The following is a 72,089-nucleotide window of genomic DNA, read 5'->3' as shown; positions in this document are numbered from 1 at the left end:
GTGGGGCCATTAAAGGTGCTTCAGGTGGTTAATCAGTCTGCTGTTAGGTTAGAGGTCCCCACCTCCTGGAAGATTAATCCTGTTTTTCATGTTTCCTTGTTGAAAAAGGCTGATGTATCGGATAGGGATGCTACTGTCAGAGTTCCTCCGGTGGTGGAGGACGGCGAATATGAAATTTCTCGTATCCTCAATTTCAGAAGACATAGAGGGAGATTACAGTATCTCGTCTCTTGGAAAGGTTTCGGTCCGGAGGATAACTCCTGGGTAAGGACGGATGATGTCTCTGCTCCTAGACTTGTCAGAGTGTTCCACAGGAGGTTTCCTGATAGGCCTGGACCTGGAGGATCCGGAGGATCCTCATAGAAGAGGAGGTACTGTTAGAACTCTCCTGTTAGGTTTTTTTTCTATTTTGGTCAAGTGACCTGCTGCCTATTTATTCCAGCTCCGCCCTTCTGGCTTTGCTGGACTTCAGTGTTATTTGACTCTCTATCTAGCCAGGTGCTTTTGTACCTATCTCTCTAGTTCGTTTGGTCCTTTGTCTTTTTGCTCCGCTACAACATCTGCTAGGAGGTGTCCAATTTTGTCCCAGTCCTTAGTTCTTTAGGGACCCCTCCCTTTATTCTATAGGTCTGCGTTCAGACTAGTTGAGGACGAAGGCGGGTCTGTTCACAAGGAACAGGTTGCCCGCTGCAACGTAGGGAATCAACTCAGTCTTATTGTAGGGACAGATTCCCTTTCTTTCCTTAGTTCTTGTAGCAGATCATAACATATATCTTGTAACTGCTTGTATATATTGTACCTAGCATCGCTCTTTTGAGTAAATAAATATGTAAAATTCATAAGCTCGCTTCACAGTATCCTAAACCCGGAACTCACGGAAGTTGTGAGGAAGGATCAGAGGCACGTGGCTCCGATCGGTTTGTGACAATTGGTGGCAGCGGGTGGGATCTAGATATTTGTGAACTGAGCTCGGTGCTAGTTAGTAGATCAGACATAGTATACAGTGAAAGCGTGTGTACGATACTGTACCCTTCCTCCTCTTAGTTTTCTGTCATATCTTTTATTTGGCTAAGGTCTCTGGTGGATGGCATACTGCCTCAGAAGCAAAGGTTCCCAGATGAGTGCTACCAGAGGGGACGCTGAGCAGATGGAAGGTGGCAGTGTGGTGCCAGTCGCTGACCAGACTGAGGTGTCAGAGGAGGGTGGAAGTGCCCCCGACACACACGAAAATCCTGGACATTCTGTTATGCAATCCACAGCTCCAGCTGGAGGGGCCAGTAATCCGGCCCTGGATGCTCTTATGTAGGCCTACCTCCAGGCTGTGAGAGACGGACAGCAGGAGCAGAGCCAGGCCGTGCTCCACATGTGGCAAGCTGAGCGAGATGCCCAGGAAAGAAAGAGGCAAGATGAGCGAGATGCCCAGGAAAGAAAGGAGGAGAGGCAGTACCAGCTACAGTTAGCCCAGCTGCGGAGCCGGCAGGACCCACCGGCTCAAACAGCACAGACTCCAGCAGCCCCAAAAGCTAAGCTGCGCTCAGAGGATCTGCCTGTCCTGGAATCGGACGGAGACCTGGACCTTTTCCTGAAAGGGTTTGAACAGGTGAGTCTCCAGTACCAGGTACCCAAGGCAGACTGGGCACGCACCCTGTCCACCAGGCTAAGAGGGAGAGCCCTGGGCGCTTTCTCGTCTCTCCCTGCAGCCCAGCATCAGGACTATGACCTCATTAAAGTGGCGCTGATCCTGAGGTACCGTCTCACGCCTGAGGTGTACAGAGTGAAATTCCGCAGCCTGAGGAAACGACCGACCGAGAGCCACCTAGAGACTCTGCTCCAGATGAATGTCCAGCTTCACAGATGGGCAGAGGGAGAGATAGACAATCCCGATGAAGCAACCTTGGATCTGTTCCTCAAGGAGCAATTCTTAAACATTTGCTTGGAGGAAGTGCAACAATATGTCCTGGACCGGAAACCCCAAGATGCCAGAACTGCTGCGGAGCTAGCGGATGAGTACGTCGCCAACCGGACGTCGCGGAGACCCGTCAGCACCAGCTGGAGGGGGGGTAAGACCAATCCTGTTGCGGGTAACCCTGCAGTTTCCCCTGAGACTACCCCCGCCCGAAAACCTATGGGTCCCGTTGTTCCCCGTTCCAAGCCCCAGGGAGGACCCCCTCGATGTCACGCCTGCAATCAGCCGGGACATTACAGAGCTAACTGCCCTAGCCGGAAGAAGAACCCCCTACTTCCCAAACCCCAGCAGCTGGTCCAACAGTTCATGTGGTGGGGAGGGGTGGGGCCAGGCCCAATGACAATCTCCAGCAAGTGACTGTGGGGAATAAAGTGGTTATGGGACTAAGGGACACGGGGGCCGATGTGACCCTAGTACAGCCTGAACTGGTACCCCCGGAGAGTATCATCCCTGGAAAGATGCTGACCGTCAGCGGGGTTGGTACGGAGAAGATAACTCTACCCATGGCTTGTGTGCATCTGGTTTGGGGTGTGGACAAGGGGCTGGTAGAGGTCGGGTTTACATCTCGTCTCCCTGCTAATGTCTTGATGGGGACAGACTTGGGGCCTCTCACCTCTCAGTATTGGAAGAGAGCAACCCCACTGCCCCGTGGTAATGTATCTGTAAGTGATATTATACTTTGTGATACCCTACATGCTGATCCTTGTAGTGACGTGCCAGCTGACAGGAGTGCAGCTGGGGGGGATTTAGCCCCCCCTTCCTGCTCTCTCAGCTGACATGCTAATGTAATTTATTGTCGTGCTAATGAACTCTCTGGCTTGGCTGAGGAGCTGGTGGGGGCCTTGCCTGCCCCTCCCAACTGTCAGCTTGCACATGATCCCTCCAGCAGCTCAAAACCTAGTGAACCTGTCAAGTGTGTATCACATGTTGGGCCAACCCACAGTGACCCAACAACCCATCCAGGTGAGGGAAGGGGTCCGGGACTCCCTGAGGAGACCCCGGGCATTGCTGTGGTCACCCGCAGCAGGAGGGCTCAGGAGGCAGAGGCCGCTTTGCACACTGACTCCTCCACCCCATCACCTGGGTCTGGGACTGGGCCCACTGGTGTTAACCTCCCAGCGCCGTTCCCTGAGGGTTCCGGCGAGAGTGCGGCCTTCAGGTCCCTGTTAGCGGGCTCCAGCCAGGAGTTCCAGGTGACTGTCCAAGCCGACAGCAGCCTGGAAGCCTTGAAGGAACTCGCAGGTAAGCCCCCCTTGGAGACAGACAAGGACCGCTTGTTCTGGGACCAAGGGAGGCTGCATAGGGAAACCCTGCCCACAGATGGACAAGAAGGTTGGCGCGGCGAGAGGCACCTAGTGGTACCTCAGCCGTACCGGGCTGAGTTGTTACGGCTCGCACATGAAATTCCGTTGGCTGGTCACCTAGGGGTCGCTAAGACCAAGGCTCGGCTAGCCCACTTGTTTTATTGGCCTAAGATGGGGACAGCAGTAGCTGCCTACTGCCGTTCGTGTGTCACCTGTCAGAGGATGGGACAGGCGGGGCCAGGCCCTAAAGCCCCATTGATACCTCTGCCCATAATAGGTGAGCCTTTCCAGCGGATTGCTGTGGACCTCATTGGGCCGCTGCCCATTCCCGCAGCTCCGGGAAACGCTACATACTAATGGTAGTGGACTACGCTACTAGGTACCCAGAAGCTGTCGCGCTGTCCTCCATCCGGGCAGACGTAGTGGCCAAAGCTCTGCTGGAAATCTTCACCCGTGTTGGTTTCCCCCAGAAGATGCTCATGGACTGAGGGACCCAGTTCATGTCTGACTTGATGCAGAGCCTGTGTAAGCAAAGAGGGTTGCAACATCTGGTGTCCAGCCCGTATCACCCACAGACTAATGGCCTGTGTGAACGGTTCAATGGCACGTTGAAACAGATGATCCGAATGTTGGTTGAGTCCCAGGGACGCGACTGGGAGCGACACCTCCCACATCTGTTGTTTGCTTACCGGGAAGTGCCTCAAGCCTCGACAGGGTTCTCCCCCTTCGAGTTCCTGTATGGAAGACGGGTACGGGAACCCCTCGCTCTCGTGAGGGAATCCTGGGAGGAAGAAGCAGCCACCCCGGGCGTTTCAGTCGTGGAATTTGTCTTGCGATTCCGTGACAGAATGCAGGCTCTGACGCAGCTGGTGCATGACAACATGGTCCAGACCCAGGCAGAGCAGAAGCGCTTGTATGACCAGAATGCTCGGGAGAGGACATACCAGGAAGGGCAGAAAGTATGGGTCCTAGTCCCTGTGCCCCAGGACAAGCTTCAGGCAAGATGGGAGGGCCCTTATGACGTGCATCATGCCCGTGCGGGAGGATCCATGGAGGATGCCCCTATGAACATCCTTCTGTCTGAGGACCAACGGTCCCAGCTGAAGGAGGTGATGCGCCCTTTCCCTGGCCTCCTCTTGGGAAAGGCCGGGCGGACAAAGCTGGCAGTCCACCGAGTGGACACGGGGAATCACGCCCCTATCCGGCGAACGGCATATCGCGTCTCCTTGGAGGTACAGGAGCAAATGCGGAAGGAGATTGCCGAGATGCTGGAGCTGGGGGTGATCCGCCCGTCCGCCAGCGCATGGGCCTCACCTGTAGTCCTCGTACCCAAAAAGGACCGGACGACCCGGTTCTGTGTGGATTACAGGGGGCTCAATGCCATACCGCTGATGACGCGTTCCCCATGCCGCGCATCGACGACCTGCTTGACCGGTTGGGCAAGGCTCAGTACTTGACCATCATGGACTTGAGCCTAGGATACTGGCAGATTCCCCTGTCCCCAGAGGCACAGGAGAAATCAGCCTTTATCACTCCTTTTGGACTGTTTGAGCCCACCGTTATGCCATTTGGCATGAAGAATGCCCCCGCCACTTTCCAGCGGATGATCAACACCTGTCAGAGTGCTAAGGGTTCGCTGCTGCGTACCTGGATGACATTGCCGTCTTCAGCCCCACTTGGGAGGAACACCTTCGGCACCTGTCAGAGGTGCTGGGGCGGATCCACCGGGCAGGCTTGACCATCAAGCCGGGAAAGTGTCAGATGGGCATGACCGAGATCCAATACCTGGGACACCGGGTAGGTGGGGGGAAACTGGGACCAGAACCCGGGAAGGTGGATGCAATCATGACCTGGCCCACCCCAAGGACCAAGAAACAGGTGATGTCTTTCTTGGGTACGGCCGGGTACTATAGGAAGTTCGTACAGGACTATAGTGCCCTGGCCAAGCCCCTGACAGACCTCACCAAGAAGAAGCTGCCACAAGCTGTCAACTGGACAGCGGACTGCGAGCGCTCCTTCCAGGTCTTAAAAGCTGCCCTGGCGGCAGCCCCTGTACTCCAGGCGTACGACGACTCCCGGCCGCTTGTAGTACAGACTGACGCCAGCACCTACGGACTCGGTGCGGTGCTGAGCCAACCTGACTCAGCAGGTCAAGAGCACCATGTTCAATACCTCAGTCGGAAACTTCTGCCGAGGGAAGTGGCCTACTCTATGGTGGAGAAGGAATGCCTGGCGATTGTGTGGGCTCTGCAGCATCTGCAGCCATACGTGTACGGGCGCCATTTCTCCGTGGTGACGGACCACAACCCCCTCACTTGGCTATCTCGAGTAGCCGGTGAGAACGGAAGGTTGTTGCGTTGGAGCCTAGCTCTCCAACACTACAACTTTGATGTTCGGTATAAGTCCGGCCGGGCACACAGTAACGCAGATGGGTTATCCAGGCAAGGGGAGGCAGCTGAAGTGCTTGCGGATGATGACCGACGAGGTCTTCCTCAGAACGCATTCTAAAAGGGGGAGGTGTGATGAGGCCAGGAACTGGAAATTTATATTCCCAGTTATGAAGGTCTCAGCAGGAATGCTAGTCTGTCTGACTTCAAAGGACACCAGGGTGACAAGCCAGGAGAGAATTTAATACAGGTCAGCTAGGATATATACCTTTGTAGTGCAAGCGCCTATTCCTGACAAGAGTATGGGGGAGCTAATTGAATCATGGCAATGAGGAATAGCTAATTGAATTACCTCTGAAGTTAGGGGAAGCTCCTGTGTTAGATCAATTACCATGCGCACCTTACAATGAGAATATTGCTGGGAAATGGATTATGAAATGTCTAATAGAAGGGAAGAGGAGATTACATGTAAATCGCCTATTTTCTGCCCTGCCCAAGTTACGTATAAATGTGTCCCTCTGTGAGAGAGGAGGGGTCTTCAGTTGAGGGTCACCTGTCGCTACAGATGGGCAGAAAGACACAAGGAACCGCCCTGGACCCATGACAGCACCCTTCCTGCCGTGTCCAGAGACCTTTGATTAAAGTGTGGTATATTCACTTTTATTCCCTTTAATTTTACTGTATCGTATTACCGCTTCCTTACTGTATTTGTCTGACTAGTGTATATATATATCTTGTACCTGCTTGTATATATTGTACCTAGCATCGCTCTTTTGAGTAAATAAATATATAAAATTTATAAGCTCGCTTCACAGTATCCTAAACCCGGAACTCACGGAAGTTGTGAAGAAGGATCAGGGGCACGTGGCTCTGATTGGTTTGTGACACAGACAAATATTTTTTTTTTTTTTGGGGGGGGGGGGGCCCAATTAGAGCTTCTGCTATGGGGCCCCATTACTTCTATGTACGCCCCTGGGTGGGGATATGTGAGCAACCAATCCCGCAAAACTCTTCTTCTGGAGGCCACTTAGCCATAGCTGACTTTGTCCTTTTAAGGAGGTCTGTCAAAGGGTCGGCTACCATGGCGAAGTTGGGGATGAACCGGCGGTAGTAGCCCATGATGCCCAGGAACGCTCTGACCTGCTTTTTTTTAGAGAGGTGGTGGCCAACTCTGGATCGTGTTAATTTTATTTATTTGGGGCTTGAGCACGCCTCTGCCCACGACATAGCCCAAATATTTGGCTTCCTCCATGCCCATGGCACATTTCTTCGGGTTGATGGAAAACCCCGCCTTCCACAGAGCATCGAATATTGCCTGGATTTTGCTCAGATCACTCAAGGTGTGGGAAAGACTTAGTGCAACACAGAGGGAAGAGGGAAAGGGAGCCCAGACACTAGGGAAAGGGGAAAGTGGAGACCTCCTAGTCTGGTCTAGTGTCACCCAGTCTCAACTACCGTCCCTATATTGGCTCTTCACCAATCGCTGCACGCTGGCCTCACCCTGACTTTCCCTGGCGTATGGCTAAGGCTAGGGAAGGGAGGAGATGAGCACTAGTCGAGCTCCACTAAACTCTATAGACAACAAAGGTAGACAAACAGGGGGGGAAATGCTTAGCTTTAGACGACTCCAGACAAATGTGCACACTACCTCAAGCTCCAAAGAGGACAAAGTACTGCTCTTGCTAAAGCTTCACAATTAGGAATGAATATCGCTGGCACCTCCCTCTCAGACTCATCAGGTATTTATACACCCAGGCCAGGGAGCTATTTAGCCAGAGGGAGTTAGCCGCTGCATCCTAGAGACAGCTAGCCTCTAAGAAGATGTCTGTAATGCCAAACGTAGAGATCTCCTGCAACCAACTGCAGGGCGACTGTCTGTCATCTCTGACACACCCGTGACAGATAGCTTCCCCAATCCTGGCTGTAGAGTACGATATCATCCAGGTAGACTGCTTCATACTTCTTGTGGGGAGGTAGGATCCGGTCCATGGCTCTCTGGAAGGTAGCTGGTGCTCCCTGCAACCCAAACGGCATCTTGGTGTAATGGAAACACCCATCTGGAGTTGAAAAGGCTGTCTTCTTCTTGGCATCTTGGGTCATAGGAATTTGCCAATACCCTTTTGTGAGGTCAAGAGAGGTAATTAGTGTTGGGCGAACCCAAACAGTAAAGTTCGGCGTCTGTACCGAACACCTACTCTTCGGTAACTTCCTCTGGAAGTCCGTGTCACTGTTTGGGTTCAGGCATTTCCCGTGCTGTCACTTGCGTGATAGTGCAGGAAACGCAGGCTCTGATCGGCAGGAATAGTATAACTGCGATCAGAGCGCTGTCGCATCATGCTGACAAGCTTACCGCGGGTCATAAAAAGCTTACCGCGGGTCATAGGCGCCAGCTGATGGTACTACTACCACCATCAGCTGTCGCCTCCTGCCTAGGAAACAGCGAGCACAGGTGCTGCTGGATGGGAGCAGTATCACCCATCCCCCAGCGCCTGTGCTGTATGTAAAATAAAATGTCAAAATTAACAAAGTATTAAAATAAAAATAAAACACATTATACTCACATACACCTTGTCCCCGATGTTCGCCGCCCCTGCAAAAAATAAAAAATAAAAAGCACCATATACTCACCTTACACCTAATCCCCTAAGCCCATGATCACCTGTAATAAAGGTAAAATAATAAACCAACCTCATCCTTACCTTTCCGACGCAGTTCAACTCATTGCATGCTGGGAAAATACTCACTGCGCATGTGGTGACCTGAGTCAGTGTATTGCCGGCAAATGAGCAGGGCAGTCACATATAAAGTGGCTGCTCTGTTCATGGGATCTTCGTGGGACCTTCGTTATTTGGACTGCGTCGGAATGGTAAGGATGAGGTTGGTTTATTATTTTATTTTTATTACAGGGGACGATGGCTTCAGCTGGAATGGGCGTGACCATACGTATGGTTTAATTTAGAACAATATAGGGTGTCTGTTTTATTTCAAATAAAATATTTTATTCTGGGTGTGGGTGTTTTTATTTTACATTTCACCTTTCCTATGGGGTTAGTAATGGGCTTGATGTCAGCTGGCATTATAAGCTGACATCAACACCAACCCTATAACCCCACTGCCACCGCTACAGGGCAGTTGGTGGAGCCAAGCTAAGTGCCAGAATTGACGGTGGTAGTAGTACCATCAGCCAGCGCCTATGACCCGAGGTAAGCTTTATACCGCCCTGTCACTGTCGCAGCTGTGGCTTCATGCTAACACCTCTCAGCATGATGCCACAACGCTCTGATCGCTGTAATGCAGTTATCGCCGATCAGAGTCTGTGTTTCCTGCGCTGTCACGCAAATGACAGCGCGGGAAACCAGGTAAATTCGGGTCCCAAATTCAAATGAATGGGGTCCGTGATCGGGGTTCGGGTACTGTTCTGGTACCCGAACCCGAACTTTTAAAAACCTGTTTGGTGTTCGGCTATATTAGCCGAACCCGAACAGTGACAGGTTCGCCCATCACTAGTGGTAATGTACCTGGCGGACCCTAGCCTTTCAATTAGTTCATCTACCCTGGGCATTGGGTATGAATCGAACTTAGAGACCTCATTCAGTTTCCTATAGTCGTTGAAAAACCACCATTCTCCATCTGGTTTCGGCACTAAGACTATGGGACTGGACCAGCCACTCTTGGTTTCTTCAATGACTCCCAGACTTAGCATCCTCTTCACTTCTTTCGAGATTTCCTATCAGCGGGCTTCAGTAATTCGACATGGCTTCAGGTTTACCCGGACATGAGGCTCTGTGAGGACCTCATGCTCTATGATCTGGGTACAACCAGATGGTTCGGAGAACAGGTCCCTGTTCCACTGCAGCAACTCTCGCCACTGTTGCTTTTGGGCACGTGACAGCGACTCAGCTACCTTAACCTCTTCCACATTGGCTTCAGACTTCGCCACCAAACACGGAGCATCCATGGACTCCCTATCTCGCCATGGCTTGATCAGGTTGACGTGGCACACCTGGTAGGGCTTTCTTCTCCTTGGTTGGTGAATTTTATAATTGACATCGCCAACTTTTTCCACTACTACTTAGTGGCCCTGCCACTTAGCCAGGAATTTGCTCTCCACTGTAGGTACCAGCACTAGTACCCGATCTCCAGGGTTGAAGTGTCTCACTCTCACCGACCTATTGTACACCCTCGAGTGTGCCTCTTGTGCTTTGAGGAAGTGTTCTTTCACAATGGGCATTACTTTGGCAATCCTCTTTTGCATCTGTGCCACATGTTTTACTACACTCCTGTAGGGTGTAGACTCAACCTCCCAGGTTTCCTCTGCTACATCCAGGTAATGTCCACCATACCACAGCTCGAAAGGGGAGAATCTAGTAGAGGCCTATGGGACTTCTCTGATGGAGAACAGAAGATACGGCAGTAGGCAGTCCCAGTCCCGGCCGTCTTTCTCTACGATCTTCTTCAACATGGCCTTTAAGGTTTATTAAACCGCTCCCCCAAGCCATCTGTCTGTGGGTGCTAGACTAAGGTCCTGAGTTGTATGATTTTCAGGATCCTGCACAACTCTCTCATCACCTTTGATATAAACGGAGTCTCTTAGTCCGTTAGAATCTCTTTAGGCAACCCCGTCCTGGAAAAGATATGGACCAACTCCCGGGCTATACAGTTGGAGGAGGAGTTTCGTAGTGGCACGGCCTCCGAATACTGCAGTCCAGTACGACCAGGGTGTACTGGTGGCCTCTAGCGGACTTAACCAGGGGTCCCACTATATCCATGGCAATTTGCTCAAACGGGATCTCGATGACAGGCAGAGGCACTAAAGGGCTACGGAATTGAGCCACCAGGGAGGTCAGCTGACAGGTAGAACACGACTTACAATAACTCATGATCTCTCTGTGACACCGAGGCCAGTAGAACCTCTGGAGGATCCTTTCCTGTTTTTTTCTACCTCCAAATGACCACCCAAGAAATGTGCATGGGCCATATTTAACACCCTACGTCTGTACAGCCCTGGCACTAGTAACTGCTCAATTACATCACCTGTGAGCTAGCTGACCCGATATAGTAACTCCTAATTACGGCAAAATGCGTATTTCGGGTGTCAGCCCCCGGCTCTTGAGCAACACCATTAAGAACAGTTACATTATTACACACCCCTTTTAGAGTTAAGTCCTTGAGCTGGGAAGTTCCAAAGTTTCCACTGGACACCTCCAGTTCAGGGATGTGGGCCTCCGGGGATGCTGCCTCAGCTAGGTAGTGAGCAATCAGGATCGTGTGCTTGCGAATCCCTGCTCAATCCTGTGAATTCCTGACAAAGTGACGACAGCGGTGAGATATTGTGTGTTCTCCATGGTGTCGTCACTGGCGTCCCTGACAAGGGGCGACTTGGTCATTGCTTGGAAAACCTGTCTTCCTCCCATTCTCCCTCAAGTCCCAAAACAAGGCAAAGTCCGGCCCTATTATAACAGGGTGCAACAGGTCCTTGACTACGCCGACCTCATGGGACTCGGTGCCACAGTTTGTGTCTATGACCACTCAGGCCACAGGGTAGTCCTTAGCATCCCCATGAATGCAACAGATGCCAACCTTTTTCCCCGGAACAATCCGATGAGGAACTGTGGCCCTCACTAGGATTACTAAACTCCCCGAGTCTAACAGAGCAGTCACTTGCATACCAGTCACTGTGATGTGCCCAGGGAATGGGGGCGACTCGGCGCCCGGGCCTAGTTAACGGTGCTGGGGGATGCCGCGGTGGCCGGCTCCCGGGCCCGTACCCTGGGGTCACTCTTGAAAGAAAAGGGGGGAAAGTTTATTTGGGAAAGGGGAATGTTCGTGACGCCACCTGCAGTTTCTGGTGAGGACCACCAGCGCTGCAGCAGTCCTCTGAGGCCCGTGTCACGGCAGCTAGGATGGCGTAGCTCCCCACAGGTGGAGCTGGGCCTCAGGGCAGCGTAGGTAGAGGGAATGCAGGGATGCAGGACAGAGGAGACCCACCCGGGTCAGAGCAAGAACAGGGACAGACACAATAGTCACTTCAGTACCTTTTACTGGTGGTGCTCAAAGCACAATCCGGAGCACTGTAGGGTGAGGGGTGCATTTCAGGACTCTCCCCAGTGAGCGGGTGTAGGGCCTCCTGTTTCTTTCCTTTTCCTGGTAAGTTTATGACCTGCCTGGAGCTAGGCCTAATTAGTCTATGTCTTGCACCTGCTGACCTTGTGGTAGGGCCTTCTGTTGGAGGTCACTCTCCCTGCTTGCGGGGCCTCTGTGACTCCTGGCTCTGGTACGTATCAGCTTCTGGTGAACCTGGGACATGTAGTTCACCAGGGGATCCGGTTGTTTCTGCTGGTCCTAGAGATCCTTACAGACACGGACCCGGTGTCTGGTATATGGTTATGGGGTGAGCTGGTTAAGCTCCTCTGCCCCCTATGTAGCTCACTCACTCCACTTGCCTTCAGCCACGCTCGGGTACTCACTAGGCTTCCCACTGGCAGTAGGCCTCGCTACTCTTCACCGCTCTTATGGCGTCGGCACGCCTTGGGCTCACTAACTTGAGCTTCACTCTAGGCTTTCTCACTAGAGGAACTGAACTGAGAACTCTGTCCCTCTCTGGCTCTGAGCAGGGACTCTGTTCTCAAGACTGAGCTCGACTCTGTATTCAGACCTGTACTTGCTGAACTCTCCAGAGGAACTGACTGCCTAGCTCCACCTTCCCTTTTTATATCCCTAACGGGCTCCCTCTGGTGGTCTGAAGTGGAAGGTGGAGGTGTGTGTTTGCTGTGAGGGCCTCTTGTGGAGGAATCCGTCCATGCACCCCTCTAGGATCTGTGGCACTAATGCGCAGCAGGGCGCCACATTCCCCGCTAGCAAAGCTCAGTACTCCCAGACTGAAGTACTTTTTATAACAACAATAACAACTCTTCCCTTTACGGGAGGCACTTTGCTTAAACGTTACATATAAAACAGTATAAATAATAAATAGAAATGTATATATAATAAGCAACCCCAGAATCCAAGTCTCTTCCGGTGAGGTTCCCAGACAGGATGTCCATCTCACAGGGTAGAGTACTTTGTAGCTTGAGGGACCTGTCCAAAACCCTCCACGTAGGCCCTGGGGTGGCTGCAGGGCATGGAGATCCTGAGTTGGACCTCCGTTAGTGCCACACCAGACAGGTTTTTCTTCTGAGGTCACCTAAAGGGGCACTCCAGGGAGTGCAATTATTTACAAGAAGCAGTTTTTGGGCTGCACATAGTCCTCAGCCACAGAGTTCTTTATGTACCCTTATGGGTTGCTAGAGGCAAAAAGGGAAGTTGTCCATATCACTTAAATTGTCCATTGCAAGGCAAAACACAAGTTAAGGTATACATACATGAAAATACACACTATAATACAATACAATACCCCAGGGGCAACTATCTACACTGTCAGAGTTTCCTTCTTACTCTCTGTATCTGACAGGGGTCTGAGCTTTGGTACTACGTGTGGACCTGTGTGGTACTGGGATACGTGAGGCACTAGTATTTGCACTACCTCCCATTCTGTCAGTACTAGGTGTGGAGGGGCTACAAGACTGCCTTGGCCTCTCTGCGGGACTGGCAAGTATACCATTAGCTGGGCCTTCCTGCTCTGCTCCAGCCGGGCATTCTTCTTCCGGTGACTCTTCTTGAGCAGGCTCTTCTGGAGCACCTACAGGTTCTTCTTGCTGTGGGTAGAAGGTGATTACAGGTATGATTACTGCTCCTCCTAGTTGGGGCCAATCTGCCGGGAAATCTCCTAAGTCAGTGTGTATTACTGCTTCTTTAGGCTCCTCCGGTATGGTGAGAGGCACCTCATCCTGGTGCTTTAGCAGACCTGGACACAACTTTAGATGGTCCCTGGATACTGTTGCAGTCGTTCTTCCTCCGTCTCTACTAATTAGGCAGGTCTTCCTATTATCAAACCTTGAGTTTAAGACAGTGTAGGGTTCTCTCTCCCACTGGTCATCAAGTTTGTGGTTTCTCCTTTTCCTCTATAACACCACTTCTCCTGGTGTGAAGGGTTCTGCGGGTGCACTTTTATTGTAGTGGGCTTCCTGCTTGTCTCTCACCCGAGTGAGACTGTCTTCGACACAGGCCTGTACTCTTCTGTATTGCTCCTGTCTGGTGGTATCCCAGTCCTCAGTGGTCATATCTGCTTCTGGTTCTACAATACCAAGCTCCAGGTCCATGGGCAACTTCCCAGGTCTTGCACGCATGAGAAATGCCGGAGTACAATTGGTGGAACTCACAGGTATGTATTTGTACAGATCTACCAGGTCAGGTTGTAGGTCTGGCCACTGATTTCTCTCCTCTAGTGGTATGGTCTTCAGCAGGTCGATGATGATGTTACTCATCTTTTCACAGAGTCCGTTGGTTTGGGGGTGGTACGGTGTAGTCCTGATCTTTTTACATCCGTACAAATGGCAGAACTCCTTGAACAATTCAGCCTCAAAGGCTGAGCCTTGGTCTGTCAGCACCTGCTCCGGGTATCCATGGGGTCTGCAGAAGTATGCTTGGAACGTCTTTGCTGCTGTCTCTGCCATCATATCTTTGACCGGGGCGACCACCAGGAAACGGGAGTAGTGATCCACCATGGTCAGGGCATAGGAGTATCCTGACCTGCTAGGTGACACCTTGACATGGTCCAGGGCCACGATCTCCAAGGGATGAGTCATCTTGATGGCTTGCAGGTGTGCCTTCTGGCTGCTGTAGTCTTTTCTTCTGAGGCTACAGGGTCCACAGTTTAGGCACCACCTCTCAATGGAGCTGCACATTCCTACCCAGTAGAATCGACACTTCAGCAGGGTCTCTAGCTTTTTCCAGCCAAAGTATCCCGCCTGATCGTGGTAGGCTTCCAACACCATCTGGATGTCTGTCTTGGATACCACTATCTGCCATACCATCTCATGGGTTTTGGGATTGACGTACCTCCGGCACAGCTTCTCTCTATAGATGAACAGCCGGCTCTTCTCATTCCACAGCTGCTTAGCTGGGAGAGACGCTTCCTTCTCCAGGGAGGAACCTTCCTGGGTTATCAGTTCTTTGATATGGCTGACAACCGGGTCACTGTTCTGGGTCTCCCTCCAGCTGTGGTGAGGCAGGGGGTTTAACGCTTTACCACGTTGCCTCCTGGAGGCTTGTTGCTCGTGGACCATTCCATTCCGATGAAAGGCAGGTAGTTCAATCTCCTCCAGGTCATCCACTTCTTCTTCAGTGTCCGACTTGTGAGGCATCCTGGACAGGGCATCGGCGTTGGCGTTCTTGCAGCCCGCCCGGTACTTAATAGTGAATTGGTAGTTTGACAGCCGAGCCATCCATCGTTGTTCCAGGGCTCCTAGCTTGGCTGTTTCTAGATGAGTCAAGGGGTTGTTATCAGTGAAGGCAGTGAATTTACTGGAGGCTAGGTAGTGCTTGAACCGCTCGGTGATGGCCCAGACCAGGGCCAGGAACTCCAACTTGAAGCTGCTATAGTTCTCTGGGTTCTTCTCGGTCGGGCGGAGCTTCCTGCTTGCATAGGCGATCACCTGCTCCTTGCCATTCTGCTTCTGACTCAGTACAGCTCCTAATCCTTCGTTGCTGGCATCAGTGTACAGCAGGAACGGTTGGCTGTAGTCAGGGTAGGCTAGGATCTCTTTGCCGGTCAGGATCTCTTTCATCACATTAAAGGATTCAGCCTGCTCCTTACCCCACTGTAACGGGGGATTTCAGCCTCTGGGGGACTGTGCTACCAGGAGGTCTTGCAGAGGCACCGCTTTCTTAGTATAGTCCTTCACAAACCTCCGGTAATACCCGACTAGTCCCAGGAACTGACGTACCTCCTTGAGGTTCTTCGGCTCCGGCCACTTCTGGATGGCAGTGACCTTCTCCGGGTCTGGTGCTACTCCCTCTGGACTAGCGATGTGACCCAGGTACTGTACCTTTCTCTTGAGCAGGTGGCACTTTGAGGGCTTCAGCTTCATCCCATACCGGGACAGCGACTCAAATACCTCCGCCAGGTGCTTCAAGTGGTCCTCATACATTTTGGAGTAAACTATCACGTCGTCCAGGTATAGTAGTACAGTCTCGAAGTTGCGGTGTCCCAGGTTACACTCCATCAATCTTTGGAACGTTCCGGGGGCATTGCAGAGTCCAAACGGCATACTATTGAACTTGCAGAGTCCCATCAGGGTGGTGAAGGCCGTCTTCTCCCGATCCTCCTCAGCAACAGCCACTTTCCAGTACCCACTAGTGAAGTCAAGGGTTGAGAAGTAATTTGCAGACTTCAAGGCAGCCAGGGATTCCTCTATACGTGGTAAAGGGTAAAAGGTATGCATCTTTATGTGTAATGCGATTTACTTGTCTGTAATCTACACACATTCTCATGCTTCCATCCTTTTTCCTGACTAGAACTAGGGGAGCTGCCCAGGGACTACAACTATCCCTTACTACCCCTGCCTTCTTCATGTCGTGCAAAATCTCCTTCGCCTTCTGGTAGTGTGCTGGTGGTATAGGCCTGTAATGTTCTTTGATGGGTGGATGGTCACCTGTGGGGATATGGTGTTGAACCCCCTTAATCCTCCCGAAGTCAAGTGGGTGCTTACTGAATACTTGCTCGTATTCCTGAACCACCCGGTGTACACCCTGCTTCTGATGGGCAGGAGTGGTGTCTGTCCCAACATGGAGCTGTTGACACCAATCCTCCACCTGGGTTGCCGGGTCATTATCCTCCACTTCTTCTGGTTTCATAGTTTATAAGGCCGAAAAAAGACAATCGTCCATCCAGTTCAGCCTATTTCTTGTGCACTGCAGCTATTCCGCAGCGTTGATCCAGGGGAAGGCAACAAAAAAACATGCGGTATAGGCCAATTTACATCATTGAGGAAAAATTCACTTCCCGACACCAATCTGGCAGTTAGATTAAATCCCTGGATTAATTAACTAAGCATAAGATGTAATTTTATTGTTCTCAAGAAAGGTGTCCAGGCCTCTCTTGAACTCGTTAAGTGAGTTGGACATCACCACTTCCTCTCCCAGAGAGTTCCAGAGTCTCACGGCTCTGACCGTAAAGAATCCCCTTCTATGCTGGTGCAGGAACCTCCTTTCCTCCAGACGCATAGTGTGCCCTCTCGTCTTTGTCACCATCCTTGGTATAAACAGGTCATGGGAGAGATCTCTGTACTGCCCCCTGATGTATTTATACATGTTTATGAGGTCTCCCCTAAGCCTTCTCTTTTCCAACGTAAATAGGCCTAATTTTGACAACCTCTCTGGGTATTCTAGTCCCTTCATTCCCTTTATTACCTTAGTCGCCCTCCTTTGTACCCTCTCTAGCTCCAATATGTCTTTCCTGAGCACCGGAGCCCAGAACTGTGCACAATATTCTAAGTGCGGCCTTACCAGCTCTTTATACAGAGGAAGAACAATGTTCTCATCACATGCTCCTATTCCTCTTCTGATGCATGCCATGACTCTATTTGCCTTCGCAGCTGCTGCCTGACACTGGGCACTCCAATTTAATTTGCTATTAACCAAGACGCCCAGGTCCGTCTCCATATCAGATTTCCCCAACGGTTTCCCATTTAATATGTATGGGTGACTGCTGTTTTTCTTTCCCATGTGCATGACCTTACATTTATCGGCATTGAACCCCATTTGCCATTTTTTGGCCCAACTCCCCAATTTATCTAAATCCTCCTGTAGCTGTACCCTATCCTCATCTGTATTAACTACTTTACAAAGTTTAGTATCATCTGCAAATATTGCTATTTTACTGTGCAACCCTTCCACTAGATCATTAATAAATATATTAAATAATATAGGGCCCAAGACAGACCCTTGAGGCACCCCGCTAGTAACCCTGACACACCCTGAGCTTACTCCATTGATAACCACCCTCTGCTTTCTATCACTCAGCCAGCTATTTACCCACTTGCACACATTATCCCCCAGACCAAGCATTCTCATTTTATAGACCAACCTTTTGTGTGGCACGGTATCAAACGCTTTGGAGAAGTCAAGGTATACAACATCCACTGACTCTCCCCGGTCCAGCTGTGAGCTCACCTCCTCGTAGAAGGCGATCAGGTTTGTTTGGCAGGAGCGATCCCTCATGAATCCATGTTGATATGCAGTTAGACAGTTATTATCATTAAGATATTCTACAATAGCATCTCTAAGAAATCCTTCAAACAATTTACCCACAACAGACGTTAAGCTGACTGGTCTATAGTTCCCAGGGTCACTTTTAGACCCCTTTTTGAATATTGGTACCACATTTGCTTGGCGCCAGTCTAGTGGGACAGACCCTGTCCATAAAGAGTGCTTGAATATAAGATACAGCGGTCTGTCTATCACATTACTTAATTCTTTTAGTACCCGGGGGTGTATGCCATCTGGGCCTGGTGACTTGTCTATTTTGATATTATTTAGGCGTTTCTGGACTTAGCGGAGGGTTTACTTTATCACTCTGCATTTCCTCCGATAAATTGTTTTCTTTTGTGAAAACAGTGGAGAAGAAGCTATTGCTTTACCCTCATCGCCCTCTATGATTTTACCCAGGTTATTTTTCAATGGGCCAACTCCATCAGTTTTAATCCTTTTACTGTTTATATAGTTAAAGAACAGTTTGGGATTCGTTTTACTTTCCTTGGCAATTAGTCTCTCTGTCTCCTCTTTTGCTATTCTTATTTGTTTCTTACAGATTTTGTTTTTTTCCCTATAAGATATTAGCGCTTCCTCGCTGCCTTCTTGTTTAAGTTTACCGAAAGCCCTTTTTTTGTTTTCCATTGCCCTCTTGACTTCCTTATTTAGCCACTTTGGCTTCCTCCTATTCCTAGCCCTTTTATTCCCATAAGGTATGTACCTTCTACAGTGACTATGTAGGACTGTTTTGAAAATTTCCCATTTTCTATCCGTGCTCCTATTACTGAAGATACTATCCCAGTCTATAAGGTGAAGGGCATCTCTTAACTGATCAACCTTTGCCCTCCTGAAGTTCAGTGTTTTTGTGACTCCCTTGCTGGGCACCCTACTGAAGCACATGTGGAATTGTATAATGTTGTGGTCACTATTTCCCAGGTGCCCCCCGACCTGCACCTCAGTTATTCTGTCTGGCCTGTTAGTTAATATTAAGTCTAAAAGGGCCGTCCCTCTAGTTGGTTCCTGCACAAGTTGTGACAAATAATTGTCTTTGATAATTGACAGAAACCTGTTTCCTTTCTGAGATCTACAGCTTTCGGTTTCCCAGTCTATATCGGGGTAGTTGAAGTCCCCCATAATAATCACCTCGTTATTTTTTGCTACTTCGTCTATTTGTCTCATTAATAGACTTTCCGTGGCTTCTGCTATATTTGGTGGTTTATAACAGACTCCTATGATAATTTTATTATTGTTTTTTGCCCCATGTATCTCCACCCATAAGGACTCGACCTCCTCATTTCCCTCCCATACATCCTCCCGTATTGTAGGCTTTAGACACGTCTTTACATATAGACAGACTCCACCCCCTTTCCGATTTCTTCGATCCCTTCTAAACAGACTGTAACCCTGTAAGTTAACTGCCCAGTCATAGCTTTCATCTAACCATGTCTCGGTTATTCTCACTATGTCATAGTTACCTGTAGATATTTCTGCTTCCAGTTCATCCATCTTGTTTGTCAGGCTCCTGGCATTTGCTAGCACGCAGTTTACACGATTTTGTTTTGTTCCAATCTTCTCCCTGTGGATTGTGTTAGAAATTTTCTTACCTCCCTTCCAAGTATCTTGTCTTGGACCTTCTTTGTCGCACTTCATATCTTTCATTAGTATGTTCTCTGGTTGCATGTTCGTGTTCTGCGTTTTTCTTCCCATCCCCTCTTCTTCTAGTTTAACGCCCTCCTGATGAGTGTTGCAAGTCTCCTGGCGAATGTGTGTTTCCCGGGTTTGTTGAGGTGTAGTCCGTCTCTGGCAAGGAGTCCGTCATAGAGGTAATTCACACCGTGGTCCAGGAATCCAAATCCTTGTTGTCTGCACCATCGTCTCAGCCAGTTGTTCACATCAAGGATCCTGTTCCATCTCCTGACGCCATGCCCGTCTACTGGAAGGATAGAAGAAAAAACTACCTGCGCATCCAGTTCTTTTACTTTCTTCCCCAATGCTTCAAAGTCCTTGCAGATTGTCGGTAGGTCCTTCTTTGCCGTGTCATTGGTGCCAACATGTATCAAAAGAAATGGGTGGACATCCTTGGAACTGATGAGCTTCGGTATCCTATCGGTAACATCCTTGATCTTCGCCCCTGGGAGGCAGCATACTTCTCTTGCGGTTATGTCCGGTCTGCAGATAGCTGCTTCTGTTCCTCTCAGTAGTGAGTCTCCAACCACCACCACTCTTCTTCCCTTCTTGGCTGTCCTTTTTCTTGTCGCTTCTGGGTGTTTCTGGGTGCTCTTTTCTTTTTTGCTTGCTGGTAGTTCCTCATCCTTAGGTGTGCCATCTTCGTCCTCCACAAGTCCTTGGAATCTGTTTCTCAGTTGTGTGGTTGGTGGTGTCTCCATGGTCTTCTTGCTTCTTTTGGTCACTTGCCTCCACTTGTCTGCCTCTGGAGGTTCTCTGGTGAGGCTAAGGACTCCGCCGTGTGTATGGAGTTGTTATTTACTGTGTACAATTTAGCAACAGTGGCGTAGTGGGGTAATCTAATCTCGTCCTTCCCATAGTTTAGGGGGCGTACGGGGGCACCCTCCCATTGCGTACATCCACTACCCCTCTGGCAGTCAAGAGTGTAGGTCTATGCTGCGAGCTAAGGGGCTCTACTACCGCCTGGTAGCTCCGTCCTTTGAGACCTATTGCTGCTCTACACCAAATCAGCATTTCACTCATCGGGGGAATCACAATGGGTACCGTGTCTGTCACCCGTACATTACCAATTTCACCGCCTGTTAGCTTTACCTGTTGCTGGTACATAAGGACTCGGATCTCTTTCTGCAGCGCCCTTCTCTGCCCTGGTCTGGCAGTGTCAGCTATCTGTTGGAGCAAGAACGCCACTTCTCCCAAACAGTTACTAACAATATTTGTGCCAAGAACCATATTCAAGTTTGTATCATCAGGATTAGTCTCTACTACAATTAGTCCCTGGTCCTTCAGTTCCACTCTTCCCACCTTTACTGCCACATCCTTAACCCCGACTAGGTTAAGGGGAAGGCCGTTTGAGGCATAGACGGAAAGATTTGGATCTGGTGGGCTTAGGTTATCCATGGATCAGAACCTTTTGTAGAGGACATCAGGCATGATGGTTACCTGAGATCCTGTGTCCAGCAGAGCGGATGTCGCAATGCCATCCAGCACAACGGACAGGAAAGGTCTTCCTCCCATGAACCTGCTGTACCAGTCTGATGGGCCTGGGGTGTCTACTCCTGGGTGTCAGCCCTCGGCCCCAGGGTTTTCTCGTTTAAAGGACAGCTCTGGACGGTTTGGCCTGTCTTGTGGCAGCGGTAGCAGACAGGGTCCCTCGGCAGGCGGCGTTGGTCACTGGTCCTCCCAGGGGGCGGCGTTGTGCTCCTCCTCCTTCTCATCCAGGGGACATCCTCAGGGCTGACGGCTAGCAGGATCCTTCCTTCTGCCTCGGGCTCCGTCCTCAGCTGCAGGGCACTCAGTACAGTGGTCAGAGTTTTGCTCAACTGACGGACTTCAGAGCGCAGGCTGTCCAGCTCACTAGTGGACGTTGCTGGAACCTTGCCTTCAGCAGCTACCGGGGAAAAGGTGGATGCTGCAGGTACTGGGATGGCCCCACCCTGGTAATATTGGATAGCAGTTGTTTCCAGGGGCTGCAGTCCTTTGATAGCCATGTCTTTAAGGGTGTCAAAGGTGGTATCTGGATGATCCAGGGACCACCAGCGCACAGTCCTGCTCTCCTCTTGAGACCTCAGTCCCCGGATAAACTGTTCCTTCAGCATTTTATTTTCATTATCGATGCTGGTTGGACTAACCTGTTTCAGAGCTCCCAGGGCCCCTTGTAAACGCCAGGCATAGTCCCGAACACTGTCCTCCGGTTGCTGAGAGCAGTTGTAGAACCTCAACCGGAGGTCTGTCTCAGTACGATTCTCAAAGACAGTCTGTAACTTTTTAAAGATTGCGGACACTGACTCCTGGTCTGCGGCCGACCAGGTTTCTACTTCTCGCTCCGCAGCGCCAGTCAATTGTCTCAATACAACAGCGGCTCTTTGCTTTCCTGTCATAGAGTACATGTCCAGTATACTGCATATTTTCCGTTTGAATCCAGACAGGGTATCTGGTTTGCCGCTGTACTCGGGGAGCCACTTCGCTCCCGGAGTGTACGGTAGGGCCATGGGTATGACAGGGGTTACAGGCCCTGCTGGTTGAGCGGCTGCTCCGGCCTGCTCGGCGTCGAACGCGGGTAGATCATCAGAGTGGCTAACCGGTACTCCGGCGTTGTGCTGTTGACGCGCCCCTGGGCCTGCTGTGTCGCGCAGCGTCTCGCGCACGGGGCTTACCCGGAACCGGATCAGATGAGGGTTGTAGTCTCCGAGTGGCGGGGACCCGGTCCGTGCCCAGGGAGTCAAACTCAGTGTGTGGCAGTCTTGATAGATGTTATTTGAGTGTCGACTACGCCACCCGTTGATTTGCAGCTATGGAGCTGCCGCTGCAGGGCAGACCGCTGAGGCCGGTGTAGAATTGTGCAGCGTGATAGTATAACCCCCAACGGGAGGGGTATGGCCTCAGGGCAGCCGACGTGGAAGATGGGGGTAGCAGGAACCACTCATAGACGGTGCGGTGTAATTCAGGGTCTTTACTGGTAACAACGATAGACCCTCCCGGAGTACTTGCTAGCGAACGGGGCCTGGTCAGTCCTTGAGCAGATGGGATCTCCCCTGGCCAGGCGGAGTTGTAGGCCTCCCAAACTGACTGTACTCTTCTGGCTACCTTGCTAGAAGCGGATATAAGTAGCCCACGTCCCTGAGTGTACCGTGTGGTGCTCACCCGTATGGCCGGTGACTCGGGGCCTTCTAATGGCTTCCGCTCCACGATGGCGGTGCTGGTCCCACGCGTGTGACCGTGCCTTCGGGTTTCTGGGCCTGAGGACCTGAAATCCCCTGCCGGTCGGCTTCTGCTGCTGGGTAAGAGTTAGTCCCCACAGCCTCGGACGCCGGGTCCGGTAAGAAAGCTTCTCAGTCAGGGCGAGCTCTGCAGCTGCCAGCCCCTGACTCGTAGTAGTATTGCTCCCACTGAGCTTCTGCTGATTCTTCCTATGACTGTTTCTCGTCTCTACTTCTTCTCTACTCCTCACCCTGCCTCAGCCCCGGGTTTATATAGGGGAAGTTCTTCCCCTCCCAAGACTGGGCAGGAGGTGTGGCATGCACAGGATCCCTGACCAAAGGACCTCCCACCTGCTCTCAGACATAACATTACATTACTGTGGAAAACCAGACCCCTGGGGTGCCACATTCCCCCCTAGTGAAATTTAGTACTCCGGGACTAAACATATTTTAGAAAAACATAACAAGATATAACAACAATAACAGTACAATAAGAAGAAACACATAAAGGTGGTCACGGCATGTCCGTAACCGGGTGCAGTCTTTGAAGAAAAGCAAGGTGTCCATTTCACCAAAACAGGGAGACGTAACCAGGTAGGGGTTTGTCCTGCCCCGAGTCCTTAACAGTCTTTAGTCCATCCTGGGTTACGCTCCAACTATGTACAAGGGATTCCCGGTAAATCCACCAAGGACTCCTACAAATAACTAGAAACACAAAATTATACACAAGCAACAATACACAGGTAAACATAAATAAAACAATTTATACACTTCAAATCCTCCAACGTGCGGGTAACTGGCCTCTAGTGGCCCTAGTGGACCTACGGACCTGACTGTCTAGCCCTGAACTACAGGGTGTAGGAGCTGTCAAGGGTAAACTGGGCAGCTGTCTACCGGCTCTTTGGCTCACTAGGGATATGGCAGGCTCACTGCAAGCAGAGGGTTGATCCTCCTGGTCTGCTGGTGTGGGGTCTTCTGCCTCCTGGACCGGCTGTTCTTCCAGCTCTACCTGTTGCTCCGTAGGTGCTTGGGATGCTGGTTGGAGGAAGGTGAGTACGGGTACCACAACTGCACCATTGACTTGAGTCCAAGACCGAGGGAAGTCCCCGAGCACAGTACTAACCATATCTTCCCTTTCCTCTACGGGTCGATGGTCTTCTTGTTCCTTTTCCGGGTTCCTCAGTTGTTCGGGACACTTTTTCAGGTGGTCCCGGGATACAATGGCTGTGGTTTCCCCTCCGTCTTTACTGATGGTACAAACCTTCGGGTTCTCGTGGCTTGAGGGCAGTACGGTGTACGGGTCCTTCTCCCACTGGTCGTCCAACTTGTGGAGCCGTCTCTTCCTCTTCAAGACCTGCTCTCCGGGTACCAGGGGAACAGCGGGAGCATACTGGTTGTAAGTTTTCTCTTGTCTTTCCCTAGCCTGACAGAGACTTCGCTCCACGCTCTCCTGTACTCTCCGGTACTGCTGCTGCCTCTCTGTGTCCCAGTCTGCTTCTGGTGAAGTGTCCTCGGGTGTCAGGACTCCCATTTCCAGGTCAACAGGTAACTTACCAGGTCATGCCCTCATTAGGTAAGCCGGGGTACAGTTGGTGGAACCTACCGGGATGTGGTTGTATAGGTCCACCAGATCGGGCAGCTTCTCAGGCCACAGACTGCGTTCTTCCAGGGGCAATGTTTTCAGAAGATCCATTACCACCTGGTTCATTTTCTCACAAAGTCCATTAGTTTGCGGATGATAGGGTGTCGTCCTTATCTTCCGGCAGCCATACAGAGTGCAGAATTCTTGGAAGACCTCCGCTTCAAAGGCAGGTCCCTGGTCTGTCAACACTTGGTCCGGGTACCCGTGTGGACGGCAGAAATGCTGCTGGAAGGCTCTCGCTGCTGTTCGAGCTGTTAAGTCCTTGACGGGGACGACAACCAAGAACCGGGAGTAGTGATCCACGATGGTTAGTGCGTAGACGTAGCCACTTCTGCTTGGGGTCAGTTTTACATGATCCAAGGCTACCAGTTCCAACGGCTGCCGGGTGACGATGGACTGCAGGGGAGTCTTCTGGCTGGCACGGTCCTTCCTTCTTAGGTTGCACGGGCCACAGTCTCTGCACCACTTCTCAATGGTTCCCCTCATGCCTACCCAGTGGAATCGCTCGCGCAGCAGGAACTCCAGCTTCTTCCACCCGAAGTGTCCAGCTCCGTCGTGGTAGGCCTCCATCACCATGGCTGCGTCTCTTCGTGGCACCACTACTTGCCAGAGTAGTTCATGCGTCCGGGAGTTAACCATTCTGCGGCACAACTTCCCCTTGTAAAGGAACAGTCGACTCCTCTCTGCCCATAGTTGTTTGGCTTCCTCCGGATCGTCTGGTTCAAGGCAAGCCTCCGGGCGAGTCAGCATCTCCTTCACCAGTCGGACGGCAGGGTCGCTGTCTTGCGTTTCCGCCCAGTTGTAGTGAGGTAAGTGGTTCAACGTAGCAGCCTGCTTACTCCTTACCCGGTGGGAATACTGGATAGTCCCATGACGGTGGAACGCAGGGAGTTCAACTTCTTCCAGTCCCTCCGGATCTTCTCCTTCGTCCGGCAGGTTGGGCATCCTGGACAGGGCGTCCGCGTTGGTATTGGAGCGTCCGGCCCGGTATTTGATTGTGAACTCGTAGTTGGACAGACGGGCCATCCACCTCTGCTCCAGGGCACCGAGTCTTGCCGTGTCCAGGTGTGTCAACGGGTTGTTATCCGTGTACACGGTGAACCGGGAAGAAGCGAGGTAATGCTTAAAACGCTCGGTGACTGCCCATACTACGGCCAGGAACTCTAGCTTAAATGAGCTGTAATTCTCGGGGTTCCTTTCGGTGGGTCGCAGCTTTCGGCTGGCGTAGGCGATTACTCGTTCCTTCCCCTGCTGGATCTGGGACAGTACGGCTCCTAGCCCGATGTTACTGGCGTCGGTGTAGAGGATAAAGGGCTGGCTATAATCCGGGTACGCCAGGATTTCGTCCCCCGTGAGGGCCATCTTCAGCTGGCGGAAGGACTCTTCTTCCAGCTCCTCCCATTTGAAGGGCGGCTTCTGGTTCTTGGCCTTCCGGGACTGGCCTATCAGGAGGTCCTGCATAGGTGCTGCCTTTTTGGTGAAACCGGGAATAAACCTTCGGTAGTAGCCTACCAACCCGAGGAACTGCCGCACTTCTTTTACGCTGGAGGGGCTTGGCCATTCCTTAATTGCGGTGATCTTATCAGGGTCGGGAGCCACTCCGTCAGCGCTCACCACGTGTCCCAGGTACTGCACCTTTGGTTTCAGGAGGTGACACTTGGAGGGTTTCACCTTTAGGCCGTAACTCGCCAGAGCTTCGAACACTTCCGCCAGGTGTTTCAGGTGGTCCTCATACGTCTTGGAATATACGATGACATCGTCCAGGTACAACAGGACCGTCTCGAAGTTTCTGTGGCCCAGACAACACTCCATTAGTCGTTGGAAGGTTCCTGGTGCGTTGCAGAGTCCGAACGGCATGCAGGTGAACTCGCTAAGTCCCATCGGGGTGGTGAATGCGGTCTTCTCCCGGTCCGCCTCTGCTACAGGAACCTGCCAGTACCCGCTAGTGAGATCCAAGGTAGAGAAGAAGTTAGCAGATCTTAAAGCAGCCAGTGACTCCTCTATCCTTGGTAAGGGGTACGCATCCTTGTGTGTGATACGGTTGATTTTCCGGTAATCTACACACATCCTCATGGTGTTGTCTTTTTTTCTGACTAAGACTAGTGGAGCTGCCCAGGGGCTACAGCTATCCCTGATCACCCCAGCCTCCTTCATGTCTCTAAGCATCCCCTTGGCGTGTTGGTAGTGTGCAGGGGGTACGGGTCGATACCTCTCTTTTATGGGAGGATGGTCTCCCGTGGGGATGTGGTGTTCTACCCCCTTGACTCGCCCGAAGTCTAACGGGTGTTTACTAAACACTCTCTCGTACTCTTGAACCACCCGATAGACTCCCTGTTTCTGATGTGAGGGAGTGGAGTCAGTACCCAAATGTAGTTGCTGACACCAGTCCTCCATTGTTTTCTTAGAGCCGTTACCTTCCTCCGGGTGAGATGGAGGCAAGGGTTCAACAGATTGTATAGCATTTTGGTTAATGGTATATAATTTGGCTAGCGTGGCATACCGGGGCAGGTACACTTCCCTCTTCCCGATATTGATTATGCGAACGGGCACCCTCCCATGGCGTACATTAACCACCCCCCGTGCTGTCAAGATGGTGGGCCTACTGTCTGAGTAAACTGGTTCTACCATTGCCTGGTAATCTCTACCTCTCAGACCAATAGCTGCCCGGCACCAAATCATCATTTCACTTTTTGGGGGCATGGCAATAGGAAAAGGGTCACACATTCTTACGCTACCAATCTCACCGCCGGAGAGTTCCACCTGTTGCCGTCGCATCAGTGCCCGGATCTCTTTCTGGAGCACCCGCTGCTCGCCGGAGCTGCCGTTCTTGGCAACCTGCTGTAAAAGGAAAATCACCTCTGCAAGACAATTTTCAATTACATTAGTTCCTAGCGTTATCTTTGGGTGACTCTCGTGTTTGTCAATGTCGACAATAATCAGTCCCTGTGCTGCTAGTTCGACTCTACCAATTTTAATGGTCGCCTCTTTAAATCCGATCTGTGGCACGGGCTGACCATTGCTGGCGATGATACTCAAGTCGTCGTCAGGGTAGCGGGTTATATCCGAGTCATTCCAGTACTGCTTGAAGAGCACGTACGGGATGGTGGTGACCTGTGACCCGGTGTCCAGTAGGGCACTCATAGGGATGCCATCCAGTACCACAGGCAAGACTGGACGTCCTCCGACATATTTGTCGCGCCAGTTCGATGGGCCTGGTGATCTTTTTCCTGGGGGTTGGCCCTCTACCCCCAGGTTGTGCCAGTTTAAAGGACAGTACCTTGCCATATGTCCGGGTTGATTGCAGCGGCGGCAGATGGGTCGTCCGTCCTCGTTGTACCGGTCACTGGGTCTTCCTCTGGCCGGTGGGGTCCTCCTTGGTCGACGCCACGGGATGTTCTCCGGTCCGGATGCCAGCTGGATCTTCCCTGGAGTGGAAGCCTGTAAAGACTGCACAGTTCGGGTTAACGCAGCAACGCTTTTAGCTAGCTCTTGGACCTGATGGTGCAGGTCTGGAGCCGAGTCATTGTTCAAAGCCTGCACATCAGCCCCTACAGGCCCTGCCGACAAGGGCGCCGCCTCCTGGTGGTAAGTGATAGCTGGGCGCCTGTGGGTCACAACGCCATCCGGTGCCGGTTCTCGGAGCACCCGGATGGCTCTGTCCTTGAACTGTGCAAATCCCAGATGAGGGTCCTGTAGGGCCATTGCCCGCAACTGGGTTCGGTGGGCATTGCAATATAAACCCTCTATAAATTGTTCAGTCAACAGCCTGTCCTCGTCTCCCACGCCGTCAGGGTCGGTCTGCTTAACGGCTCTCAGGGCCTCTTGTAGGTTCAAGGCATAGTCCCTTATACTCTCATGGGCCCGCTGTTTGCACCCGTAGAATCTAAGCTTGATCTCGGCTGAGGTGCGGGTATCAAAGGTGTCCCTCAGCCGGGTTAGTATCCCTGCGACAGTCCTCCCCCCAGGTGGCCAGGACTTTACCTCCCTTCGGGCTGCTCCGGTTAATTGGGCCACCAGGATGCTCACTTTTTGCTCCTCTGTGAGGGGATACACCTGGAAGAGGCTATCCAGCCTTTCTCTAAAGTCCTGCAGGGTATGTGACTCCCCTGAGTACTGGGGTAGCCAGGCTGCCCCCGGGATATAGGGCATGGTGAAAGGCATGACCGCGACAGCGGTGGCGCTGGCGGGGGTTGAAGCGGTGAAGCTCTCCTCCGTATCCGACATCCTTCTCCCCCCTAGTGGACCGTGGCCTACCTTGCGATGATCCTCTTCCGTAGGCCGCGGCTCCGCAGTGGATCGTCAGGGTTGAGGACCTTCCGTCGCGCTCCGGTGACGTCGGCGTCTGCTGGGCTCCTTCCAGGACCTTACGCAACGTCCGGACGTGAGGCGGTGCTTCAGTTCTCGCGGGCTTTTCGGAGTCCACGCCCCTCTTCTTCCCGCGCGGCGTCCTCAAGATGGCATCCAACGGCGGGAAAACTCCACGGATGGCGGGAAGAAGGCTGAAGATGGCGCCGGATGGCGGGAATCTTCACAGATGGCGGGAAGAAGGCTGAAAATGGCGCCGGATGGCGGGAATCTTCACCGATGGCGGGAAAACTTCACGGATGGTAAGTTTTAAAAGTCTCTTTTTCAGGCACGCAGTACCCGGTGGTTGCGGGTACGAAATCCTGCCGACTACGCCAAAGTTGACGCGCCCCTGGGCCTGCTGTGTCGCGCAGCGTCTCGCGCACGGGGCTTACCCGGAACCGGATCAGATGAGGGTTGTAGTCTCCGAGTGGCGGGGACCCGGTCCGTGCCCAGGGAGTCAAACTCAGTGTGTGGCAGTCTTGATAGATGTTATTTGAGTGTCGACTACGCCACCCGTTGATTTGCAGCTATGGAGCTGCCGCTGCAGGGCAGACCGCTGAGGCCGGTGTAGAATTGTGCAGCGTGATAGTATAACCCCCAACGGGAGGGGTATGGCCTCAGGGCAGCCGACGTGGAAGATGGGGGTAGCAGGAACCACTCATAGACGGTGCGGTGTAATTCAGGGTCTTTACTGGTAACAACGATAGACCCTCCCGGAGTACTTGCTAGTGAACGGGGCCTGGTCAGTCCTTGAGCAGATGGGATCTCCCCTGGCCAGGCGGAGTTGTAGGCCTCCCAAACTGACTGTACTCTTCTGGCTACCTTGCTAGAAGCGGATATAAGTAGCCCACGTCCCTGAGTGTACCGTGTGGTGCTCACCCGTATGGCCGGTGACTCGGGGCCTTCTAATGGCTTCCGCTCCACGATGGCGGTGCTGGTCCCACGCGTGTGACCGTGCCTTCGGGTTTCTGGGCCTGAGGACCTGAAATCCCCTGCCGGTCGGCTTCTGCTGCTGGGTAAGAGTTAGTCCCCACAGCCTCGGACGCCGGGTCCGGTAAGAAAGCTTCATAGTCAGGGCGAGCTCTGCAGCTGCCAGCCCCTGACTCATAGTAGTATTGCTCCCACTGAGCTTCTGCTGTTTCTTCCTATGACTGTTTCTCGTCTCTACTTCTTCTCTACTCCTCACCCTGCCTCAGCCCCGGGTTTATATAGGGGAAGTTCTTCCCCTCCCAAGACTGGGCAGGAGGTGTGGCATGCACAGGATCCCTGACCAAAGGACCTCCCACCTGCTCTCAGACATAACATTACATTACTGTGGAAAACCAGACCCCTGGGGTGCCACACTGTTCTTCGGACATTCTGCCGCCCCCCTAGCGAACCGTGGCATATCTTCTTTTCTTTTCTTCCGGTAGGCCGCAGCTCCGCAGGTGACGGTCTCCTTCAGGACCTTGTGCCGCTTGCGTCCTACGTCAGAGCGTTCACCGGCGCTCCTTCCAGGACCTGGCGCTTCCTGGTTTGACGTCGAGGCGTGGGGCGTGTCTGAGGCTTCGCGAGCTTCAGCAGGTACGCCTCTCAGTTTCCCGCAGTTACCCCCTTCTTCCTGCTCGGCGGCCCAACAATGGCGGCAATCTTTGCCACAGTTAAAATACACAGTTTTTTGATTAAAGGCGCACAGTACCCGGTGGCAACGGGCATAACCCTCTGTCATTACAGCGGGCACGGAATCCTGTTCGTGACGCCAGGAAGAGATGACGCGCCCAGGGAATGGGGGCGACTCGACCTAGTTAACAGTGCTGGGGGATGCCGTGGTGGCCGGCTCCTGGGCCCCTACCCTGGTGTCACTCTTGAAAGAAAAGGGGGGAAAGTTTATTTGGGAAAGGAATGTTCGTGACGCCACCTGCGGTTTCTGGTGAGGACCACCAGCGCTGCAGCAGTCCTCTGAGACAGGTGTATCGGCAGCTAAGATGGCGTAGCTCCCCACAGGTGGAGCTGGGCCTCAGGGCAGCGTAGGTAGAGGGAATGCAGGGATGCAGGATAGAAGAGACCCAGCCAGGTCAGAGCAAGAACAAGGACAGACACAATAGTCACTTCAGTACCTTTTACTGGTGGTCAAGTCACAATCCGGAGCACTGTAGGGTGAGGGGTGCATTTCAGGACTCTCCCCAGTGAGCGGGTGTAGGGCCTCCTGTTTCTTGCTTTTTCCTGGTAAGTTTATGACCTGCCTGGAGCTAGGCCTAATTAGTCTCTGTCTTGCACCGGCTCACCTTGTGGTAGGGCCTTCTGTTGGAGGTCACTCTCCCTGCTTGCGGGGCCTCCGTGACTCCTGGCTCCGGTACGTATCAGCTTCTGGTGAACCTGGGACATGTAGTTCGCCAGGGGTTCCGGTTGTTTCTGCTGGTCCTAGAGATCCTTGCAGACACGGACCTGGTGTCCGGTATATGGTTATGGGGTGAGCTGGTTAAGCTCCTCTGCCCCCTATGTAGCTCACTCACTCCACTTGCCTTCGGCCACGCTCGGGCCCTCACTAGGCTTCCCACTGGCAGTAGGCCTCGCTACTCTTCACCGCTCTTAAGGCGTCGGCACGCCTTGGGCTCACTAACTTGAGCTTCACTCTAGGCTTTCTCACTAGAGGAACTGAACTGAGAACTATGACCCTCTCTGGCTCTAAGCATGGACTCTGTACTCAAGACTGAGCTCGACTCTGTATTCAGACCTGTACTTGCTGAACTCTGCAGAGGAACTGACTGCCTAGCTCCACCTTCCCTTTTTATATCCCTAATGGGCTCCCTCTGGTAGTCTGAGGTGTGTGTTTGCTGTGAGGGCCTCTTGTGGAGGAATCCATCCATGCACCCCTCTAGGATCTGTGGCACTAATGCGCAGCAGGGTGCCACAACTGACACAAGGCATGCCTGCAGTACCTTGTCTGGTTAAGGGACAACACTGCAGGCATGATATGCAAAATATGAGCAACACTGTCCTGCGCTGCAGTCCATTGGCTCATTTGACATGGGGCACCGGGCGACTATGTGACCTGGGTTGTGACATCCCCAACATACTATTTTAAGGTGCGGGACCTTTGGCAGTAACTCAGACCCCTCCTGGGCTCTAGGGCACCCCTCAGATGTGGCTCTAGTTCCCCTCTTTTGGGTGTCTGACCCTTTTTTGGAACCCCAGTATGGAGACCCTATGACCCCAGGCTTTCCCAAGGAACTTTCCACCGTCTGGTACTTTTCCACTAACCCCACCAGGTCATCGGCATTACGGGGATCTCCCTGGGCAACCCAGGCTTGCACCGACCTCGTAAGGGAGTGGATAAACCTGTCCATGATGACTCTTTCCCTCTTTCCACCATCTGTGCTGGGGAAGAAGATTCAGGTTACAACCACTTTTGAACCAGGTGTAGGAGGTCAAAAATTTGGGACTGGGGAGGTTTGTCACTGCGGTGCACCCGTTGCACCATGACAGTCAGAGTCACTCCCAAGCGCGCCAAAATTTCAGTTTTTAACGTGGCATACTTCTTTGCGTCCTGCAGGGCCAAGTCATAATAGGCTTTCTGCGGCTCACCTGTTAAATATGGTGCCAGCACCTCCGCCCACTGCTCTGGAGGCAGTCTCTCCTGCTCCGCCACCCTCTCAAAGTGTGGCGCCCCTGCGGGTTCAGTTGCCACAGAGGTACTGCATCTCACCCAGAGGTGTGGTATCCCACTCTCAGGTAAGGAAGGAGTACTACCTGGGACCCTAACACCTGCATTCATTACACCACACTTCAGAGGACAGGGCGAGATTGCTCCTAACGGAGAGCACAGTCCCTGGTCCCTGGCTGGAGTGGGGGGAACCAAGTGAGGTGGAACCATGTAGTGGGTGTGGGTGGAGGATGTAGTTTAAGGGAGCACTTCAGTAGGAGTATATAAAGGGAAGCCATCTTGAGAGAACAGTTAGAACATTGAGGAGAAAGTGGAGGGAGCATAGGCTCTGCAGGAGCTCTGCTCCGGAGGCGGGCCTAGTGAGAGGCCCAGGAGGTGAGACTGACTGAGGAGAGGAAAGGAGTAGGAAGGAAGGCTCCAGAAGGAAAGAGGGGATCCTAGGGGTACGGGCAGTGCTGGAGGCCACCCGTACGCCCGAATCTGCCGGAATGTGGAGGGATCAAGCTGCAGAGGGGACCGGCCCCTTAACTAGTGGAGAACTACAAGCCTCAGCTAGAAACCGGAGGCTTCTGTACTTTCAGGGTGCAATTGCCACAGCCACAATTACATCGCCAAAAAGGTGGCCACAGAGGGTCCAGGGGACACCGTGGGACACTGATTGTGAGGCGCAGGGCAGGAGGGTGAGAGCCAGCGCAGGAAGACGACTGAGAAAGGCACACAGAAAGAGGTCCCATTAAGTGCTCCTGAATTATCTGAGGGATTGCTGAACCCCTCCCTGAGTAAGCACAGGACGACATGGGAAGTTGCCCTGGCCTGGTGACTTGGAGTCTGAAAATCATGAGTAAGACCCTGAAGACTGCACGCCACTGTCTGTGATTATTATCGGCGCCATCACCTGCACTACAGGGCCCAGCATCACCTACTTCACCACAATAGCTATAACATCTACACTGCCCTGGAGCTAAGCTCTACCTGTGGAGAGCCAAACCAACTCTGCTGCAATAACAACAGCTTCAGAGGATCTGCTCCGCAGCGGCGGCTCCCTTTAGCCGCATACCACAGGTGGCGTCACGAACTTTATATAAAAACCATAAATCCCCTGTAAATAACCCCTTTTATTGACCGCCGTGGGTCACGGACCGGGTCACCGCCACTGTGACATCTCCCCCAGCATCTACCAGCCCGGCACCGAGTACCCCACGGCCCAGGGGGCGCGTCATAAAAGCCGTCAGGAATACCTCGACGTCATCACCCGGGGTAATCTTTTGCAATGCTCTTCTTACTGTCTTCCTGACGAGGAAATCATCACCTGGAGTTGGGGGAGGGGCGACCTCTCTGCTGCGAAGTTCCCCCACTAGAAGTTCCATCTGCCGTTGTGCTGCTGAATCTGCTGCATCAGGAGTTTATTAGTCTCTTGCTGCATCTGTTGCTGCTCACGGTGCTGCTGTTGCAGGCTCTGCTGGCTCTGCAAGTGCTGCTGGTGCTGCTATTGTTGGCTTTGCAGTAAGTGTTTGAGGAGCTCCTCCATGCTGCCGGACATCTCTTGCTGGCTGGCGGCCTTTACCCAGGACATTCACCGATCTCTGTGGCAGGTACACGTTTTCCTGGAATCTTGCCTGCTTTCTCCACCAATTGTAAGGGGTTTGGTACTCATTCAGCCGCTTTTGAGGTAGTCACAGGAGTCAATTTCTTTAAAATGTCCAACGTGGGTGTATTTGGACTTCATAAACCGCACTCTCCAAGTAAATAAAACATAGCCTTGTCTGGCACAAAGTAACAAAACACCGCCTTGTCTGGCACAAAGTAACAAAACACCGCCTTGTCTGGCACAAAGTAACAAAACAAGAAAACAGTCCATACAGTGCTGCGGGTTCACCCGCTCACAATCAGTGTCCTGTAGCACCGACACGCTGGAGGTCTCCACACCTACAGCCACCGACACTGAATGAGACATTCGGTCTCCCTTTTATACACAGGCCCTGGGGTGGGTATATGTGAGCAGCCAATCCCGCCCAACTCTTATGACTGCTCGTAAAAACCGACCATGACACGCCTTATTAACCCTCTCAGCACTAAACGTGCTTGAGCATGCTTTCTCAGTTTTACATCACCGAAGCTACCAACCTGGGTGATACATATCTCCAGTCAAGGACCTGTCCAGCAGCCATCTTACACTATGTATATATATGTACGTGCGTTTCTTTGGGTGTGTTTGTGTGCTTCACCATGTCTGTGTCTCTACGTATGTGTGTGTGCGTGTTTGCATGTGTGTGTTTGTGCATGTCTGCATGCTCATCCAAAGGTTTATCATAATTGGGAAGAGACAAGGGAGAAATTTGAGGAGACAGTATGGGGAGAAGGTGTAAAGACACAGTATGGTGAGTAAGGGGAGGGGGAATGTATGAGGAGACAGTATGGAGAGCGAGGGGGGAATGCGTGAGGAGACAGTATGGAGCCTGGTGGGGAATGTGTGAGGAAACAGTATGGAGCGTGGTGGAGGATGTGTGAGGAGACTATTGAGAGGAATGATGTGAGGAGATAGAATGGGGGGAAGAAAATTGTGAGAGGGTACAGAACAGAGAATGGGTAGTGTAGGGGAGCGAATAGAGAGGGGTTAGCATAGGGGGACAGTGCGAGGGTACAGCAAGGAGGGGGCAGTATTCTAAGGAGGAGTGTGATAAGGGGGCATAGTATAGAAAGAAGATGACAGTGTGGAGGGCATGTACCATAAGAGGGACAATGTAGGGGTCACATTTTGTGCAGGAAATACAGTGAGAAGCAATAATGTATACAGGGGCTCGGCATAGGGCAGATATTTTTTATTTAGGAGCATTAAAAGGACACTGCTATTTTTAAGGCCATTGTGTGGGGATGTGCTGCAGAAGACCGGAGAAGATGGAAGTCTGCAGAGAAGATCTGTGGGTGTGAAAGTCATCATGGAGTCTGGACAACACGAAGACAAAAAGAAAGAGAACAACTCTAATGGGAGAAAGTGTCACCTTTAACCCCTTAACGACCACCATAATGCATTTTTAAGGGTACTTATGCGTCAGCGCCGCTCTTTTACAGCGCTGAGGAATAAGTGAATAGTGCTGCCCGTTTGCGGCAATTGCCGCACGTGTCAGCTGTCTGTGACAGCTGAAACCCTGCAGTGTCGGGGCCAATTAACCCCTTAATACTACAGTGTATGATACCAGCGATCAAAGTGAAAATTACACATGTCCCACAGCGGGACTTAGTGAAAAAGTAAAAAAACTGTAATAAAATATGTAACAAAGTAAAAAAAAACATAAAAAAAGCATGCACAAATTACTAAAATCCATTTTGCTTATCAAAATGCAGCGTTTGTGATACAACAAAGATAAATAAAAAAACGTACACATAATTGGCATTGCTGCGTCCAGAACGACCCGCTCTATAAAACCGTCACATTATTTATTCCGTTTGGCAATGTCATAAAAAACACGCGAAAAATTATTTTTTTTCATCATACTGACTCACAAAAAAGTGAATAAAAAGTGATCAAAAAGTCGTATGTAAAAATAATATATATAAATAAAAACGCCAAACGATCCCACAAAAAAACAAGCCATAATATGGCTCATTCGGCAAAAAAAAAAGTTACAGCTCTCAGAATATGACGATGCAAAATCAAATTCCTTTTTGTAAAATACTGTCTTTTAACAGTAAAAATAGTAAAGTGTAAAAATAGCAAAGCATAAAAAAGTATATGTCTGGTATCGCTGTAATCGTATCGACCCGACGAACAAATCGGTCTTATTACTTTTACCGCTTGGTGAACGGCGCAAAAAAATAAAAAATTATAATAATTGAATTGCTGGTTTTTCTTCATTCTGCATCTGAAAAATCGGAATAAAAAGCGATCAAAAATTACTATGTGCCCCAAAATGGTACCAAAAAAATCTGCAACTTGTTCCACAAAAAATATGCCATCATACAGCTCTGTTCTTCAAAAAATAAGACAGTTACAGCTCTCAGAATATGGAGACAAAAATAACTACTTTTTTTTTAAAAAAAGTATTTTTACTGTGTGATAGCAGCAAAACCTAAAAAAAACATATAAACCTGGTATCGCTGTAATCGCACCAAAGAATAAATCCGCCTTATATCTTATACCGCAAGGTGAATGGCGCATAAATAAAAATAAGGACTATTCTTGTACTGCTGTTTGTTCATTCTGCCTCCAAAAAAATCGGAATGAGGCTCCGCTCACATTTATCCTGCGCTCTCCGCTGAGTTCTTACGTCAGAGTTTCTGTGTAAATTCTGTGCATGTCTGCGTATGTATCTGTGTATCTGGAATTATATGTATTTTTGTAAGATGTGTGTATGTAACAGTGCATTGTGGTGTGTAAAAGCATTCATATGTTTGGGCGCATTTAATAAATCTATAAGGGCTCTATCACTTGTATTAGGGAATTCCATTTGTCTTTCCACGTTTTGGAACAGACAAGTGAAATGAATCCCTTTGCTAATCTTGACATAACTATGTCACCTTAGGGATGTGCTTGTATGGAGCAGGTTCGGGAGCTGAGCCGGGTCCATATCGGGCAGATGTTGGCTGTGATACATATCCGGCATCTGTCTGTAACATCAGTGATCAGAGCTCGCTCTGATAGCTGCTGTTTTAAGTATTTAAATGCCCTTGTCAATCATTGATAGCGGCATTTAGACCGCCGATGTATGCACTCATCAGCTAACATCAGCCCCCTATGATGCAGTTGCAGGTTCCTGATGGGTTGCCATTTGATTGTTCTATGAAGCCCATCCTAAGGTTTGGCTCCTTAGAAGATGTCACAATCAAAGTGCCAGGATATTATTACAGCACACTCACTTTTTAGTTAGCGGTGACTATAATGTCTCCTTGAATCGTCCTCGACACAAGAAGCGAGTGGCAGTAGGGAGAATAAAACTTAATTTTCTCCCTGTAGCCAACTCTTTTCTAGAAAGCCATGACCATGCTTTAAATGCTATTCACCTGCAGATTGACCCTATATCTGCAGATAAATAGCGTTTCTCAAGGTAACAAGATACCCTTAAAGATGTGTCCAGTACACTTGTAGGATTTCACTCTGACTCCTAACATAGTGTAATGTACCATTAGGATTCAACTGTTTTTACACTCTCTGCGCTCTTTATATTACTGGTCCATATGCAATTTGCATAGAAACAATCACCTGCCTCCCACTCTCTCTTGTTCTTGTCTCATTGTTTCAATTGAGAAACGCAGAAGAGAAAGAGCTTGGCACGTGATTGTAAGTAGGAATGGTAATTTGACAAGCGCAGAGAATGTAAAAACAGCTGAATCCTAAAAGTAGCTTGGTTCTGTTCCCATATCGATGTAGCATGCTTGGTTCTGTTGCTGTATCTATGTAGTATGCTTGGTTCTGTTGCTGTATCTATGTAGTATGCTTGGTTCTGTTCCCATATCGATGTAGCATGCTTGGTTATGTTGCTGTATCTATGTAGTAAGCGCAAATCTTTTTTCATATTGATGTACTAAGCTTGGTTCTGTTCTCGTATCTGTGTAGTATGTTTGTTTTTGTTCCTATATCTATGTAGCAAGATTGTCCCTTATCTATGCATTAAAATCCTTTCTGTCTCTGTGTTTATGTAGTAATCTCAGTTCTGGTACCATATTTATGCAGTAAGCTTGTTTCTGTTCCCTTATCTGTGCTGTAGTTTTTTTTTCTGTTCCTGTATCTATATAGTAAGCTTCATTCTGCTCACATACCTTTGTACCAGCCACCATTATGTTTAAAGTCTATTACATCTGATGCTTTAGTGCAGCGGCCAGAGACAAGCAGGCTAAAGATGGGCTGCCGCAACTCAAGGGCCACTGCTCTGTGCTTGCCCCCCCAGGCCAAAATTTGCCATCCAGCCCCTCTGGATGGAGAAGAGTCTAGACCGGGGACACATGTGTAACATAAATTAACATATACCCTGCTATAAGTAACTAAAAAGGAATGTGCTATTGCTTATTATGTATATGTTTATTTTGTTTCTATCTTAGGTTTTGTCTGTTTAATGGCCAGTGTGAACGTGCTCCTATACATTACATCCATACCAACTTTATACTCCAGTTAATTTGTTTCGGGTTTACCGATGTAAAAATGTTTAGTTTGACGGATACTACTTTGGAGGAAATATATTACATATGCAGAAGAATTGAAGAAGTGAGTGATGGGGAAAGTTTTATCTGTTACATTACTTAGAAAGTGAGTTGTCTTATGTTTGATAGCGCAGCAACTTTTACATTGTGAGAGCAATCAATTTCCATATGTGAACATAATTCTTCTTGCACCACAGTTACAAAAAAACCCCTCAGTTTTATATACTGCTTCACTGTCTATACACATATTTAGTTCAGACTGTTACCTTAAATTATTCACTGTAGCTATTTGATATTATAATGTTGCCTCTAATTAACCGCAATATTACACAAGTAGATGCCGGTGGAGAAATGACCCAACTGAATATATGGAAAAATATATTTTAGGGAAGTTTTATGGCATTAAGAATATATTTCCTGTTTTCTGTAATAGATGATGTAATTAATCATCAAATATGTAAATGATATGCAATATGTACTTTGGTTTTTATTCTTTGTCTTATTGGTTATTTTCTATTATCTCCTGCTACCATACAAAAGTTGATATTCACATAATTAATAATTTGAGTCCACCTGGATGTGATTTCTTCTCAGTATAACTACAGCTGTTCTGTGAAGGCCTCCGAGGTTTGTGTGAGAACATTAGGGATCCAACAACATCATGAAAACCAAGAAGCCCACTAGACAGGTCAGGGATAAAGCTGAAAACCAAGGAGCCCACCGGACAGGTCAGGGATAAAGCTGAAAACAAAGGAGCCTACCAGACAGGTCAGGGATAAAGCTGAAAACCAAGGAGCCCACCAGACAGGTCAGGGATAAAGCTGAAAACCAAGGAGCCCACTAAACAGGTAAGGGATAGAGTTGTGGAGAAGAGTAAAGCAGGGTGAGCTTATAAAAAAAATAGCCCAAGCTCTGAATATCTCATGGAGATCTGTTCAATCTATCATCCAAAAATGGAAGGAGTATGGTACAACTGCAAACCTACAAAGACATGGCTATCCACCTAAACTGACATCCCGAGCAAAGAGAGCACTAATTAGGGAATCAACTGTGAGTCCTAGCATCCAAAAGTGTTTTCAAGGCGGCATGGAGTCAACTACATGCTCAGAAATGGTGAGCCGCCATAGGGGAAAATTTCCAATTGGTTGTTCATGGGAATCCTGATTGTGGTGCCCTTAACACTGATGACCATGATGGGCAGCCAACTGGAAAGATTGGCAAGAAGAACTTAGTATAAAGATTTGCGCTGCCCTATTCTAGCATTCATCCTGGTTCTCTTGGCATCTGCTCGTATTAGGGCAGTCTCCTCTCGCACCCATGGCCCATCTGCCATTTACTAGGACTCAAGTGACATCAATATGTGCTTCGTGCCACAATGTCATGATGTCATGGAGTCTATTAAAGTCTAGAGGTGCCCAGGATGCCGAGCTGAGGGTCCCAGCCGCAGAAGTGATGACTGTCCTTACCTGACTGCCACTGGATGCCAGACCAGTGTGATGCAAATCCTTTTGCCCATCATTATTAGAGGGGATGCAGAGGTTGCAGTTCCAGCCCTGGTGCATGAGAGGGACCACATGGTGGTGGATCACCCAATTATGGATTTTACATTGGGGCTCAAAAGTGGTCGTTTTCTGAGCTCTCGTATGTCATTGGAACTATTTTATATTCCTTAATATGTCTCATGCAGAAAATTATGGGTGATCCAACATGATGGCAAGGGCATGTGTATGTACTAGGTCAGGTCTGCACAACATACGGCCCGCGGGCCACATGCGGCCCACCAAGTGATATTGTAGCTGCTCTCTTCTTCCTGTATCCAAATGTATTTGTGTCTTTTCTCGGCCCTGACATGCAGCACCGTGATGAGGTCAGCACGCTGGTGACGTCATCACACTGATCTCGGCGCTGGGGCCGCATAGGCTGAGGAGAAGTCGGGCATTGGTAAGAGCTCCATGGAGGAGCTGAAGATGGGCTTTCATTTTAGATGAGGAGGCCAGGGGGGAGGGAAGGGTTTACGGCAAGGGCACACAAAGAGGCAATGGAGGACATTATGGGGTGCATTGTGAGGCAATGGAGGACATTATGGGGTGCATTGTGAGGCAATGAAGAACATTATGGGGTGCATTGTGAGGCAATGGAAGACATTATGGGGTGCATTGTGAGGCAATGGAGGACATTATGGGGTGCATTGTGAGGCAATGGAGGACATTATGGGGTGCATTGTGAGGCAATGGAGGACATTATGGGGTGCATTGTGAGGCAATGGAGGACACTATGGGGTGCATTGTGAGGCAATGAAGAACATTATGGGGTGCATTGTGAGGCAATGGAAGACATTATGAGGCAACTGGCAGATTGTGAAAGTGGGCATAGTATTGCAAGGGGCAGTGGGAACAATATGCAGAGAGGCATTGTGGGTGAGATATGGAAAAGGGCAGTTTGGGTGGATATTATGAAGAGGGGCAGTATGGGAGTTTACTATGGAGAGAGGCTGTAAGAGGGACTGTGAGGGGATATATTATAGAGAGGGGCATTGTTGGAGATAATATAGAGAGGGGCATTATGGGAGGGATATTTTGTTCAAGAAGCACAATGAGGGACAATTATTTGTTCAGGGGTGCAGCATAGGAGATAATTATATTCATGGGATAGTATAATGATTCTTTTATTTTTAAGGGCAGCGTGTCGGGATGTTCTCCTGAAGACAGAGAAGAGGGAAGTCTGGAGAGACATGCTTTGGGCAAGAAATCTCATCATGGCATCTGGACAAAATGGAGAAGAAAAGAAGAACGACTTCAATCAGAACAGATGTCACCTATAAGGTACCTGGATGTAAATGTTTATTTGTGACACTGCCTGTGTCTCATCAATACTTTGGTTCCTGTAGGGTTCGCAGTCTGATAATGGCTGGTAACAGTAACTTCCAGCATCTACTTACCATTCGTTAAGGACATACCGGGTGTTGTAGGTTCATGCAATACAATTGTATATGCGTCTGACCTGACAGTGCAGTTGATCGCAGTACTAAGCTTGGTGCTGTATAGACGTACTGATGGTGGTTTTAGCACTGCATTCATGTACTGATGGTGATTGTAGCACCTCATTCAAGAACTAATGGTGATTCCGGAGCCGCACTCATGTGTTGACAGTGGTTCTGATCTTTTACGCATGTAGCAATCCATAACATGCTTCATGGTGTAAGGCGGCGGTGTTCACACAGTGCAGTAACTGAGGCAGTGACCCAAGCAAGTCCAACATAAACAGCTTTAATCAGCAACTTACGGGTAACAGAAAAGTCCTCCGATTCGCAGCTGGGTTAACACGAGTCCTTAAACAACGGCCGCGCTGAGCCGTTCAGAGCCTGACAGGTGCAGACCCTTCCCAGGCGTGGGTTCAGCCACCCTCAATCCTGCTGAGCTTCCCTGCTGTGCTCCTAGCAGGTTCCAACATAGAATAACACTAATCCTTAGCGCAGGGTTTTTAAAGGACCTGTGGCAAGAGCCACTGGAAAACCCCGGTTGGAGGGAGGAGGCCGCCCCACTGCCTTCCTGTAGCCTCCCCCAAGAAATGAAGGCCCTGCCGGGTTTTACTTAATCTGCCTTAGCCGGATAGCCTGACCAGGTCAATGCTCACCTTCATTCCAGCATTGCAGCCGCAGGTGAGTTTGTGACTGCAATGCACTCCAATGGATTTAATAGCGAAAACGCTTAAAAAACGCTTGGTAATACGTGCCCCATGGTCCCCAATGATAATCCGCATGTGCTGTGCACATGCTGCGGAAATTTCCGCTGCGGATTATCATTGGGGAAAAATCCGCAGCATGTCCATTATTTTTGCCGAAACGCGGTGTAATTGCCGCCATTGACTTGCATTGAATCGCTTAATATCCGCATGACTACATGTGCACATGTGGATATTAAGTGATTCAATGTGCGGATGGTACCCGGGTCTGGAGAAGAGGAGACTCTCATCCAGACCCGGGTACCATGGTACCTGTTAAAAAAAGAATTTAAAATAAAAAATATACATTATACTCACTTTTTGATGGCCCCTGGTCTCCTGTACGGTGCGTCCTGGCTCCCCGTCGGCTCGCAATGATGTAAAAGGACCTTCCATGACGTCAGCGGTTGCGTGACCTGTCACATGACTAAATTACATCATGGAAGGAGACCGGGGGCCATCAGAAGGTGAGTATAATGTTTTTTTTTTTTATTTTTTACCATTTTTATTGTTTTTTTAACTATTAACTTGGTCACACTATATAAATCCATGCTGCTTGCATGGATTTATATAGTGTGACCAAGTTGTCAAGCACTTTTCCAAGTGATGCTAAAATCGCCCAAGAATCAAACAGAAGAAAGTATTTTAGATTCCTCTTTTCTCTATTACACAGCCCTACGCCTTCCTTATCTCATACAGGTGCATCTCACTAAATTAGAATATCTTCAGAAAGTTAATTTATTTCAGTTCTTCAATATAAAAAGTGAAGCTCCTATATTATATAGAGTCATTACACACAGAGGGATCTATTTCACGTGTTTATTTCTGTTAATGTTGATGATTATGGCTTACAGCAAATGAAAACACAAAAGTCATTATCTCAGTAAATTAGAATACTTTATAACAACAGCTTGAAAAATGATTTTAAAATCCGAAATGTCCTACTGAAATGTCTGTTCAGTAAATGCCCTCAATACTTGGTCGGGCTCCTTGTGCATCAATTACTGCATCAATGCGGCAATGTGGCATGGAGGCGATCAGCCTGTGGCCCTGCGGAGGTGTTATGGAAGCCCAGGTGGCTTTGATAGCCGCCTTCAGCTCGTCTGCATTGTTGGCTCTGGGGTCTCTCATCTTCCTCTTGACAATACCCCATAGATTCTCTATAATAGATTCTCTATGAGGTTAAGGTCAGGTGAGTTTGTTGGCCAATCAAGCACAGTGATACTGTTGTGTGTAAACCAGGTATTGGTACTTTTGGCCATGTGGACAGGGGCCAAGTCCTGCTGGAAAATGACATTTCCATCTCCAAAAAGCTTGTCGGCAGAGGGAAGCATGAAGTGCTGTAAAATGTCCTGGTAGACGGCTCCTCTGACTTTGGTCTTGATAAAACACAGTGGACCTACACCAGCAGATGACATGGCTCCCCAAACCATCACCGATTGTGGAAACTTCACACTAGACCTCAAGCAGCTTGGATTGTGACCTCTTTTTTTTTTTTATCCCTACAAAATAACATGATCACAGGTTGGGATCACAATGATCAACTGTGAAATGTGGGAGAACATGGCAGTAACTGCTAAAATTCCCTGCAGCGCCACCACAGGAGGAATAAGGTATTACAATATTCTCTTTCGAAACAATCAGCCGTCCATGTAATGTATAATTGTGTTAATGCCAATGATAATATATAAAGCTGACAGCCTGGTAATACACGTGATGATTATTTTATATTATAACATACATAATAATATCAAGTTTTCTCACATTTACAGAACTTCGGGTGGCTCTCCACAAACCACACAAAAAAGGAGAAAAAACTCATTCATATAAATGCATTTTTGTTAATGCAAGCCAAAGCTCCACTATATGCACTGGGATCTGCCAGTGATGTCTACAACACATGTGCCATCACGTCCTCCATAGACATATGTCCTATCTGGCCAAGCTGTGGGGACCAGTAAATGGACAAAAGCAAACCTACCATAAATGAAGCCCATTCTCCTGCTATAGGCTCCCTATTGGGGTCCCTTCCCTGCTTGGTCCCATTCTCTTTGCTATTGTGTTGGGAGACCCATTATAGGACTTTACTCCATATATGGGGAGTTGAACCAAGGGTCTTCAAAGGGGTCTATAGGAAGAAACACATGGCAACGTGGCTAAATCTGGCCCCATCATGGGCAACCTATTTGTGTCTTTGCTTTGAGGACCTCCCTTTATATATCTACTACTTTTAATGGTGGACTCCAAAATGATAGCGAGCAGCCAACCAGCGGTTTTCTATGTCCAACTTATTTCTGCATCTATTTATTCTATCTTTGCACTGAAAATTGTTTTTATATGATAAATATATGTAGTCTTCTTCGAAGAACCTAAAACAAGTCTGTGCATTACAGAGAGGTAGTATTTTCTTCATATCACCAGACACCTACATATATGCAAGCGACAGTCACCAAAACCAGAAGATGCCAGATGTCCACCACGTATTCAAGGTCTATGTGGTTGGAGTGGATTTATCTTGAGATACTTTGAGAAACTAGACATAATAAATATCCTAGAAGCGAGAAGCTTAGCAGCAGGACTACCAGAACTAATAATAATAACTAATAACATAAAGGGTTGAAGCAAAAATATGAAATAAAGATGAGACAATTTAATAAAGCAAGGAAATTATAGAATCGTTCAATGGCTAGAAGGTGGCACCAGCGGAGATCCATCTGGGAATCGCCTGCGGAGTTCACTGAAAAACAAAAATAGGACGTCACATTTTTTTTTGTATTAGAATTGGAACCTCGAATATTGCAAAATTCAGAAAATTGATGAGTTATGGTTATATGTCGGCCATTGTGATGACTCCTTACAACACGGTAACACAGTTGACGAACATCTACTCAATTTTTAATGGAGTTAGAAATCCGCATAGATCTCTATATCAGAACCTGTCGATCACATAGATGTATCATAACTCTTCTCACTACGACCTTTTAGATTCCCTTTGACCTCCGAGCAGAAACTATATATGATTCTTCATCTTCATGAGCGCAACGATGCTCCCAATGTGCCACCACTGCTCCTCCTCTATGCCGTGCGCTCCGGAATGAAAAAGTTCCCTTAACACCGAACTCTCCTAGTCTGTAGAGCTCCTCATGAGAATGTTATGTAACACTTTCCTTCCCAGAACACCAATCACACAGCTTGGAAAGTGTTGTTCCCCTCTCCATTAGGCTCTACGACTGCCATGAATTGATGCCCAGTGGTCTTGGTACCTCCATTACTCTAATAAATAAGGGTGGGCTCTGTACTTCTCAGATATTTATCAATTTGAACAAAGTTTTCCAGGCACATTTTGTTAGTTATTTTCCAACTTTAGGGCACAGTATTTGTAAAGTGAAGGCAAAACTGAACTAAATATTGTAGATGAAGCTGCAATAATACTCTGTATAGCAACAAGATCATATCTCTGTCCAAGAGGTTGTCCCATTTGGGCAAATTCATTGGATATCTCAAGTCAGGGAATCACATCTATTTTGAGATTGGGGTCTTGGTGCATTGTCAGTGTATGCATGGCTCTCTCCATGGGATAGTCAAAAGTTTCAAGATAGATGTGGTCACAGCGGTGGGAGTCTCATCTACTGGACGTTCATGACATATCCCACCAAGAAGTCATACATATCCCAGATGGGAATAATTCTCAAATATGAAACAGTATCCTGCCGGCTTTTAAGCAGCTGATTGGCATTGTGCTGAAATTAAATTAGTCTATCGATTCTCCTCTACTAGATCAGCTACTCTCAGGGCACATACTGAACACCAGATCTGTCCTCCAGCCTCCTGTGCAGACAGATGGACTGGTCTGGTCACATTCTTCAACAGTAGCTGACATTGTTTGGACAGAAAAGCTGCACAGTCCTTCAGGGGAATGGTCAGCTTCACACATTCATGGTCGGTGTACGGACTGCGATGTACTTACTGGTGACCATGAGGCTACTAAGTTCAGGACCGTACATGACAGATGTCTGGAACCAGTATAAGGGCCACAAAGTGATGTCCTTAATAATAAACGTGGGCAGTCACTTTAAGTTATGATGTAGTTCCTACTTCTGCTAGAAAAGATTTGTTACTTACCGCAAATACAAAAATGGCAGCAAAAAAGACGATTGGAATTGCAAGTATACTGATGTACTGCAATGATTGTCCTCGGCTACCTTTAAATAAAAAAATTAATATTTAGGGGTCGTCCGATTACTTAAAAAGATAGATAAGTAACATTCAGAATGCATAAAAATATAAAGAAGAAAGTCCTCACCTTACAATTTCCATACCTCTCCAGTGCTGACATTTCCCGGGTCCCCACCGGTCTCCACTTCCAGCTTAGTCCAGATTTGACTGTTTGATCAGTCACATGTCTGAGCAGGAAGTACAGAGAATGGTGGGGGACCTGGGAAGTATCAGGACAGGGGTGGTGGGGAACATTCAGTTGGATATTATATATTTTAATATTAAACCCCACAGGCCATCCAAGTCATGTCCTCACCTGCAGTGTTTTCTGTAGATGTGCCACCATCAGACTGGTGACTTTGTATATGGCTCACATCCATTGCAATTTTCTGACACACTGCAATGAAAAAACAATTCTCATTAGACTAGGAGTTCGGATCTTGAGACATCTTGGCTGCAGAGACAGTATTAATTCCTAGAAGTTCTCTAGACCTCGAGGATACATCAATATATTGGATAAAAGTCAAATGAAATGAACAATCCAGAGAAAAACAGTTGAATAATTGGAGAATTCTTGGACTGGAAGCCAAATTCATTTTTCAGGGGTCTTTAAAGGGAACCTGTCAAGTCAGATATGGGGTTAATCTGCAGGTTAAAAGCTTTATGAAGGTGCCCGGCCACTGTACTGAAAGTGCGGCACCTGGGAGAAAATGAGCTATACTTCTTCCAGGAGCCGCCAGCTTTCAGTCATAGAGGTGAGGCTACAGTCGCCACTTACAGCACTGTAAGCATGCCCTGGCACTGACTGACAGCTACTGGGGCAGTGCATTTGTGCAGAGTCGGCTGCCAGTCAGTACCGGGCAGAAGAATAGTTACAGATGGAGATCTTTCTCAGAGGTTTGTTCATGCCTACATCCTACGTAAAACGTAGTACTGTTATGGTGATTCATCATGAGAAACTGCTTTGCACCATTTTTAGCTGTGTCCTCTTGTCCTTGGCTTGTAGGGTGCAGGATACAAACACAGTCTGCACTCGAGAGCCTTCTTTTATATTGCTCAATATATTATGGACTTTTTCCTCCAATTGGGAAGATTTGGAGCAATCCAGAAGACCTGTCGCTTTATGAACTGCTGTACGGACACTTTATAGCTTCCAATAAGGTCCTTATGGACTAATGTGGCTTTCAGAAGGTTTACTAATGGGCAGAAGGACTTGTCGTGGATAGATAAAAATGGACACCTTCTTCTGTGGTCATGACTATTGCGGTGGTCATGACTTTGTAACACTTAGGACTTCTTAAGGTGCCCATAATGTGGCCATGACTTTGTAACACTTAGGACTTCCTGAGGTGCCCATAATAACAATTACCTTGGCACCTTCTTTGTCGCTGTCCAATTTTTACAGGGCTTATTGGATGCCTATACAGTAAGTTATGGACCTTTTCCTGGGATTAGGGTCACTTGGGGCAATCTGGAAGTCCTAGCTATCAATGAACCATCTTATCTTGAGTCCATCATGAGTAAATGGTTAGCACCACTCTCCATCTACTTCTCCTTGTTAAAACCTTTGGACCTGTCAACTCCTGAAGACCTGGCTACTGAGCCTATTTAATGCTACCCACTTTGATGTTCACTTCATACCTGCAGAATTCATATCCACTCGGTCACTCGTGCCTCGTCCTTTCCCATGTTCAACCCACAAAGGTTCAAGATCTTTGTTTCCATTTTTTCTATAGGAAATTTCCAGCAATTTCAGGTTCTTAAAACAAGCGAAGCAATTCTTCATTGCTTCAGCACTCTCAGGACAAAATGTGACTTCATTAAAAATGACGGGATCACCACCTTTCTTGATGACAATTGGGAAATCAGTGACCGGGACGGTAATAGTACAGCTTTCTACAAGAAAAGGAAGAGCAGAAGTTATATGCAGCCATGTATGGTGCCATATTACAGACAGAGCAGTCCCATAGGTTTCTGATTGGGTGGACTGCAATTAAAGGGGATTTCTAGAGACAGAATTGGGGGTCCTTCATATTGTTGTGCCAATCAAAATGGCAAATAGTGGCCAAACAAGATGAAGAAGAAAAGAGCAGAAATAGGAGTACTCAATAACTGAGGTCCACAAAGGTGGTTACCACATAAACTTCTATGGTTAAAAAAATCCTTTATCCTCAAGACGTATTTACCTTTGCAGATAATATGATCTATTGTTCCCTATTAGCAGCAATCTCAAGCTGAAAAGAAGCCAACAATAAGTCAAGAGGTTGATTAAGGAGCAGAGCCAAAAAGTCTCATGTGCCAAGTGCCAAGATGAAGCTTAGCACACGAATGGATGACATTGGTGGCTGATTTAATCAGAGTTTATACTGTAAATAATTAAATGAATGGGCCGGATTGTACAACACCCTAGAGAAGCGATGTAGCAAACGGAGCAAATAAAGAAGTGTCTGACCAGAAAATCTAATGTGAATTGTAGGGGTTTTTGCTCTCAGGTAGCAGCTTGGACATGCATAAGGCACAGGGTTTTTATATCAAAACACAATAAAGTTTATTGTCATTCATAGACTTTACAGGTCCAAAATGAAAGTAGCCTTTCTCCAGCACAAATGAATAACCAAACAGTCCTTTCTCCAGGTTGATTGAATAACCAAACAGTCCTTTCTTCAGCACAAATGAATAAACAAACAGTCCTCTCTTTTGGATAAGGCAAAGTAAATAAAATGACCTCACAAACTTGGTATTACAGAAACCTCTCAGTCTGCAGTACAGACTATCTGCCAGCTCTGTCTTTCTCCAGCCTCAGCACACTATTTCTAACCAGATGCATTTTATTAAGCTAGAAAGACCCAGACTGGAGATGGCGACCTTTCCCACCCAGGTCACTCTTTTGGTCCCACCCGCTCTTTTGGTCACTCTTAAATCTCTGACCCCAAATGAGGAAAACAGAAAGATAGATGCAGTAGATAGATAATTATCTATTATAATAGAAGATAGATAGATAGATAGATAGATAGATAGATAGATAGAGCGGTGTTAAAAAGTGTTTGCCCCCTTCCTGATTTCTTATTCTTCTGCATGTTCCTCACACTTAAATGTTTCAGATCACAAAACAAATTTAAATATTAGACAAAGATAAAATAAACGCAAAATGCAGTTTTTAAATGAAGGTCTTTATTATTAAGGGGGAAAGAAATCCAAACCTACAGGGCCCTGTGTGAAAAAGTGATTGCCTCCTAAACCTAATAACTGGTTGGGCCCTCAGCAGCAACAATTGCAATCAAGAAATTTGCGATAACTGGCAATGAGTCTTTATAACGCTCTGGAGGAACTTGTGCTGCTCATCGTGTAGTTTAGTCAAATTGGAGCATTTGCGAGCATGAACCGCCTTTTTAAGGTCATGACAAAGCTTCTCGATCGGATTAAGGTATGGACTTTGTCTAGGCCAATCCAAAGTCTTAATTTTTTTTTACTTAAGCCATTCAGAGGTAAACTTGCTGGTGTGTTTTGGACCAAAGTTCTGTTGCATAATCCAAGTGCTCCTCTTCAGATTCAGGTCATGGACAGATGGCCAACATTCTGCTTCAGGATTTTTGGTAGACAGCAGAATTCTTGGTTCCATTTACCACAGCAAGTTTTTGAGGTACTAAAGCAGCAAAACATCCCCAGACCATCACACTACCACCACCATATTTTACTGTTGGTATGATGTTCCTTTTCTGAAATACTGTGTTACTTCTACACCAGATGTAATGTGACATACACCTTCCAAAAAGTTCAACTTTTGTTTTGTCAGTCCACAGGTTATTCTCACAAAAGTATTGGCAATCATCAAGATGTTTTCTGGCAAAACTGAGACGAGCTTTTATGTTCTTTTTTTCAGCAGTGGTTTTCGTCTTGGAACTATGCCATGCATACCATTTTTGCCCAGTCTCTTTTTTAAAGTGAAGTCATGACCTTAATTGAGGCAAATATCAAAAGACTGACCGTCACTTCCAAAGCAGAAAACTGGTGTGTACAGGTGCTTACTAAGAGCAGCCATCTCCTTATATAACTAACATATAAAGTAACACTCTGCAATGCTAGGTACGCAAATAAAAACATGAAATGTGACTTGCATTACTGCTCAAGAAAATAGAAATAAATGAGAAATCTTAGCGCATAAATTGGCCAATTCATGTGCACCCGGTAGCCACGGTAAGGCGTTTCTCATTGCCAGGAACTTATCTAATGGGAATCCTCTCTTAGAGACTAAAGTCTGCATGTGTATGGGAAGGTAGGATCCTGCTGTAATTAAAACCACCTGAGGCTTAGGGGTGGAGTGTTCAGTCAGAAAGCCTATGCATACAAATATCAAAAGACTGACCATCACTTCCAAAACAGAAAACTGGTGTGTACAAGTGCTTACTAAGAGTAGCCATCTCCATATAAAGCTAACAAATAAAGTAGCACTCTGTACAAATAAAGTAGCATATGTGTACCCGGCAGCCATGCCGTATCGTGGCTGCCAGGTACACATGAATAGGCCAATTTATGGGCTAAGATTTGTCAGTTATTTATATTTTCTAGAGCAGTAATGCTATTCAATTTTCATATATTTCATGTTTGTATACTATAGCGCTATAGAGTGCTACTTTAGTTGTTGCTTAACTGAGGTAAGTGAGGCCTGCAATTCTTTGGATGTTGTTGTGTGGCCTTTTGTGACCTCTTGGATGAGTCGTCGCTGCACTCTTGGGGTAATTTTGGTAGGCCGGCCACTCCTGTTCTATGTTTTCGCATTTGTGGATAATGGCTCTCACTGTGGTTCGCTGGAGTCCCAAAGCTTTAGAAATGGCTTTATAACCTTTTCCAGACTGATAGATCTCAATTACTTTGTTTCTCATTTGTTCCTGAATTTCTTTGGATCGCAGCATGATGTCTAGCTTCTGAGGATCCTTCGGTCTACTTCACTTTGTCAGGCAGGTCCTATTTAACTGATTTCTTGATTGAGAACAGGTGTGGCAGTAATCAGGCCTGTGTGTGGCTGGGGAAATTGTACTCAGCTTCTCAAAATGTGATAAACCACAGTTAATTTATGTTTTAAGGGGAGAGGGAGGAGATATAACTTTGTCACACAGGGCCCTGTAGGTTTTGATTTCTTTGTCCCTTTATAATAAAGACCTTCATTCAAAAACGGCATTTTGTGGTTACTTGTGCTATCTTTGTCTAATATTTAAACACTGTATACGCCATACGCACCACACACACACTGTATATGCCGTACGTACCACAACACACACACTCTGTATACTCCGTACGCACCACACACATACACACACACTGTATATGCTGTACGCACCACACACACACTGTATACGCCGTACGCACCACACATACACACACTGTATACGCCGTACGCACCCCACACACTGTATACGCCGTACGCACCACACACATACACTGTAAATGCCGTACGCACCACGCACACTGTATACGCCGTACGCACCACATACACACACACACATACACACTGTATACACCGTACGCACCACATTCACACACACACTGTATACGCCATACGCACCACACACACACTGTATACTCCGTACGCACCACACACACACTGTACATGTCGTACACACAGAACACACACACACACACACTGTATACGCCGTACACACCACATACATTGTATAGGCCATACACACACACACTGTATACGCCGTACACACCACACACACAAACACTGTATACGTCGTACGCACCACACACAAACACACACTGTATACGCCGTATGCACCACACACACAAACATACACTGTATACGCCGTATGCACCACACACACAAACATACACTGTATACGCCGTATGCACCACACACAAACACACACTGTATATGACGTACGCACCAAACACACCCACTGTGTACGCCGTACACAAAGCACACACACATTGTATACAATGTACACAACACACACACACACTGTATACAACGTACACAACACACACACACTGTATACGCTGTACGCACCACACCCACATCCACTCTGTATACACCGTATGCACCACACACACACTGTATACGCTGTACGCACAACACACACACACACACACACTGTATTTGCCGTACGCACCACACACACTGTATACGCTGTACACACCAAACACACACACACTGTATATGCCGTACGCACCACACACACTGTATACGCCGTACGCACCACACACACTGTAAACGCCGTACGCACCACACACACACACTGTATATGTCATACACACAGAACACACACACACACTGTATACGCCGTACACACCACATACATTGTATAGGCCGTACACACACACACTGTATACGCCGTACGCACCACACACACAAACACACACTGTATATGACGTACGCACCACACACACTGTATACAACGTACACAACACACACACACTGTATACACCGTACACAACGCACACACACACTGTATACAACGTACACAACACACACACTGTATACAACGTACACAACACACACACACCGTATACACTGTACGTACCACACACACTGTATACGCTGTACGCACCACACACACACCCACTCTGTATACACCGTATGCACCACACACACACTGTATACGCCGTACGCACAACATACACACACACTGTATTTGCCGTACGCACCACACACACACTGTATACGCCGTACACACCAAACACACACACACTGTATACGCCGTACACTCAACACACACACACTGTATATGTCGTACACACAGAACACACACACACTGTATACACCGTACGTACCACACACACTATATACGCTGTAAACACCACACACACACCCTCTCTGTATACACCGTATGCACCACACACACACTGTATTTGCCGTACGCACCACACACACACTGTATACGCCGTACACACCAAACACACACATTCTGTATACGCCGTACACAACACACACACACTGTATACAATGTACACAACACACACACACTGTATACACCGTACGTACCACACACACTGTATACGCTGTACGCACCACAAACACACCCAGTCTGTATGCACCGTATGCACCACACACACACACTGTATACGCCGTACGCACAACACACACACACTGTATACGCCGTACACACCACACACACACACTGTATACTCCGTACGCACCACATACACACACTCTGTATATGCCGTACACACCACACACACGCACACACTGTATACGCCGTACACACCACACACACACACTGTATACGCCGTACACACCACATACACACACTCTGTATACGCCGTACATACCACACACACAAACACACACACTGTATACAACGTACACAACACACACACACCGTATACACTGTACGTACCACACACACTGTATACGCTGTACGCACCACACACACACCCACTCTGTATACACCGTATGCACCACACACACACTGTATTTGCCGTACGCACCACACACACTGTATACGCCGTACACACCAAACACACACACACTGTATACGCCGTACGCTCAACACACACACACTGTATATGTCGTACACACAGAACACACACACACTGTATACACCGTACATACCACACACACTATATACGCTGTAAACACCACACACACACCCTCTCTGTATACACCGTATGCACCACACACACACTGTATTTGCCGTACGCACCACACACACACTGTATACGCCGTACACACCAAACACACACATTCTGTATACGCCGTACACAACACACACACACTGTATACAATGTACACAACACACACACACTGTATACACCGTACGTACCACACACACTGTATACGCTGTACGCACCACAAACACACCCAGTCTGTATGCACCGTATGCACCACACACACACACTGTATACTCCGTACGCACAACACACACACACTGTATACGCCGTACACACCACACACACACACTGTATACTCCGTACGCACCACATACACACACTCTGTATATGCCGTACACACCACACACACGCACACACTGTATACGCCGTACACACCACACACACACACTGTATACGCCGTACACACCACATACACACACTCTGTATACGCCGTACATACCACACACACAAACACACACACTGTATACAACGTACACAACACACACACACCGTATACACTGTACGTACCACACACACTGTATACGCTGTACGCACCACACACACACCCACTCTGTATACACCGTATGCACCACACACACACTGTATTTGCCGTACGCACCACACACACTGTATACGCCGTACACACCAAACACACACACACTGTATACGCCGTACGCTCAACACACACACACTGTATATGTCGTACACACAGAACACACACACACTGTATACACCGTACGTACCACACACACTATATACGCTGTAAACACCACACACACACCCTCTCTGTATACACCGTATGCACCACACACACACTGTATTTGCCGTACGCACCACACACACACTGTATACGCCGTACACACCAAACACACACATTCTGTATACGCCGTACACAACACACACACACTGTATACAATGTACACAACACACACACACTGTATACACCGTACGTACCACACACACTGTATACGCTGTACGCACCACAAACACACCCAGTCTGTATGCACCGTATGCACCACACACACACACTGTATACGCCGTACGCACAACACACACACACTGTATACGCCGTACACACCACACACACACTGTATACTCCGTACGCACCACATACACACACTCTGTATATGCCGTACACACCACACACACGCACACACTGTATACGCCGTACACACCACACACACACACTGTATACGCCGTACACACCACATACACACACTCTGTATACGCCGTACATACCACACACACAAACACACACACTGTATACAACGTACACAACACACACACACCGTATACACTGTACATACCACACACACTGTATACGCTGTACGCACCACCACACACCCACTCTGTATACACCGTATGCACCACACACACACTGTATACGCCGTACGCACAACATACACACACACTGTATTTGCCGTACGCACCACACACACTGTATACGCCGTACACACCAAACACACACACACTGTATACGCCGTACGCTCAACACACACACACTGTATATGTCGTACACACAGAACACACACACACTGTATACACCGTACGTACCACACACACTATATACGCTGTAAACACCACACACACACCCTCTCTGTATACACCGTATGCACCACACACACACTGTATTTGCCGTACGCACCACACACACACTGTATACGCCGTACACACCAAACACACACATTCTGTATACGCCGTACACAACACACACACACTGTATACAATGTACACAACACACACACACTGTATACACCGTACGTACCACACACACTGTATACGCTGTACGCACCACAAACACACCCAGTCTGTATGCACCGTATGCACCACACACACACACTGTATACTCCGTACGCACAACACACACACACTGTATACGCCGTACACACCACACACACACACACTGTATACTCCGTACGCACCACATACACACACTCTGTATATGCCGTACACACCACACACACACACTCTGTATACGCCGTACATACCACACACACAAACACACACACTGTGTATGCCGCACGCACCACACACACAAACACACACTGTATACGCCGTACACACCACACACACGCACACACTGTATACGCCGTACACACCACACACACGCACACACTGTATACGCCGTACACACCACACACATGCACACACTGTATACGCCGTACACACCACACACACAAACACACACACTGTGTATGCCGCACGCACCACACACACACATACTGTATACGCTGTACGCACCACACACACACTGTATACGCTGTACGCACCACACACACTGTATACGCCGTACGCACCACACACACATACTATATACGCCATACGCACCACACACACACACACACACACTGTATACGCCATATGCACCACACACACTGTATACGCTGTACGCACCACCACACACACTGTATACGCCGTATGCACCACCGGTAGCCCAAGACAATGGACTTATGCGTGACCAGTGTGGTGTTGGGAGATCTCTGGAGGAAGAAGGGTGGGGGCTCTTAGCTGCGGCAAGACCTCACACCCGTCGGTGATTGTGGACTTATTATGGACCTTAGGAATAACATGGATTTTTGATTTGGTATGCTGCCTGCCTTAATAAATCCAGTTGGATCGTTCTTAGTCCGGTGGTCTCTTCTTGCTCTGCCGCATACCCCGTCACACACACACTCTGTATACGCCATATGCACCACACACACACACACATTGTATACTCCGTACGCACCACACACACACACACACTGTATATGGCATATGCACCACACACACACACACACTGTATACGCCGTACGCACCACACGCACACACACTCTGTATAAGCCGTACACCACATACACACACACACTGTATACTCCGTACGCACAACACACACACAGTATACGCCGTACGCACCACACGCACACACGCACACACTCTATACACCGTACGCACCACCACATACACACACTCTGTATACGCAATATGCACCACACACACACACATTGTATACGCCGTACGCACCATACACACGCACACTGTATATGGCATAAGCACCACACACACTGTATACGCCGTACGCACCACACACACAGTATACGCCGTACACACCACACACACACACATACTGTATACGCTGTACGCACCACACACACACTCTATACGCCATACACACCACACACACACCGTATACGCCATACACACCACACACACACCGTATACGCCATACACACCACACACACTGTATACGCTGTACACACCACACACACACACTGTATACGCCATATGCACCACACACACACTGTATACGCCGTATGCACCACACACACTGTATACACCGTACGCACCACACACATACACTGTATGCGCTGTACACACCACACACACACACTGTAAACGCCGTACACACCACACACACTGTATATGCCGTAAGCACCACACACACTGTATACGCAATATGCACCACACACACACACACACACCGTATATGCAGTATGCACCACACAAACACACTGTATACACCGTACACACCACACACACACACAGTATACGCCGTACACACCACACACACACACATACTGTATACGATATGCACCACACACACACTGTATTCGCTGTACGCACCACACACACACTGTATACGCCATACACACCACACACACACCATATACGCCATACACACCACACACACACACTGTATACGCAGTATGCACCACACACACACTGTATACGCCGTATGCACCACACACACTGTATACGCCGTACACACAGAACACACATACACACACTGTATACGCCGTACACACCACATACATTGTATAGGCCGTACACACACACACTGTATACGCCGTACGCACCACAAACACACACTGTATACGCCGTACGCACCACAAACACACACTGTATACACCGTACGCACCACACACACACACAAACACACACTGTATACACCGTACGCACCACACACACACACAAACACACACTGTATACAACGTACACAACACACACACACTGTATACAACGTACACAACACACACACACTGTATACACCATACGTACCACACACACTGTATACGCTGTACGCATCACAAACACACCCACTCAGTATGCACCACACACACACTGTATACGCTGTACGCACCACATACGCACACACTGTATACACCGTACACACCACACACATGCACACACTGTATACGCCGTACACACCACACACACAAACACACACACTGTGTATGCCGCACGCACCACACACACATACTCTATACGCTGTACGCACCACAAACACACTGTATACGCAGTACGCACCACCACATACACACTGTATACGCTGTATGCACCACACACACTGTATACGCCGTATGCACCACATACACACACACTCTGTACACGCAGTATGCACCACACACACACTGTATACTCCGTACGCACCACACACACACACACACACTGTATACGCCGTATGCACCACACACACACTGTATTCGCCGTACGCACCACCACATACACACTGTATACGCCATACACACCACACACACTGTATATGCCGTACGCACGACACACACTGTAAACGCAGTACGCACCACACACACACACTGTATACGCCGTATGCACCACACACACACACTGTATACGCCGTATGCACCACTCACACACACACTGTATACGCCGTATGCACCACTCACACACACACACTGTATACGCCGTACGCACCACATACACACACACTGTATACGCCGTTTGCACCACACACACACACACACACTGTATACGCCGTACGCACCACACACACACATACTGTATATGCTATACGCACCACACACACACACACACACACACACTGTATACGCCGTATGCACACCACACACACACAGTATATGCCGTACGCACCACACACACAATGAATACGCCATACGCACCACACACACACTGTATATGCCGTACGCACCACACTCACAAACACTGTATACGCGATACACACCACACACACACACTGTATACGCCGCATGCACCACACACACACACACTGTATACGCCGCATGCACCACACACACACTGTACACCCCATACCCATCACACTGTATACGCTGTACACACCACAAACACACACTGTATACGCAGTATGCAACAGCACACACACACTGTACACAAGGAAAGCACCACACACACACACTGCACATGCCGTACGCACCACACACACACTGTATACACTGTGCGCACCACACACTGTATACGCCGTACGCACCACACACACACTGTATACACTGTGCGCACCACACACTGTATACGCCGTACGCACCACACACACATTCGCATACACACACATTGTATATGCTGTACGCACCACACACACACACTGTATATGCCGTATATAATCTATAATAGATAGATGATAGATAGATAATAATAGATAGATAAATCTTGTGTACCATCATTGTATGTATCAGGTGTCAAGTTCTCTTTTTTCTCCTCCACGGATGTTTCTTTCTTCCCTGCGAGTAAATGATACAATGTTGCATTAGATAAATAACTTGTGCGTTACGTTGTCTTTGTTCAGTGAGTTCAGGTTGTTCCCGTACTGTAATGGTGTCTATCGTACAGATGTAGGCAGCGGCAGCAGGACGGCTGTGATGCACTGGAGCATTAGCGCAGCGTAATTCTTAGTAGTGTGAATGAGAGCGAAGTATCTACTGCACATCACCACTACGTGCAGCCGTCATGTTGGCTGCTGCTACATCTAATGTACTGATTGAATGTACAATTGTGGGTTTCCATCCTTCAATAACTCCATCAATTCTCAGAATGGAGGGGATGTGATTCCTTCTTCTTTTCTCCGCACACTCCCGTCATCCTTGCACGGGTAGTGTCAGTCTGTTAACAGGTGACCCAGAATGACATTAGACAGAGGAACCAATGAAAACCCCTTCATTCCAAGGCTCCTTGGTGGTCCTCACAAATGAATATCCACCAACAGTGACAGAATTAATCAAATATTATGTTACCCCTTAGGATGATGAGAAAACCCACAGAATATAAGGTTATAGCAAATCTACAGCGATCTTCACCTCTCAGATTAGCGCCAGGGTTTTGTTCTATGGATCTCTTTTTCCGGAGTCTCTGACTCTTGTTGATGAAGTAGTTACAACCTGTGGCTAAAAAAAAAAAAAAATTATGTTTCTTAATATTAGTTTGTAAAAAAATTGGTATATTTGTTATATCATCATACTGGGAAAGCTTAGCAGTTATCATGGCCACCACAATGGCAGATTTAACACTGACTGATCTACAAAATCCTGAGGACTACCCTTTTTTGAGAGTTGTGGTAGCAGGCATTTATTTGTCGCAAAGTTTTGCCAGAATTTCTAGCACATTAACAAAAAACAAGATTTTATTGTTTCCACAAAATAACATTTTTACCTTCAGAAGTCATTTTTATAAAGGTCACGTCTCCATTTCCTCTTCTCGGTTCGCCCCAAACCTCTATAACGGCAGCACTGCTACAGATAATCTTCAGGAGAGATGTCTCTTCAAAACAAGCCGCGCAGGAGTCGGAGATGTGGACTTTTTCTGGGCAGAATGTGGGTGTTTGGAAAGTGATCCTATGATCATTATGGCTGAGAGTTAAAGGACAATCCGGCACTGGAACAGACTGTGTACAAATCATCGCTGATGGAGGAAAGTAAAAAAGCAAATATATTAGATATTGAATTGGATTGAAATGAACCATTGTAATAAACACATGAGAATTTCTGAAGGAGCAAGAGCTAGATGGAAGAGAAACACGAGGCGTCCTGGATAAGAGATTGTAGATGAAAGAAGAGCTGCGAAAGGGAAAAGGAAGAAAGCTGCTCGAGAGGAATGGAGAGCAGTTCGTGGAGAGGAAGAAAGTATCCGGAATGGAGAGCAGTGGTTGGAAAGAAAGAGAACTGCTGGAAAGGAAAAGAGCTGAAGGACAGGAGAGTAGTTGATGGAGATAAAGCTGCTGTACAAGAGAGCAGATGCTGAAAAAGCAGTGAACTGCTGGACTGTAAAGCAAAAGGGAAAGAGTTCCTCTTTAAGAGTGTAGTTGCTGAAGACAGTGAGTCAATGGCAAGGAGAACACTTGCTGGGAGGAGAGGTGCTGCAGAGGAAGTGAGCTGTAGTTGTTATACAGAAAGAGAGCACCAAGACAGAAGAGCAGATGCTGTAGAGGAATAGATCTGCTGAATAGGAGGACAATTGCTGCAGTAGCTGAGAGCTTCTGTAGGGAAGAAAAACTGCTGGAGAAGGGATCTGCAGGACAGGATAGCAGTTGTGGGGAAAAGAGAGGCTGGAGAAGGGAGCAGTAGGACAATAGAGTAGTTGTGGGAAGAGAGTGGCTGGAGAAGGTAGCTACAGGACAGGAGAGCATTTGTGTGGAAGTGAGTTCCTGGAGAAGGCAGCTACAGAACAGGATAGTAGTTGTAGGAAGAGAGTGGCTAGAGGAGGGAGCAGTTGTGCAGGAGAGTAGTTGTGGGGAGGAGAGCGGCTTGAGAAGGGAGCAGTAGGACAGTAGAGCAGTTGTGGGGAAGAGAGCAGCTGGAAAGGGCAGCTGCAGGACAGAAAATCAGTTGTTGGCGACTGGAGAAGGCAGCTGCACAACAGGAGAACAGTTACGGGGACGAGAGCTGCTGGAAAGGGAGGTGCAGGACAGGAGAGCAGTTGTAGAGAAGAGAGCTGTGGGAGAAAGGAGCTGCAGGACAGGAGAGCAGTTGTAGAGAAGAGAGCTGTGGGAGAAAGGAGCTGCAGGACAGGAGAGCAGTTGTGGAGAAGAGAGCTGTTGGAGAAAGGAGCTGCAGGACAGGAGAGCAGTTATGGAGAAGAGAGCTGTGGGAGAAAGGAGCTGCAGGACAGGAGAGCAGTTGTAGAGAAGAGAGCTGTGGGAGAAAGGAGCTGCAGGACAGGAGAGCAGTTGTAGAGAAGAGAGCTGTGGGAGAAAGGAGCTGCAGGACAGGAGAGCAGTTGTGGAGAAGAGAGCTGTTGGAGAAAGGAGCTGCAGGACAGGAGAGCAGTTGTAGAGAAGAGAGCTGTGGGAGAAAGGAGCTGCAGGACAGGAGAGCAGTTGTGGAGAAGAGAGCTGTGGGAGAAAGGAGCTGCAGGACAGGAGAGCAGTTGTGGAGAAGAGAGCTGTTGGAGAAAGGAGCTGCAGGACAGGAGAGCAGTTGTAGAGAAGAGAGCTGTGGGAGAAAGGAGCTGCAGGACAGGAGAGCAGTTGTGGAGAAGAGAGCTGTAGGAGAAAGGAGCTGCAGGACAGGAGAGCAGTTGCTGTAGGTAAAAGAGCTTTGGCAGAGAAGGAAAGCTCATGTGGAGAAGAGAGGCTGGAGGGAAAATAGCTTCTGTGAAAGAAATGTTGCAGGGGCAGAAGAGATCTGCTGGACAAGAGATCAATTGCTGGTGGAAGAAGAGCTTCTGTATAGAAGAAGAGCTGCTAATACAGAAAGAGAACTTCTGGAGAGGAGAAAAGTCTCTAGAGGGAGAAGAGCTTTCTGTAGGGAGGAAGAGCTGCTGATGATGAAAAGAGCTGCTGCAGGAGTGATAAATTGCACATTAGTATTCTGAGCACAGTCTGCAGTTTGAGAGACAATTTAGTAGATGCATTTAGGTTGTACTAGTCCTGAATTACATCTAAACGGTGTTCCAGTCTAAAGGAGTCAGGAATATAGCAGAGAAAATATGCACAGTTTTGCAGCAGTCCAGCCAAAATAATACCAGTGATCTCCTATACACCAGTTGTTGGCTATCTCCTGCTCCATTGAGTTAAAAAAAGAAGCTGTCGTGCTTGAGTTTTATGGGAGTGATGGAAAGAGCAGAGAGAAAAACAGCAGAGAAGAGACGGTAAAACATATACTTACCAGACTGAGCGAGCTGGTATCTAAGAACGGAGCAGAGGGCAATGAAGAAAAGGCCTATAAATAAGGAACGCTGATTTAACTATGGTTGGGACTGGCTGCATCTTCATCCTGAGCTCAATTCACTTGTTACATTTGATTATAACCCACAAATATATCATAGTAACATCTACCACCACCTCGATGTGGAGCGTCAACCAAAATTATACAAACTGTATGAAGAATAGAAATGTTGATGGCCACTGACGACAGAAGCTTGTAGTCCTGGTTACAGTGCTGGCAGGTGGAGTATTTTCTAGCTAACATACCGGCACAGATAATGGGGGATCTCTGGGCCAGTGCCATTAATCTACGATGTAGCCACATGGTGACTGGCCAGTTATGTGCCCTTTGTGTTAGGTGCCATAGGGAGGTGATGAAAATAACTAACTTCATCCTTCACCAAGTTTTTTGGATACAGGGACAGGTCAAAAAACGAGATCTTTGCCTGAAGAAAAGCCCAGCTACCCATTAAACTCCGCAGAACTGTGGCCAAAGGCTGAATTTCTTCGATGACTTACCATTTCTGACAGCTTTTTTAGGCAACGTAAGATGAAATTTTCCAGACAAAATTCCTAAGGTAAAAAAATACCAATTAGGAGGAGAAGAGAATCAGTAGAAAGGGTCCATATGATTTACAACCAACGTTAAAGTATTTTTTGAAGGCGGCATCAGGAAATGACCCAGAGCTAACATTATAAATAGGCCAAACATCGGGTCCAATTATCAGGGGCGCAAAAAAGGCAATTGTTTCAGAGACATCAAAGACGTCAAACCATTTATGGGTTCCTCAGACATCCAGTTCAAGGGGTACAAACCAGACCCAAAGTGGGAAATTCAATAAGTCCCACCCAACCAGCACCACCTTTTCTAATAGTAATTTTCATTCTAGAGATCTAGCGATCTGTAGATGACACCATTGTGGTATATAATAAACCACTGGAGGCCCCACGATGTTTTACCAAAAAACAACATTGGGTCAGATGAAGCCCTTTAAATAAACTCTTCTGCTTCAGCCAGGAGTCATCTACTTTGGCTATCACCAATTTTTGAGTTGGATTTGGCCTGAAAAACGTACCTGGTTTTGTACGTGGACCCTTGACAAGCACCACTGCCTTTATCTTTTTGCTTTTCCTTTTTCTCTGCCTTTTCTTCTTCTTCACCTTCGTTTCGACCGGCAGTGGACCGGAGGACTCTGGCTCTGCGGTTATTTCTGGGGGTGGTAAAGGCTCCTTGTCGGGATCCTGTTTAATGTTCAAGGGTTGCTGTAAGACATCTGTGGTTTTGTCTGTGCAAAACCTACAAAAAATGGCAACACAAGACCGAGCCCTCATTATCTTCATGACATTTAAGGAAGCTGTGACCTTATCATTAATGGGACAGCACCAATATGAAAGATTGAGCCAAGAACCTAATTCTGACCCTGGTGGTCCTAACTAGTGTCGATACCCCAATCTAAGTAAGTCTCATTGATGACTACTTGTTTTCTCTCCAGCACCCACTTTTCCCCCTGTCCCGGCTTCCTATCTCATGTATCTATGTGGAACAAAGTCAAATGTCTGAGAAAATTCAAGGTATTTGATATCTACAACCTCACCTAGGTCCAGTCTAAAACTTATCCCATAATGGAACCTATAGGTGTTGTCTACTTTGTACAATTGTTTTTTTTTTGTGCAAAGATGATCAACTGATTTCACCCCAGTGATCAGTTGAAATCTGGAAATTTAGCAGCAAGTGCTCAATTTCCCTGCAGCACTCCCGCAGGTGAAATAAAGTATTACACAGTGCTCATTTAGAGTAATGACATGTCAGGTCCTCAGAAAAATAATAGAAATTTCTCTACTGTTTTACTAGATGAGGGTCTTGAAAAGGGGGCTCCTTCCAACCTGACTACCAACTTTAATAAATACTCAAAGAAGACCCTAGAAAATTCTAAATGTCTTTCATATATTTGGGTGGTTTCTGATTTTGACACACAGAAGATATTACATATTGGTGATATTCCCTTACCCCTCATTTGCAGGGGGCTCATTGACCATCATGGTGATTTCTGCAGGACTTCTGTGGAGGAAAAACAATTGATACACATGTATATAAAGTACAGTATATAGTGACAACCATTGCTCTTTATACAATAATAACCACACGTATCATGTACAAAAGCACGTTCAAATACAACACAAGACACATCTTCCATGAAATGTTAGCTACATGCCCAACCATTTCTACAAGACTGTGAAGGCGTCTGTGGGGATTTTTGCTCCTTCATCCAGAAGAGCATTTGTGAGGTCAGACCCTGATGTTGGGGGCAGGCTGGGCTCACAATCTCCATGAGCTTTGGGCTCATGTTCTTCCCTCCATGTCTGTATGGACCTTGTGCACTGGGCATAGTCATGGGGGACAGATAAGGCCCGTCCCCAAACTGTTTCCACAAAGCTGAAGCTACAATTGTCCACAATGTCTTGTGTTGAAGACTAAGATCTTCCATCACTGGAGCTGAGGGCCCAATGTCGACCCCTGATAACAGCCCATAGCATTATCCTCCTCCACCATCTGTACAGCACAATGCAGTCAAGGGGTAACGTCCTCCTAGAATCACCAAACCCAGACTCCTCCATCAGACACAGATAGAGAAGTGCGATCATCACTGTACAGAACACGTCTCCTCCAGAGTCCAGTGGTGGCAGCTTTACACCACTCCATCCGACACTCGGCATTGTGCTTGGTGATGTACGGCTGCATGCAGCTGCTCTGCGGGGGAGAGGTGTTTGTGCTGATACCAGAGGAGTTCTGAACTCTGCAGTTATGGGGTCAGCAGAGCAGTGGTGACTTTTCTGTCTTCTGCTAATCAGCACTCAGCCCCCCGTTCTGTAAAGTTACGGCGTCTCCAATTCATGGCTGAGTTGCTGCGGTTCCTTCCACTTCTCACTAATATCACTCACAGGTGATGGGGAAGATTAAGGAGGAAGAAATGTGATGGACGGATTTGATACCCCGGTGGCTCCTATTATAGGACCGCGCTGGAATCAATGAGCTCTGCACCACCAGCACTTGGTAGTAAAGGCAGACGGCATGGCGGGGGGCCGGAAGTTATACACCAGGGGCGAGGGGCTTGAAGTTATACATCAGGGGCGAGGAGTCTGGAGGTTGTACCCCGGGGGGGCAAGGGGCTGTAAATGATACGTTGTACATCAGGGGCCAATGGAGCTGAAGAAGAAATCCGCATTCCATGATAAAGACATGTATCAATACTTTTCTCTTTATAGTGTTCGTCTTTGTCTTATAGTGATATCTTCAGTGCGATGATCGCTTTCCTATCACCTTTCTGACCACTTACTCTTTTTCCTTGGAAGGAGAATCATCAGCAATTATGGCCATGTCTGCCGAATATCTGCTGAGAAAATAGAGCAAAAGATAAAATTACTAAACCGTTCCAGTTCTTTTCTCATCATCTGAATTCTAGATAATATAGATATTACAACATTGCGTCTCAAGGAGCATTACACCTTCAGAGTATCCATACGAGTCTCTGGCTTTTATCATCACGTCATTAAATAGGTATAGAATAAAATAATAAAAGTAACTTCTTGACTTCCAGCTGCCACCACTAGATGGAGCTTAGGAGCTTACTAATTGTAGGTGTGTCCTAATGGAGCAGAGCTGCAGTATAAAGCATTAAAAAATAGCATCCTGAACCCTTGATAAAAAAAAAAGTTAAACTACTTCAAACATGTAATGCCCTGCGGACAAAGCACTAACCAAGTTGGAGAAAAAATGCAGTATGCATTACTCAGGACGGTCATTTCACTATAGAAATTACTTTACTGATTACTCATAGTATGTGTTATTAATAGAAGGTGGAAACCGGAAATTCCCTGACAGCACAGCAACAAGACAGCAAATCAGCAAGATCCGCAGTGTATCACTAGGGCGAATGTCATGTTCTGAGATGAAAAGTTTGCACAGAGTCTGCAGGGAACAAACTTACATAATCACCGAGTTCATACCTAGCAGATCAGAGTGCCTCTCCGGTTGCTCCTGTATTGTAACTTTTTGCATAGTCCCACAACTTTAAAGGGGTTTTCCACTTAAACAAAACTTGTAATACCCCCCCCCCCCAAAAAAACAAGCACAAATATTACTCTCCCCACATTCAGTTCCAGCTCTCCACCACTGTCCTGATCTATTTGTTTTGGCTCCCTCCAGTGGTGATATCTCAGCTACAGCTCACATCACCCCTGCAGCCAATCACTGTCGAGTAAAAATCAGTGGGCACAAGTAAGAGAATTTTTACTGTTTGGGGGCATTACTGTTTTTTGGGCATTATCACTTTTTGGTGCACACATGGGCATTAATACTTTAGTGGGAACACAGGGGTCATTATAGTTTAGTGGGAACATAGGGGAATTAATACTATGTTAGTATTAATGCCTCATTGATACTAAAACTATCAAAAGGACATTATTCCAGTCCAGAGGGTATAAAGGGGGCTTTCCTACTTTTCAGGGGGTACATTAGTGGGCATTATTACAATGTAGAGGCAGGGTCATCTCATTATCATTAGAGGTCAGGGTCAGCAGAGTCATCTAATTATCATTAGGGGGCAGGGGCAGTAGGGTTATCTTATTATCATTTGAGGGCAGGGTCAGCATATTTATTTACTATGCTTTGCTTGCACAGCACTATCATGTTCCACAGTGCTGTACAGACCTTTTCATCACTGTCCGCATTGGGGTTCTCAATCTACATTCCCTATAAGTATGTATTTGGAGTGTGGGAGAAAACAAGAGTACTCGGAGGAAACCCATGCAAACAGAGAGTGAACATACAATCCCCTTGCAAATGTTGTCCTTGGTGGGACCCCAACACTGCAAAACTACAGTGCTAACCACTAAGCCACCATGCTGCAAAGTCATCTCATTATCATTAGAGGGTAGAGTCAGCAGAGTCATCTCATTATTATTAGATGGCAGAGTCAGCAGGGTCATCTCATTATCATTACAGTTTGGGATCAATAGACTTGATATGACTCTGTATAATGATATTGATTATCAGTAGAGGGCGGGGTCAGCAGAGTCATCTCATTGTCATTAGATGACATGGTCACTTAGGGTCATCTAATTATCATTAGAGGACAGGGTCAGTAGAGTCATCTCATTGTCATTACACAGCAGGGTCAGTAGAGTCATCTCATTGACATTAGAGGATGGGGTCAGTAGGGTCATCTCATTATTATTAGAGGGCAGGGTTAGTAGAGTCATCTCATTATCATTAGAGGGCAGGGCCAGTAGAGTCATTTCATTATCATTAAAGGGCAGGGTCAGTAGGGTCATCTCATTATCATTAGAGAGCAGGATCAGTAGAGTCATCTCATCATTAGAGGGCAGATCAGCAGAGTCATCTCATCACTAGAAGGCAGGGTCAGTAGGGTCATCTCATTATTATTAGAAGGTGTCAATTTATTTATAGCTCTATTGTACTGCCTAAATTTACAATTATTACCTTATACTAAGGAAATGCATAAAGCTACTCTGGTATCCCACCATCTCTAGGGAAGCGGGTTGTACTCCTCCTCTTTCTGGGAAATGTAATGACCTAAAACATGTCTCTGTACCTTGGCTCCCTTACATTACTACTGCTTTGAAGAGAAGAGCACACCCTGTATGCAGAGAATATAGGAATCAATTGTGACTCCAATATGGCCGCTCAAAGAAAATGTTGAAAATAGAAAATAGAGATAAAAAATAAACACATTAAGGGAGATTTACCAAACTAAGTACACCAGAATTCTAGCTGAATTTTTGAGTGGAAAATTATATAAATGCTTTGAGGTTATGTGCACACAGTGCATTTTTGGTGCATTTTTTCAGCACAAAAAGGGGCCAAAAATGCATTGTATACCTTATCCCATGACTTCCTATGACATTTTGCAAGTTCTGTGCACATGATCAGGAATTTTCCTGAGTGGATTTCATATGCGGAAAAAGATGCAGCATGTCCATTCTTTGTGTGTTTCCGCATGCGTTTTTTCCTATGCAATGCATTGGAAAAACGCATGGCAAATCTGCAGGCAAAAACGCACAAAAACCGCATCAAAAATGAGTGTAAAACGCTGCAGATTTTCCACAGCATTTTTGCTGCCAAGAGATGCAGAAATTTCTGCAAGCAATTCGTGAACGTGTGCACATAGCCTCAGCCAGGTTTATATGCGTTTTAGGTACTTTATGACCAGTACTAGAAAATGATGCAAAATAATGAGGGTATGATTTAAAATGCAAAAAACTTTGTTGCAAAATGTTGGTCTAATGTTAGCCAATCAAGAGGTGGCATAAGGAAGAGAACCGTATCTAACAACATGTATCACTTTAATGAATGTAGTCAATCTCATGGGTACTGGCATATCCAGATTGGCCCTGCCAGTGGTGTGTGGCATTGCAGGGGACAGATTTACCCCCATAACGGTCCCATCTATGGAGATTAAAATTATGTAAAAAATATTCATATATAAAACACCTGGATAGTTCTAAAGAAACCAAATAGTCCCCACTGCAAAAAATAAGATATTTCTGTCAATCCCTTCACTGGCTCCCCATTACTCCAGTTCAAAACCCTAACCATGGCACACAGAGCCATCCACAACCTGTCTCCTCCATATATCTCTCACCTAGTCTCCCGGTACTTACCCGCACGCAACCTCCGATCCTCACAAGATCTCCTTCTCTACTCCCCTCTTATCTCCTCTTCCCACAATCGCATACAAGATTTCTCCCGTGCTTCCCCCCTTTTCTGGTACTCTCTACCCCAAAGCATCAGACTCCTGCCTACCGTGGAAACCTTCAAAAGGAACCTGAAGACCCACCTCTTCCGACAAGCCTACAACCCGCAGGAACCCTTGCTCCACCACACCGCTGCACTACCAGCTCTGCCCTCACCTACTGTATCCTCACCCATCCCTTGTAGATTGTGAGCACTCGCGGGCAGGGTCCTCGCTCCTCCTGTACCAGTCAGTGACTCATTTTGTTCAAGATTATTGTACTTGTTTTTTATTATGTATACCCCTTTTCACATGTAAAGCGCCATGGAATAAATGGCGCTATAATAATAAATAATAATAATATATTTTATTATATAATAAAAAGAAAAAAAACCTACAAATAATAGGTATCCACACGACCATAAAACCAGGAGAATTGATTTAACAGTTTTTTTGGTGTGAAACATAAACAGTAAAAAAATATAAACAAACAAAAGAAACCAAACGTAAAATTACCTTTTTTCTGTATTTGCATAGCAGGAAAAAATATGATAGAAATTATACAGAAATTGACTTGTACCTCAAAACTGAGCTAAAAATAATTATACAATGAAATAAAGTCTCAAACAGCCACGACAGCTAAAATGTGTAGAGGCAAAAAAAAAACTATAAAAAATAGATTGATCATTAAGGGCTTAATGCAGTAATAATCAATTAGTATTTGTGTCCTACTGACTGATGGCTAAATATACAAAAGTTGCAGAAACTAAGCAAAGTTCAACAAAAGTAGTTGTTTAGTGACCCCAGGGAACATTTTGATACAAGTGTTGCAGAAACTTTGTCAAGTCTTCTTCCCTAGTCTATCGACAGTACTATCTATCTATCTATTATCTATCTATCATCTTTCTATCTATCTATCTATATATCTATCTATCTATTATTATTATTATCTATCTGTATAGGCCTAGAGCTACGCCATTTTGACAGGGACAACGCCTTTGAAGTCTGAGGACTTGTCACCACATCTGCGGCAGAACGTCCCGTATCGATGCACTACAGACTGACGGATATGACAGGTGAGCAGAAGACTTACCACCACTGGTGTCCCGGGATCTGTGCGACCTCCGCTGTCACTTCTTTACTTGTCAGAAGGCTTTACTGTTCGATAAGCGTCTCTTCTTACTTTCCTTTTTAGCTTCCTGATTAGGGAAGGACTTTGAGGTGTCAACGCCCACAGCAACATGTATCAGGCTTCTCTCTCTGCAATATGATGCAAAAGATCATTTCGCAGTAACTTTCCAGCTGAACATTACTCGTTGAGCTCTGTGCTAGATGTCGTCTTGCACAGAAATGTTTTCTTTTAGATGTTTGAAGACAGTTTGAGTTTTATTGTACTCACACAATACCATTATAGAGTGCCACATAATAGTGCCAGAAGTGCCTTCTTAACATCGAGCCTGGCAGACAAGTAAAGTTGTTAAATCCTAGAATAAAAATAATGAATAGATACCTTGCAGTAACTAAATAGTGATAGTACATGTAAATAACATAGGGGACGGAGTTGGCAACATTTTGCCTCAAAAAGTGTAAAAGCCATTCCACCGCGACAAGGTGTACCCAATTAGGATAGTCCCTAACTCTAGTATCTCACCTTGTTATGTGCCAGCAGACCTCAAAATAGACAAGAGGTTAGTTGTTGGTAGGTTAGGTGACCTCATCATTTTTTCTTTGCAGATCGTACAGCTGGGGGAATATTGGAAAAAAGAGCTGACAAAATAGTGGTCTGGTTCACTAGAGAGCTGGAGAAAGAATGGTATGGTCCATGGGAGAGCTGGTAATAGAGTGGTCTGGTCCGTAAGAGAGCTGGAGAAGGAAGGTGTCGTCCATGGGAGAGCTGGTGAAGGAGTGGTCTGCTTCATAGAAGAGCTGGTGAAGGAGTGGTCTGCTTCATAGAAGAGCTGGTGAAGGAGTGGTCTGCTTCATAGAAGAGCTGGTGAAGGAGTGGTCTGATCCATAGGAGAGCTTGTGAAGGAGTGCTCTGGTACATAGGAGAGTTGGTGAAAGAGTGGTCTGGTCCATGGGAGAGCTGGTGAAGGAGTGGTCTAGTCCATAGAAGAGCTGGTGAAGGAGTGGTCTGGTCCATGGGAGAGCTGGTGAAGGAATGGTCTGGTCCGTAGAAGAGCTGGTGAAGTAGTTGTCTGGTCTATGGGAGAGCTGGTGAAGGAGTGGTCTAGTCCATAGAAGAGCAGGTGAAGGAGTAGTCTGGTCCATGGAAGAGCTGGAGAAAGAATGGACTGGCTCATGGAAGAGCTAATGAAGGAGTGGTCTGGTCCATAGAAGAGCAGGTGAAGGAGTGGTCTGGTCCATAGAAGAGCTGGTGAATGAGTGTTCTAGACTAGAGGCGTTCAAACGTTTTCAAATTTGATTCCCCAGGTTCAGCAAATTTTTCCCAAAAGATAGATCTATGGAACGACAGAGTGTGACAAAACTAA

The 72,089-nt window shown here is 47.7% G+C and overlaps 1 protein-coding gene across 3 annotated transcripts; it reads right to left on the bottom strand.

Moving 5' to 3' along the window:
- Positions 1 to 42,968: 42,968 nt before the first annotated feature.
- LOC141171948 (uncharacterized) lies at positions 42,969 to 70,834 on the bottom strand. 3 transcript variants are annotated; one of them, XM_073655671.1, is made up of 13 exons: positions 70,691 to 70,834; positions 66,181 to 66,234; positions 64,854 to 64,904; positions 63,922 to 64,142; positions 63,365 to 63,418; positions 62,808 to 62,861; positions 60,355 to 60,603; positions 60,003 to 60,089; positions 59,367 to 59,429; positions 48,010 to 48,264; positions 46,685 to 46,765; positions 46,276 to 46,355; positions 42,970 to 44,890 (listed from the first exon to the last, which is right to left on the bottom strand). In XM_073655671.1, exons 2-13 carry the CDS (start codon positions 66,219 to 66,221, stop codon positions 44,888 to 44,890), a joined length of 1,239 nt encoding a protein of 412 aa, XP_073511772.1. In that variant the 5' UTR covers positions 66,222 to 66,234; positions 70,691 to 70,834; the 3' UTR covers positions 42,970 to 44,887. The 3 variants fall into 3 exon arrangements, with proteins under 3 accessions (XP_073511773.1, XP_073511772.1, XP_073511771.1); XM_073655670.1 differs by having other exon boundaries at positions 42,971 to 44,890; positions 66,181 to 66,237; XM_073655672.1 differs by lacking the exon at positions 62,808 to 62,861 and having other exon boundaries at positions 42,969 to 44,890; positions 66,181 to 66,237.
- Between the last annotated feature and the right edge of the window lie 1,255 nt (positions 70,835 to 72,089).

The sequence above is a fragment of the Phyllobates terribilis genome, unplaced genomic scaffold, assembly GCF_046119375.1.
Source record: "Phyllobates terribilis strain yellow unplaced genomic scaffold, ASM4611937v1 Scaffold_12__6_contigs__length_324123572, whole genome shotgun sequence".
Taxonomy (NCBI): domain Eukaryota; kingdom Metazoa; phylum Chordata; class Amphibia; order Anura; family Dendrobatidae; genus Phyllobates; species Phyllobates terribilis.
Note: the sequence above shows the minus strand (reverse complement) of the source record. Positions and strands in the feature narration are given on the sequence as shown.

Coding starts and splice junctions, on each gene's coding strand:
- LOC141171948 (XM_073655671.1), bottom strand. CDS start 66,221: ATGGCCATAATTGCTGATGATTCTCCTTCCAAGGAAAAAGA. Junction 64,905..66,180: donor TCTCCTTCCAAGGAAAAAGA/GTAAGTGGTCAG, acceptor TTTCCTCCACAG/AAGTCCTGCAGAAATCACCA. Junction 60,090..60,354: donor TATAAAAATGACTTCTGAAG/GTAAAAATGTTA, acceptor TTTTTTTTTTAG/CCACAGGTTGTAACTACTTC.